Here is a 56,102-nt window from a genome sequence, read left to right as displayed (position 1 = left end):
AAAAAAAAAAAAAAAAAAAAAAAAGTAAAGGGATGGAGAAAGATATATTTATATAGATAATGCTAACATTAACCAAACGAATGCTAGAAGAGTTTATTAATTTCAGACAAACAGATTTCAGAACAAGGAAAATTTTCAGCAATAAAGAGGGGTACTGCATAATGATCAAGGGATCAATTCTCCAAGAAGATATACCAATCATAAAGCTGTTCAACCCCAAGCTGAATAGAGAAACAGACAAATTGCCTATTACAGTCAGAGACTTCAGCATCTTCCTGTGAGCAATTGGTAGATCAAGCAGGCAGAATATTAGTAAGGGGACAGTTGACCTGAGCAGCACTGTCGATCACTTGATCTAATTAACATTATAGATCATTTGCCTTCAAAACGGCAGGAGCAGACATTCTTCTCAAGCCCACACAGAACATTCACCTCAAAAGAACATGTTCTGGGCCCTAAGACACATCTTAGCAAATTTAAAAGACTAAAAATCACACAAAAGAATTTCTCAGATCACAGTGGAATTAAACTAGCAATTAACAATAGGAAGAGAGCTGAAAAATCCCCCAGATACTTGGAAATTAAACACACTTCTAAATAACACATGAGTCATAGAAGAAGTCTCAAGAGAAATTTTTAAATATTTTGAACTAAATGAAAATAAAAATGCAACTTATCAAAATTTAAGAGATGCAACAAGAACAGTGCTTATAGGGAAACGGAACGCCCATGTTGGAAAAGCAGAAAGCTCTAAAACCAATAAGCTGAACTTCCATCTTAGGAAACTAGGGAAAGAAGAGCAAAATTTGATCCTAAGGCAGAAAGAACAAAAGAAATAATACTGAACACAGGAACTCAATAAAGGGAATCAACAAAACCAAAGACCGGTTCTTTTGAAAGATTAGTAAAATTGATAATCCTCTAGCCAACCTATGGAAAAAAGACACAAATTACCAATACCAGAAATGAAAGAAAAAGATACACACACCCCAATGTGCACTGCAGCACTATTTACAATAGCCAGGACATGGAAGCAACCTAAATGTCCATCGACAAAGGAATGGATAAAGAAGATGTGGCACATATATACAATGGAATATTACTCAGCCATAAAAAATGATATAATGCCTTTTGCAGGAACATGGATGGACCTAGAGATTGTCATACTGAGTGAAGTAAGTCAGAGAGAGAAGGACAAATATCATGTGATACCACTTATATGTGGAATCTAAAAAAAATGGTACATACTTACTGGTATGGTACATACCGTATAAGTAATGGTACATACTTACTTATTTACAAAACAGAAATAGTTAACAGATGTAGAAAACAATCTTATGGTTACCGGGGGGGAAGCGGGGGAGGGATAAATTGGGGGATTGGGATTGACATATACACACTACTATATATAAAATAACCAACAGAGACCTACTATATAGCACGAGGAACTCTACTCAGTACTCTGTAATGACCTACATGGGAAAAGAATCTCAAAAGAGTGGACAGATGTATATGTATAACTAAAGCACTTTGCTGTACACCTGAAACTACACAACATTGTAAATAAATTATACTTCAATAAAAATTTTTTTTTTTTTTTTTTGCGGTACGCAGGCCTCTCACTGTTGTGGCCTCTCCCGTTGCGGAGCACAGGCTCCAGACGCACAGGCTCAGTGGCCATGGCTCACGGGCCCAGCCGCTCCGCGGCATGTGGGATCCTCCCGGACCGGGGCACGAACCCGTGTCCCCTGCATCGGCAGGCGGACTCTCAACAACTGTGCCACCAGGGAAGCCCCAATAAAATTTTTTTAAAAAAAGAAATGAAAGAGAGCTCATCACTATTGATTCCATAGACATTAAAAGGATAATAAAGGAAGACTATGAACAACTGTGTGCCAATAAATTTGATAATTTAGGTGAAATGGACCAATGCCTTGAAAGACACAGACTACCAAAGCTCACACAAGAAAAAATAAATAACCTGAATAGTCCTATCTCAAAGAAACTGAATCAATAATTAGTAGCCTTCCAAAAAGTAAATCACAAGGCCCAGATGGCTTCATTGGTGAATTCAATAACCTATATGGAAGATAATTTAGCAAGATCTATCAAAATTTAAAATGTACCTATCCTTTAGCCCAGGAAATTTTTATTTATATAAACTTGTAAACAAGGGAAATGATATATGTAGTAGGTTATTCATTACAGCATTGTTCTTACTATCAAAAGATTGAAAGCACTGTAAATGTCCATTGATTGACTACTTGTTCAGTAAGGTATGGCACATCCACACATGAGAATCTATACAGCTGCAGAAAAAAATGAGGACAGTTCTCATATACCAATATGGAATAATTTCTAAGATATATAGGCACACAGAAAGAAAACAATGTACAGAAACCATGAGTATAGTAGGCTACCATCTGTGTAATAGGGAGAGGGGAGAAAAACATATGCATGTATTTTCTTGTCTGTGTACAAAAAAATCTTTGGAAAAATATATATGAAACTAACATAACAAGACATACCTCTGAGAAAGGGAAATGGGTGGTTGGAAAACAGAGGCTAGACGGAAATTCTTTACTACACATCCTTCAGTATGTTTTTAATTTTTGAAATATATGTTTTACTCCAAAAATATATGGAATTTTAAAAGTTAGTTTCCCTGTTGTCCCCTCCCAGAGATTCTGATTTGGGGCCAAGGAATCTGCATTATTAACAGGTTTCCCGAGTGATACAGGAGATGCAAGGAGCACACCGTGAGTAACATAAATCCACCTCACAGGTCCACATATAAAATTATTATAAAAGTGGAAGCAGGGCTTCCCTGGTGGCGCAGTGGTTGAGAGTCTGCCTGCCGATGCAGGGGTCACGGGTTCGTGCCCCGGTCCGGGAAGATCCCACATGCTGCAGAGTGGCTAGGCCCGCGAGCCGTGGCCACTGAGCCTGAGCGTCTGGAGCCTGTGCTCCACAACAGGAGAGGCCACAACAGTGAGAGGCCCGTGTACCGCAAAAAAAAAAAAAAAAAAAAAAGTGGAAGCACAAGGAAATGAGGATGAAGAGAACCAAAGATGACATCCAGGCTCTCGTCCCTCAGAATGGGGAAATTATAACCTTGTCCTCAATAGGATAAGATGGAAGGGGAATTTTCTAAAATAAAGGACAATCCATCCAGGCAGATGTAAATGAGAACTAGATCCCTTCTCCACTCTGACTGCAATTTTAATATAGACTGTGTCATCAGAAAGAAATAGCTGATGTGACAATTAAGTTACAGACATGTCAATAGAGCTCCTCTCTTTGGATTCCTCTTTTTCTCCAAAACTGCTGATGATGATCAACCTTAAGATTCAAATAAGAATTGTGCGCAACTTTTTTCCTTCTCCCTTCTAAAAAGTGCACTTGGCATAGGATGGAGTGGCAGACACTGGCACGCACACACCACACACACACACACACACACACACACACACACACACACGAATCTCTCCAATAACCATGTTCATGGTGCTAACTTTCCTCCTAGCGTCCTGCTTCTCCCACACCATCCCATCCTGTCCCGCTTTCATTCGTTCAACGAGCATATACCGAGAACTTATGTTTCTGGCGCTATTCCAGTTACCAGGGACAGAGTCCTGATCAAGGTCCCTCCTCCCATGACGTGTACATTCTAGTGGAAGGGGGCAAACAAAAGAAAACAGCATAGAAATAAATTATATATTTTCAGGTAGTAATAAGTGCTCTGGGGGAGACGGAACACTTTAGGTTGGGTAGTCAAAGGAAAGTCTCTCTGAAGAGGTGACCTGAGACCTGAATGAAGAGGAGCCAACCGCGTGAATTTCTGGGGGAAGAACATTCCAAGCAGAGGAAGAGTGAGTGCAAAAGCTCTGATCTCCAGCATGCTCACGTTCCTGAGGAGTGCAAAGATCAGTACGGGTGGAGTACAGTAAACTAGGAGGAGGATACTAAAATATTAGATAAAAGAAGGCGGCTGCGTGTGTAGATACGTACTATAACTCACCTCTACACCACTGCATCACAGGTTACATGTATCATGGCCTCTTACCCCTTAATACTTCTGTGTGTATTTCCTAAGAACAAGGATATTCTCTTACACAACCACAATACAGTAATCAGTATGAGGAACTTTAACATTGATACGTTTCTCTAATCCACAGTCCTTATTCCAAGGTAAACAACTATTCCACTAGGTTCTTTATAGCATTTTTTCTGGTCCAAGGTCCAGTCCAAAATCACAGACAGCATTTAGTTGTCACGTCTCCTTGCCCCTGAATCAATTCCTCAGCCTTCACTTGTTTTTTAAGATATTGGCACTTTAAAAGAATACAGGTCAGTAATTTCATAGAATTTGCTTTTTTTAGCTTATCTCAGATGGGATTTATTAAATTTCTTTTTACATATACATCTATCCACTCTATTTTAGATTCTTTTCCCATAGAGGCCATTACAGAGTACTGAGTAGAGTTCCCTGAGCCGTACAGCAGGTCCTTATTAGTTATCTATTTTATATACAGTAGTGTGCATATGTCGATCCCAATCTCCCAATTCATCCCTCCCCCCGCCCCTTTCCCCCTTGGTAACCAGAAGTTTGTTTTCTATTGATACAACTGTAACTGTTTGTTTTGTAAGTAAGCTCATTGCTTCTATGTGGGTTTTTCTGATGTCTTTATAGTTAGATTCAGGTTACAAATCTATGGCTGGAAAGCCCCATGGGTGATTTTGTCTTCTCAGAGCATCAATCCAGAGGCACACTATCCCTTGTTGGTAATGTTAATTGTGATTATTTGGGGGAAGGTATTGTTGGTTTCTCCACTGCATTGTTACTCTTTGTGGAATGATACTTTGAGAGCATGTAGATACCTTACTCCTCATCAAAGGAACCCTTTAAACATAAACACATTAATTTATACCCAGCAAAAGAGACAATAACTCCTGGGTTCCATTTTCTGGGTTATTTGGAAAAATGTTCAAACTTTTTGTTTAAATCAGGGTCTAAAGACAGTATTTACAATGCATTTGGTTGCCATGTCTTGTGTCTCTTTCAGTCTATGACGAGGGAACATAAATCCTCGCCAATTCTTACAAGCATGAAATTCCGTGATCAAGAAGCTTCCTGGACGCACATGCAGGGTGGTGATTCTACTCCAGCACCTGGCACATCGAGCTCACCGACTTTTCTCGAATTGCTGGGTCCTCACTTCCAACCATGTACGCACATCGTCTCCCTCTGCAGCAGGTCGTGGCTGTGCTGTGTTCTGTCCAGACTCAGAAATGTCACCCCTGAGGGAGGACTAGAACTTGGGCAGACTTCCAGAACACGAGTCAGCCAAAGTCCTGGGCTGAGCCTGCTCACGGCACGAAGTGTCCAGGCCACCGACTCAGGGGGCAAAGATGTAACATGGAGGGGGAGTGGCAGGGAGGAAGCGGCCTTCTCGGTCATGACCTCAGGGCTGAGCTACTCCCGACAAAGTGCCCCTTGCTATGACTGCTGGTGTGGAGAAGAGACTGAATGCTGGCTGAAATCTGACTGTAAAATATTTAAATACCATTATCAGGAAAGGTACATACTGAAAGACTCACTACAAACACTGCAAACGTGTGTGTGTGTGTGTGTGTGTGTGAGTGTGTGTGTGTTACCTTAGAGGCTCAACTGCCCTCCTGGTGCAGACTGTTATGTTGGGGAAAACTGCTCAAATGGGCAACTTAGATTAGCAAACATGAAGCAGAAACCGTGGTGGGAAACGACAGTGTTTGAGGATCTGCGACTCCCAGGAACCAGACGTCAGAGCACTGAGAAAATGCATGGTCGGTGTGTGAGCCGAGGCTGGCTCTGCAGACCATCTCTTTTCGGGGGGAAAAATGTCCATTTAGACTGTACTGTAGCTAAAAACTAATGGCTATTTGGGGGAGATCTATTTGTCCTTATTTGAACAATTGCAACCCAGAGGTGAATATGTGAGGCAAAGAAGAATTCAGGAGAGGGAGACGGACAGACAGCATCGGCACCCACTGCTGAGGAAGGGCTGTAAAGATCACCCACCACTGCTGTCCCACCTGCTGGATTTTTAAAGTTCTTCATTCTTCCAGGTGCTCAGGTCAAACACCTTGGAGTCACCCGCAACACCTCACAGCCCATTTCGCCAGCAAATATCCTATTAGCTGTTCCATCCAGAGCAAAGCCACTCCTCACCATCCCCACAGACCCCACCCTTGTCTGAGCATCAGTGTCTCTCACTGCATCACCCAAGGGCCGGCTTCCTGGTTTCTCTGCTTCTGCCCTTGCCCCTACCGCCTAGGGGGTAACGGAGGCCCTTTTAAACCCTCCAGTGGTTTCCTATCCTGCTCAGAATAAAGCCAAAGTCCTTATGAATGACCTATGTGAAAAAAAAAAAAAAAACACGAAGCGAACAAACCAAAACCCACAGAAAGCTGCAAATAAGAAAAGCGTTTATCTGGGGACTTAAGAATTGCAATTCAGGAGACACAGATTAGGGTAAAACTGAAAGAGTGTTCCAGGGAAGAGATGAGGCGGGGGCCTATTAATCCACAAAGCTATAGCCTGACATAAAAAAAGAAATATTTGTCCTAAGGGGTAGGCTGCCACGCGCTGTTTTAGGGTACGGGTCTAATAAGCAGGTAGACTGTCACAAGTTACTTTAGGGTAAGGGCCTGATAGGTATCTTGAGCTTCTGGAACATTTTGCAGATGTTCTGGATGCCTGCATGGGGACAATAAGTGGTCAAAAGGCCAGATTCCATCCAGGCTGACATGCGTAAGTCATACTTCCTCTATGGCCTCCTGGCTCCATTTTAGAGAGAGAGCTCTCTTAGCAATACCGACTCCAAGTTTATTTTCCTTTCACACCCACAAGGTCCTACAAGATCCACCCTGCACCCCATCTGTATTAGCCAGGGCTCTCTGGAGAAATGAACCTACATGAGATACATAGATACATACAGATCTTCCTTGACTTATGATGTGCCAGGCACCGTTCCAAGGGCTTTACAAGTATCCATCCTCGTAACAAGCCTATGAGGAAGATATTATCATTATCCTCATTTACAGATGCCAACACTGAGGCACAGAGAAGGCAAGCAACTTGCCCAACGACTCCCAATTCATACAGTAGAACCGGGGCTTGGCTCCCGGGCAGCTAGGCTCCAGGGTCCAGGCTTAGCCATCCTCGCTACTACCTTCTCCCTCTCTGTCACGTCAACCACACCAGCCTCCCCACTTTCCTCAACATACCAGTATCCTCCCCCCACAAGACCATGCACATGCACTTCTCACTGACCTGAAAACTTCTCCCCCAGCTACTCCTTGATTATGCCCTCATTTCTTCAGGTCTGGGTTCAGATGTCACCTCTCCACCTAAAGCGGCATATGCTGGCACACCTGTGTCTCTACCCACACCTCCTGACCTATTATATATTTATTAGTGCACTTATGTACTGCCTGTCTCCTGCACTGAAATGTAAACTCCAAGAAAGCAAGGATTTTTGTCTGTTTTGCTCATTGCTACAGTTTATAACCCCAGAGCCTACCTGAGAACATAGCAGGTATTAAATAAACGCGTCTACAGATGGCCAACAAGCACATGAAAAGGTGCTTAATATTGCGAATTATTAGAGAAATGCAAATCAAAACTACAATGAGGTACCACCTCACAGCGGTCAGAATAGCCATCATCAAAAAGTCTACAAATAATAAACGCTGGAGAAGGTGTGGAGAAAAGGGAGCCCTCTTAAACGCTGCTGGTGGGAATGTAAATTAGTGCAGCCACTATGGAGAACAGTATGAAGGTTCCTTAAAAAACTAAAAATAGAGCTACTATATGATCCAGCAATCCCACTCCTGGGCATATACCCAGAAAAGACGAAAACTCTAACTTGAAAAGATACATACACCCCAATGTTTATAGCAGCACTATTTACAATAGCCAAGACATGGAAGCAACCTAAGTTGCCTCCAATAGATGAACAGATAAAGAAGATGTGGTATATATACACAATGGAATACTACTCAGCCATTAAAAAAATGAAATAATGCCATCTGCAGCAACATGGATGGACCCAGAGATTATCATACTAAGTGAAGTAAGTCAGACAGAGAAAGACAAATATCATATGATTTAACTTATATGTAGAATCTAAAAAAAATGATACAAATGAACTAATTCCCAAAACAGAAACAGACTCACAGACATAGAAAACAAACTTATGGTACTAAAGGGTAAGGTTCGGGGAGGCATACATCAAGAGTTTGGTACACACTATATATAAAATAGTGTGTACCAAACACTATTTTATAGTGTTATAAAAGCAGATACACACACTATATATAAAATAGATAAACAACAAGGACCTACTGTATAGCACAAGGAACTATATTCAATATCTTGTAATAACCTATAATGGAAAAGAACCTAAAAGTGAATAGACATATACATATGTATAACATTTTGTTGTACACCTGAAACTAATACATCGTAAATCCACTATACTTCAATTTTAAAAATAAACAAGCAAACAGACAAACATGTGAAATGAATTTAAGACTAAACAAACCAGACCTGAAGAAGCACTGAAAATTAAAGGAGATGACTTTCATCTTGTAATTTGGAGAATGGATGTCTGTGGTACTGATCACACACTGTTCTCTAAGAGGAGACAGAGGTGAGACCAGCACTACTGTGATGGCCAGGGAGGCGGTGTCTCCTGAAGGCTGCAACATGTCGATAATCAACACCAGGTACAAAGCCCATGCTGCATAAGCAACGCTGACCAACCGGGAAGGTAGGCTTCGTGCAGATGGAGGACAGAGGGTAATGAGGCGGGAACTCCCTCCCTGGGTTTCACACTCTTGGACCGGCGCTCTCCAAGAGTCCTGGTGGCACCAGAAGACACTCTCTGCTAATGTGAGGCAGGAATACCAATTATTTAGCCATGTAAAATGTAAACATCTTAGAGGGATGGATCCCCATCACCTTGACAATAAATTCTGGCCTTCTTAGTATTAGGACAACCGTATTCTGATGCCTTACTGCCAATTATTGTTGGATTAGCCTGTGCCTTGCTAATATGGAAAGAACAGCCAGTACCTGTTCTATCCTCCTACCTGTTCCATCATCATCATAACCTATTTCACAGAGAAAATGAAAGGCTTCCAACATGAGCTCCCAAAACCTCCCACTTCCAACCTACAAAAGTCTGTACACCTATACGCATCTGTGCCGCTTTCCCTCCTTTTTTTAAAATTAATTTTTATTGGAGTATAGTTGATTTACAATGTTGTGTTAGTTTCAGGTGTACAGCAAAGTGATTTAGTCATACATATACATCTATCCACTCTTCTTAGACTCTTTTCCCATACAGGCCATTACAGAGTATTGAGTAGAGCTCCCTGTGCTATACAGTAGGTCCTTGTTAGGTATCTATTTTACAGATATAGTAGTGTGTGTATGTCCATCCCAATCTCCCAATTAAACCCTTCATCCCCCTTACCCCCTGGTAACCGTAAGTTTGTTTTCCACATCTGTAACTCTATTTCTGTTTTATAAATAAGTTCATTTGTACAGTTTTTTTTAGATTCCACATATAAGTGACATCAAACGATATTTATCTTTCTCTATCTCACGTCACTCAGTATGACAATCTATAGGTCCATCAATGTTGCTGCAAATGGCATTATTTTGTTCTTTTTTTATGGCTGAGTAACATTCCGTTGTATATATGTACCATATCTTCTCTATCCACTCCTCTGTTGATGGACATTTAGGTTGCTTCCATGTCTTGGCTATTGTAAATAGTGCTGCAATGAACATTGGGGTGCATGTATCTTTTTGAATTATGGTTTTTTCTGTGTATATGCCCAGGAGTGGGATTGCAGGGTCATATGGAGCTCTATTTTTAGTTTTTTAAGGAACCACTATACTGCTCTCCATGGCAGCTGTACCAACAGGGTTCCCTTTTATCCACACCCTCTCTAGCATTTCTTGTTTGTAGATTGTTTCTCAAATGGCATTATTTTGTTCTTTTTTTATGGCTGAGTAACATTCCGTTGTATATATGTACCATATCTTCTCTATCCACTCCTCTGTTGATGGACATTTAGGTTGCTTCCATGTCTTGGCTATTGTAAATAGTGCTGCAATGAACATTGGGGTGCATGTATCTTTTTGAATTATGGTTTTTTCTGTGTATATGCCCAGGAGTGGGATTGCAGGGTCATATGGAGCTCTATTTTTAGTTTTTTAAGGAACCACTATACTGCTCTCCATGGCGGCTGTACCAACAGGGTTCCCTTTTATCCACACCCTCTCCAGCATTTCTTGTTTGGATTGTTTCATGATGGCCATTCTGACTGGTGTGAGGTGATACCTCACTGTAGTTTTGACTTGCATTTCTCTACTAATTAGTGATGTTGAGCATCTTTTCATGTGCTTTTTAGCCATCTGTATGTCTTCTTTTTATAATGAAAGCTATATCCAACCTCCCATGTTCTGATTCACATTTGTTTTTAATTTCTCAGGAATATCACTCAGTCAACCATCTTGTCCTTGAATCTTTAACATCTTCCTTCTTCCTAGCTCCTTCCTTTCAAAATTTAAAAAAAAAAAAAAAAAGAAAATTAAAGCTTGCTTGCATCAGTATTTCCCAAGTTAAAAAAAATTTTTTTAAAGTATCTTGGCCCCACCTCTTCATTGAGCTGCTTTGTGTTTCCCTCCTCCTTTTAACAGCCAAACTGTGTTGAGTCTACTTCTTTACCATCCACTTACTCCTGGGGTCTGCATCCACCAGCCTGCACTGTGACTGTTCTGGCCAAGGTCAGAGGCATTCTCATTGCTACATCCAATCACCACTTCCCAGTCCTTTTCCCACTTGAGTTCTTGGCAGCATTCGACACTGTCCATCACTCCTCCTTGGAACATCCTCTTCTCTGGACTTGGCTCAGTGGCTCCCTGGATTTCCCCCTCCTTGTGTCACCACTTTTCCTCCTCCTCCTTAGTGCAGTTGTGCCCCGCTGCCTGTCCCCTTGAATGCTGACATCCCTCAGTGCCCCGTCCTAGGCTCTGTTTTCCTATTCTACATACTCTACCTGGGCAATTTCATCACTTCCGAGGTGCCCGGGACTAGCCAAAGATGCTGATGACTTTCATATCGATTTCTCCAACCTACATCTCTCCCTTGGGACACCACAGTCCTGAGCCTAATTCTCAGCCTCAGCTCTTGAGGCTCAGAAACTTGGTTTACCAGCACACTCAGAGCGGCAGCACATTTTCTCTTGGGGAAAACTAAGTTATAATTGTCACATAGTAAAGACGCCAAAGGTTAGGGTCTACTTTCATTGCATTGATGTTACTGGTGGTGGTGTTAGCATATTCATTGTGAATTTTTTTGTTTGTTTTTTGGGTTTTTTTTATTATAGTTGCTTTACACTGCTGTGTCAGTTTCTTCTGTACAGCAAAGTGAATCAGCCACACTTATACATATATCCCCTCTTTTTTGGATTTCCTTCCCATCTAGGTCACCACAGAGCACCGAATAGAGTTCCTTGTGCTATACAGTAGGTTCTCATTAGTTATCTATTTTATACATAGTAGTGTATATATGTCAATCCCAATCTCCCAATTCATCCCACCCATCATGAATAAAAATTGGCAACTAAAATGTCAATTTTTTAATGTGTGAGCGATTTTTAAAACAGTACATTAAAGCCCATTCTGAAAGGGGGGAAACCAAAAGGGAAACAGCGCATCAGGCCTGATCGCAATAACAGACAAAAATGGAAGAATAAGGTTTCATTCCTCAGTCTTATTTAGGGGGAAAGACCGTATAAAATGGCACCACCTCAGTAGATAGCCTTTTTTGAGTTTCAACTCAAAGGAAGAATAAAGGTAAAAATCAAGGTCAACGAGATGTAACCCCAAAGTGGTTGAATCTTCTCTGCTCATTTTATCTCCTCTTAAGGCCAGTCTCAACTTGGCCCCATACAACCCCACTGCCTTGAGAAAGTATGTCGGTTTGATGAACATTTCCCACAGAGACAGAGGAGGCAATTGTCTTGTGTATCAGAAAGGAAAGCTTCCCTGTCACTTGCCTCAAAATCTTCCTCTCTCCTGAGCAGCTGAATTCCCTCTCTCTCCTTACGACATTCACCCCTGAGCATCTCTTCCCATAGGAAGATCATCACGGTCTTGCTTTCTTCCCCTTGTAAAATTTTCGTAGACAACTAACATGCATGCAGCTTTATGGACAGAGTTCTGCTTTATTCTGCTTTACACATACATATTACGACTTCTGTGACTTCACTCTTGGGCTAGGTAAGCTCTGCTTCTGAAAGTTCCTCCCCTCAAGCTCCATATTTGGAGTGGGTTCTGTTGCAGACATCAACCCTGGTCTTTTTTTTTTTTTTTTTTTTAAGGTTCTCTGTAGTCATCTATTTTATACACAGTAGTGTATATATGTCAATCCCAATCTCCCAATTCATCCCATCCCTCCCTTCCCCCTTTGGTAACCATAAGTTTGTTCTCTACAACTGTGACTCTATTTCTGCTTTGCAAATAAGTCCACCTGCACCATTTTTCTAGATTTCACATATAAGCGATGTTATACGATATTTGTTTTTCTCTTTCTGACTTATTTCACCCTGTATGACAATCTCTAGGTCCATCCACATCTCTGCAAATGGCATTATTTCGTTCAACCCTGATCTTTTGAACTAATCTCTTTCCCTGGGTACCATTTCCAAGGAAACAAATACAAGAGTTGCAGCAACTGCTCTAATTAACTGTAAAGTCCTCTGGTGTCTTTTTTCCCACCGTTTTCAGCACTTGGTGATTTGAAAGTTGGAGTTCAACTTCCTGCCCTGACAGCCCTAGGCAGTGAGAGAAGCTTTGAGTAAAAGCACAGGCTTGTTACTAGCTGCCTGCTCTTAGGTAGATAACCTACCCTCTCTAAATCCCAATTTCCTAATCTGCAATGTTGGGGAAATAATAGTACCTTCCTCCTAGGCTTACTGTGAAGGTTAAATGTGATAAAGCAAATAGAGCACTTATGATGCTTACCAGCTCATACCCAGCCCTCAATAAGTATAAGTTATTATTATTTCTCTCCTACCAAATTCTGCTTCATTGTAATAATATTTTTATTAAAACTATTGCAAAAATACATACATTTGTCTACAGATACATACATACATGTGCCTACAGCACGCACACACACACACACACACACACACACACTGAACATTATTCAATCATAACACCTAATAAATTGCAAAGGAAAGTGTCTCATACCACATCAAAGTCTTTAGATAAAGGAAAATACCTAATAATCTGTGCTTTAAAATGCTGCATTTATGCCATGCTCTTGAAGTAGCTGGGTTCAGTTCTTGGTAGCAGAACCAACCCAACCAGGGGAGGGAGACAGTCTAGCTCTTAACAGTGTACACAGTGCTTTTAAGTGCCTGACAGGCTCTTTTAATCCACTCTGCAGTACTGTGAGGTGACATTATTACCCCAACTTTGCAGGTGTAGAAACTGAGGCCTGTAATCTTCTGACCATATGTCCTCTGATTTCCAAATGCTTTCGCTACGTGACGCCAGGGAGAATTAGGCCCCATTTCACTGTACCTAGTTTAGTAACTAAAATAGATGATTAGCTCTAATATCAAGAACAGTTTTGTTAATCATTCAACAGTTGTTAAGCAATACCTGGGTGTGGTAAGAGAGGAAAAGGCTAAAGAAAAATAGATCTTTGCCCTTTTAAGAGCTTCGTCTGTAATAAAGGGACATACCTATGAGCAGCAAAAATACTCAGGGACTCTTACAAAGCAACATAGTTTCTCATGAATTGTAAGCTGCATGCTACTTCATATTTTAATATCTCTGGATGCTGTAAAATCAATTGAACATCACAGTTTACTTGTTAGCAGTTGTTTGCTATCTTAATAGCACATAAAATAACATGCCTCTTATAATCAATAGCCTCTTATATAAGAGCCAAGAAAATATAAAATAATTAAATAGCCATTTCTTTAACAGCGATCAACAAATATTTGCCAAAAAGTAAATCGCTTTATCCGTAGGTAATAAAGTTAATATCTGTTACTACAAAACTGGAGGTCATCAGTATCACCATTATTGATTCCTACTGTCTGGCTCAGGTTCAAGGTCTTCTTTCCCAAGAGGCAGGCACAGCAAGAGGCTCCTCAGCGTTGGGTCAGAGCAGCCTGCACAAATTAGGCTAACAATTAGTTTAACAAATTCAGATGACAGTGTAACCAGTGGGGAAATGTGCAAAAAGAACCCTCATGTGGACAGAACATTTGAATAAACAAAATGGTACAATGAGTTCAGACAGAAAGAGCACATTGTTCCTGGAAACACAGTGAAAATTGTATTTTCAGAGAAGTCGAATTTCAAGGGGTGACTTAGAAGGGGAGGACGTCCTGATGCAGGCGGCAGCGTGGCACAGTGGCAGAATTCAGAGGGTGTATGGAGATCTGTAAAAGTCTGGGTGACAGGGGTGCCACAAAAGCATGATGGACACTGAACCACAGTCACAGATTCAAATCCTGACCAAACCTCACACTGGTTTTTGATCTTGGGAAAGTCACTTTATTCTTTTAAAGTCACTTTACTGGGAAAGTCATAATTATGTTGAGTTTCGGTTCCTCCTTTGTAAAATGACTATAAAATACTTACATTTTGTGCTGTGAGGAGGAGAGGGAATATTTGTAAAGTATTTGGCAGGGAGAGCAGACAATAAATGGTAATAAAATTGGTTAGAAGGTTTTGAACAGAAGAAGTGAATGAGCAAAGCTATGATTTGGGAAATTAACGTAGAACCTGTGATTAAAACGGGCTGGAGAAAGTGCTAAGTAAAAAACTAGTTAAGATGCTTTTTCAATCGTCTGGATGAGAGGTGGCAGGGGCGGAGGGCAAAATAGGACATCTGTCGGTGGAGATGCAGCAGCCAGGAGTCCCTAAGGGCGGCGGCTACAAAGCCTGTGAACCTGATATAACACCTGCCTGGGGACAGGGCCTGAGGGTGGAGGCCCGGCAAAGCACGCGAGGAATCCGAAAGTTCTGCAGTTTAGCGCCCAGGTACCTGAGAGAGGACACGGCGGGGGACAGTCTGGGAGGGTTGGCAGAGGGGTGTTCACCACCTCTGCCTAAATCCCACACCGGGGCGCATCTGTTTCAGGCCGCCAGGGAAGAGGTCAGAGTCAGTACGGGAGGCAGGGCGAGCAGAGGTCGACCGGCTTTCCCACCGATCCGCGACCCCGGGGGGCGGCCGCGAGGAGGCAGGGCGCGGCTTTTATTCGACACGCTACACCCTCCCCGGTCGCCACGCCCATCCATCACGCCCCGCCCTCCCCCCACCCACTCCGGGTAGACCAGCTGACGCCAGCCGCAGCGGCCACCCAGCTTCTACCCGTGCATCCAGAGCGCCGCGGCGACACCATGTTGGGCATGATCAAGAACTCGCTGTTTGGGAGCGTAGAGACTTGGCCTTGGCAGATCCTGAGCAAAGGGGGCAAGGTAGGCCCACAGGGCTGCCGGGGACCGGAAGGGGGCCGCGCCCACCGCACCCTGTTCACGGCTGGAGCATGGACAGGTGGGGCAGGAACGTGCCCGGGATTGTGCGTTCTGGCGTCTGCCGTGGCCACGGCCCTCCGATGCCCAGCGCTTGGACTGGGAAGGAGGGGAGTAGGAGGTCGGGTGCAGCGAGGCGAAGGGCTCTGCTGGGAGGAGGGGAGACAGTGAGGCAGGATGGGTTTGACGGGAGAATCCCAGCTTACCGAGATGGACTGCGCCTCTTGAGTGCATGCGTCCATTTAAACATTCCAAACTTTATGAATATTTGTTCGCTGAGAGGCCTTCGGTTGCAGGAAAGACTGGAAAAGTGCTTGTCCTTGAGAAACTCCCAAACTGTCCTTGGTGGAGAACTGAATATAAAAGAACAAGATCTGCCCTGCGAAGGAGGAAACTGTTCAAGTCCGGGAGCGCAGGCGAAGGAGCAGTGCGTTCAGCCAACGGGTGATAGTGGGGCCTGCGCAGAGAAGGTGCCGTCAGCTAGGCCTCCGGGATGTGCAGGAATGCACAGAAACAAGAAGAGCCCGTGCAAAGGCCCAGAGCTGTCAAATGGCTTGTTGGCCTATGGGAGTTGGAGTCCTAGAATACAGGATGAGTGAGGAGGGCATCATTGCAGTTTTCCCCCAAATTAACATTAGTGCTCACCCAGGCAAATTGGACTGCCCCCTGAAAACAAATCTGCCACTAGATGATAATCTCCTGTGGACAGGTACTTTGCGCACCTCGCGGCTGTATACTCAGCTCCCTGCCCAGTGCTTCGTCTGTTAAAGGACCGTGTTGTCTAGGGGGCCAAAGTCAGGTGCCCATTACATTGATCATCACACAAAAGCCCTCAACTAGAGTCTGGACTCTTCAAGCAGCTATAGCCAGAGACCTGTTACTTCATCTGTCTATATCTGTTTCCTTAGCCTTACATAGAATAAGCACTTTAGCCCTGATCAAAGGTGACCTATTCAGGTGCCTACAAGCAGCCAGGCACATAATGAAAATGAGTGACAAACTATAAGGCAGGGTGCGAACTGAGGCAAGTTGGAGACAGAGAACTCAAGTCCCCATCTGCAAAGGGTAATTCCAGGCAGTTGTCATGCAGTGATGTGAACCAGGGTTGCTGGGTTTTTAAGGAAAACCAGCAATCCAGACTCTTCATGTGAAATCTCTAAATTTAAAATTTATTCATTCAACAAATAACTGTTGAGTGGGCCAGGTACTCTTATAGGCATCGGGGATAAAGCAGTGGACAAAACTGGCAAAAATCCCTGTCCTCATGGAACTTCTCTTTTAGCGACTAGTGAACAAGTAAGTCAAATGTTTCATATATCAGGTGGTGATCAGTGCTGTGATCAAAAATAAAGCAGGGGGGCTTCCCTGGTGGCGCAGTGGTTGAGAGTCCACTTGCCGATGCAGGGGACACGGGTTCGTGCCCCGGTCCGGGAGGAGCCCACATGCCGCGGAGCGGCTGGGCCCTTGAGCCATGGCCGCTGAGCCTGCGCGTCTGGAGCCTGTGCTCCGCAACGGGAGAGGCCACAATGGTGAGAGGCCCGCGTACCGCATAAATAAATAAATAAATAAATAAATTTTTAATTAAAAAATAAAATAAATAAAGCAGGGAAGGGGAGGAGGGACTAGAGAGTGTTAGGGGTGAGGCTACGGTTTTAAGTAGGACAACTGTGTCAGGTTTTTTTTTTTTGTGGTACACAGGCCTCTCACTGCCGTGGCCTCTCCCGTTGCGGAGCACAGGAATCCACGTGTTACCCACAGCTTGCAGAGAACTTTCCTTTCTGTAGTAGAATTGGGCTCACTTTGTCTTTGGCGTTAACAATTATTTGCAGTGCAGGCTGAGGGTCTGGGCTCCCAGTGGGAGGCACTAGAGGGAGATAGGAGGGCTAGAAGAAGGGAGAGGCCAGGGTATTTCTTCCCTGTCAGGTCTCTGGAAGCAGGAGCTTCTCTGGGGCTCCAGTTCTTGCTAGCCAGGCCACCATGGTTTGGGTTCTCACCAAGTGATCCAGGTATCTGAACTCAGGTAAAAGATCACCCTCCCTCTACCTCTGTAGAGCGCTTACTAACCTCAGGGTTGCTTCACTGTCCCTGTTGGGCATCTCAGCTCTTTTATGATCTGTGAAATCAGTTCTCTGAATCAAGGTGCCTCTGTTCAGAATACTCCAGCCATTTGGTTTTCTGTTAGCCCCTTATAGTACAGTGTCACCTGCCACTGATTTGGTGTCTCCAGGGATAAATGCAGCTCCCTGATCAGCATCTCCCCTCAACATTTGATAAGAATATGGAGCCATACGGGATATTGTTACCAGGCTGAAGCAGATCATTTAACCTGAATGAACCTCAGTTCCTGCAACTGTAGAAAGGGTATCAAAATATCTTCCCCATCCACTCCCAGAGTTGCTAGAAATATTAAATTGTTTAAGAAACATGAAAATGATTTGTAAACTAATACACCCTACAAATGTAGTAATATTATGTTGGAACTCATTTCAGCTCCACTCTTACTAGCTTCGTGGTCACAGCTCACTTAACCTCTCTGATGCTAATCATGAGAGAAAATAATAATCCACGTCTTATAACATTGTTTTGAAATTTAAAGGAGAAAACCAATTATAAATTGTTCAACAAAATACCTAGCACTTGTTAACTTGCCCTTAGTTTTCCAGGTAATTTGGGTTAAGTTACTTAACCTCTCAACCACTCTGAACCCTGAAATTCCTCAGCTGCAAGATGAGAATGACAGTGCCTTATGTGACAATTAATTAAACAGTCGAAGATTCTTGTAATCTTTTTTTAAAAAAATATACAAATTCAGGGTGTTGTTATTGTGAAGAGAGCCTCTTTCTGAAATGATCTCTCTCTTCCTGGAAAGAGTCTGGGTCAGAAACCATTGTTCACTTTCCTGGATGAATGAATATATTACACAGGGTGCCCCACGTAGCTCAAAGTCAGACTCAACCAGATGTTCAGGGCTGATTCCAGGCACCTGGTGGGGAGGCCCAGGCTGCTGCAGACCTTATCAGGTCCTTCTGCATTTCTTGGGGAGGGAGAAAGATGCACAGCTCTCTGTGTGGGGTTGGGTGGGTCTTGTGGGTACTGAGAGTAGGACTGATATTAGTAATGGACATCTTTATGGGATTTGTTTCCAGCCTGTGCACATCGATTAGGACCCCACTGCCTGGCTTGGAATCCTTACCCCACCTCTTGCCACTGTATCTTGGGCACGTTACTTAACCTCTTGTTTTCATCTGAAAATGAAGATAAAAACACTTACTTCTTCATAGGGTTGTTTAAAATAATACGTGACACATAGAAAGTACTCAGTTAGGTTGATCATTATTATAATAATTACTGTTGTTTTCTTAGAGTGAGAAAGCTGGCTTCCAAAATCAGCATGTATACCAACCACAGCAGGTGGCAAGAGAAAAAAAAAAAACAGCCTTGCAGGGGACCTTGCGAGGCATTCTTGCAACATCTCTGTCTGGGACTTGAACTTGACCAGGGTTCCAACTGAATGCTGAAAACTTCTATTTGTGGCCACTGGCTGACATCCTCATCTAGTTACTGACGTGGGAGCACAAGCTAGCTGAATGTGGGGTGAGGGAAGGCCATTATGCCATTATTTTGTTACACGTAACAAGGAAATGCAGTCAAGATGTTAAACTTGAAGAATCACATGTGCTAACAGTGTTAACTTAGGTGCTTTGTTTTCTGCAGAAATAGGACTCTATTTAAATTCAGCTCCCTGGAAAATCAGAATAGTTGGATAATATCCATCTCTCAAAGCTAAATTATCATAGTGATGCAGTGGTTCAAATGAGAAGTTACAGACACAGATGCTGTGCAAACAGGCAGTACCTGTTGGAGAACCACCTTCAGACAATGTGGCGTAACCTTCCTCCAGGATGGATATATATAGTTAGGCTAGGTTCTCATCTCTCCAGCCAGCTATGGCTACCATATTCCTTTTCATTAGAGTAAAGCCAGGCTTCACTCCACGGCCTCCTTTCCCACAAATCCTTAGAGAGCGCCTACTATATATATGTGTAAGACGTGGTCTTAGATGCTGGGAGATACAGCGGTACACAATACAGACAGTCCATGACCCCATGGGGCTTACGATTGCAGTTGGAGATTAAACACACTATTATTCCATTACAATTTCCATTGTAATTATATTCCACTATAATTCCATTGTAATTATAATTACAATATACTATGTTGTGAAAATACAAGGGCCTATAAAAATATCATGGGGAACCTGTTTTAAACTGGGATCCTCTCTGAGGAAGTGACTTTTAGGTTGCGACCTGTTGGGTGAGTGGGGATTCATTGGGCAGAGACAGGAAAGGAATCCCCCAGGCAGAGGAAGAGGCAGGTACGGAGGCCCTGGGGCAGGAATGACCGTGGCATTGAAGCAAATAGCAGAAGGCCAGTGAGGAGGTGCTCTGGGTATGGCCGGCAAAGTAGGAAGAAGCTCAGTGGTGCCTGGACCATCACAGATAAGTTAAGAACTTGGTGAATGACAGCGTTTAGGCGGGGGATTAATTAACATGATTAATTTATATAGAATGCTCTGTGTATGTTCCCCGGGCAACACAGCCTCATTCACAGCTTTGGTTGCCCTTTATGCTGATGCATCCTAACTGAGCCAGGCCCCTGCTGAGTCCGGACCCATGTGTCCAACTGTACAACGGACAGTTTGCTCATCTGTAACAGGAGACAGATAAACCAGTGGATTTGTAAGCACCCTTCCAGCTCTAGTGTCACCTGTCTTTGAAGTTCATGGGAAGGCAAGATCATTCAGGAAGAAGAGGTAGAGTTAAGCTCAGCCTTAAAGGATGGTAAACTTATCATGGGGGCTGGGCTCCCTGAATCAAACTGGATTCCTTTCTCTGCAGCTGTTCCTTTCTGGCCGTGGACTTTTCTGCCTCGGGGAACAAGCTGAGAACATGCTCACTCAAGACTCAGACACACCTGCAAAACCCTATATTTAGATTACAAAAGTAGGGTGAACTAATTTGGGGTAGATGAAATGAACTTGCTGTCAGATCACCATCACTGGACTAATGGTTCCAAAATCCAACTCCCTGTGAGAGCCTTCAGATGTTCGGAAATCTGGGTCCTGCCAGAGTCTCCGGCCTCCTTTCTGGCCATGCCCTGCTGGACCGTTCTTGCTCCAGTGGCAGTGAATTACTTATATTTTTCACCGTCATCATAAAGTTCTTCAGCTCTTTGCTTTTACCCCTAGGGTGCCCGCTACCTGAAATTGCCCTCCCTAAACTATCAGAGCATTTACTACATCATATAATAATTATGTAATGCTTCTCACCATCCAACGAGACTGCCCGTATCATATTAATCTCCAAATCTGTAGCACTTGGCAGAGGTTTTCAGTAGATGTTTATTCGATGAATCAATGCATCGGTGACTGAATGTCCAGTTGGATGATCTGTAAGCACCTCAAATTCAGCTTGGCCTACCCAAACTAGTCAACAGACACCCATGTCCCCCAGACTAACCTAGGTGGTCCTCTCCCATGCTCCCACACTGCCCTGGAGCACCTCTCCCCTTAAACATATTATCAGGTTATAACCTGTTTTCCTGGCTACTTCTATTAGACCATGCCTCCTGATGTCAGGGACCATGTCTTTCATCTCTTTAGTTGTTGGTTGAATGAATAAAGGAAGGAAAGAAAACAAAGGAGAGAGCCAGCCAGCTCTTTCTCCCGTGAGAATTGGTCATTGGTTTCTTCATTTGTAAGAGAAGAAGCTGCATTGAATGACTTTTGATGGCCCTGTTCTGAGTGTGACACGAACCTACAAATGTCTGTCATAAATAACTACCTCAGTAGCTACAGAAAGAGGTTTAAAAAAATACCCAATTCATCCCCTGTGGAGCATAGAGCCTTGTGGCAAGCATTAGACCAGAGTTTGGGGATTTGAATTCTGGTTCCAGTTTCACCACTCAGCAGCTGTGTGGTCTTGAGCAACTCAGTCTCTCTGGTTCTTCATTTCCTCTTTGGTAAAATTAGTTTGATTGGATGAACACTGAAACCTCTTTCAGGCTGAAATCCTGTGACTCACAGAGTGACACTTCTGGAATTTAAAACATTTTAAGTGGCAAAGACTCAGTGGGACCACCAAAGAAGGCTGGGTCTGGTCTCTGCTATGACAGAAGGAGCCAGAAAGAGCAAAATACCCCGAGTTTACATAACACAATTTGCTACTGAAGGCTCTTTGGAAGTGTCAGACTCACTAAGGGGAGGGCCTCATAGCAGTCCTCAGAATTAGTAGGCCCAGTGCCCCAAAGTCGAGGCCAATTTGTGGCCTCTCGATTCTTGGTCTGGTGCAATTTCCCCTGCCCCATGTGGAGGGAAGTATATGAAATCGGCACTCAGGGTTTATGTTCAGATTTCCCTGACCCTTTCTCACTACTCTCCTTCAATTTTGCATTACAAAAACAATAGGTGTTTTTGCATTCTAGGTATAAGATTATAATATTAAGTGTACTTTTTCAGACTGTATAGGCCACTCACAGTCCTACCCTCCTCTAGAGATTCATTATATCCCCTTGGAAGTTGAATCTTCGGTCTAAGATGTTGTAGGAAGGCCTGTTTGACCAGCCCAGGGCAGCCAGGTCCTCTATCATGTGTCTATTTTTTATAATCATTAGTAAGAGAGGCACCTCCTTAATCAATAAATAAATATCTTTTGAGCATCTAACATGTAAAGCTCTGGGATATAGTTTCTGTCCACAAAGACCTAGCAGATTTTTCAAACTGTACTGGTGTTCCATTGCCAGATAGTAAAATTAATATAGATCAAGGTTTTTTTTCTTTTAGTGGACTAGACTAAAATTCACTTGAGTAGAGCAGAATAGAAATAAACAGGATAGAAAGAAAAGGCATGTCACTATGGAGAACAGTATGGAGGTTCCTTTAAAAACTAAAGATAGAGCTACTATGTGATCCTGAAATCCTACTGCTGGGCATATATCCAGAAAAAAACATAATTCGAAAAGATACATGCACCCCAATGTTCACTGCAGCACTATTTACAATAGCCAAGACATGGAAACAACCTAAATATCCATCGACAGTTGAATGGATAAATGACGTGTAGTGTATATACACAATGGAACGTTACTCAGCCATAAAAAATAATGAAACAATGCCATTTGCAGCAACGTGAATGGACCTAGAGATTATTGTACTAAGTGAAGTAAGTCAGACAAAGATATACATCATATGATATCGCTTATATGTGGAACCTTTAAAAAAATAATACAAATGAACTTATATACAAAACAGAAATAGATCCACGGGCACGGAAAACAAACTTATGGTTACCAAAGGGTAAGGTGGGGGGAGGGATAAATTAGGAGTTTGGGATTAACATATACACACTACTATATGTATTAAATAGATAACCAACAAGGACCTACTATATAGCACAGGGAACTATATCCAATATTTTGTAATAACTTATAAGGGCCCAGAATCTGAAAAAGAATATATATATATATATATATATATATATCTGAATCACTTTGTTGTACTAACACAACATTGTAAATCAACTATACTTCAATTTAAAAAAAAAAGAAAAGACATGTATCATAATGCATCCGGTCCATAAAGGTAAAGTATTATTTTGTGAAACTTTGCTTCAAACGTGTATGTTCATGATAGGGTGTGGTGTAAAAATATATTTCTTGTTATGGATTGTGTTTTTTTCTTAAAGTTTGAAAGCGCTGCCTTACAGTATGTTCAGGAATACAAAATTTTTTCATATGAGACATCAAATGGTGAAGAAGAGGAAGAGGGGTGAAAGAGAGCTGTGTGGGTCTATAGGGAAAGGGTAATGACCTTAGGACAGAGACTCAACACAGAGAGGGGATCACTGCCAAGGAGGAAGGGTTTGGGGGGGAAGTGACAGTGCAGCTGGTCATTGAGGGGCAGATTGGGAAGAGGAATTGCATCTGGGAGTACAGTGTGAAAAGAAGTACTCTGATTCTTCTTGAATTGCAGCCCTTCTACTAGATTGAGGCTAATCTTGGGGCCATAGAGTTTTGTGGGATGGTTGCTGTATTTCTTTGTTTCCTCCTTCGCAATTTTCTCTTCTCTTTTCCTGGGTCTCCTATTATTCAGAGGTTGGGTCTCTTGGCTTGATCCTTTGATTTTCTTTTCTATTTTCTACTTCTTTGCCTTTTTACTTGACTTTCTAGAATATTTCCTTCAATATTCTCTTCCAGCCTTTCCACTGAATTTTTCCTGTCTGTTATATTTTTAATTTCCCAGAGCTCTTTGATCTCAGAACGGTCTATTTTTATAGCATTCTGGGGATGTTCTCGGTGGTTTGGGTTGTAATATCTTCTATTATTTCTCTGTGAATATTGATTATATGAAGTTTTTTCTGCTGTCTCTACATCTGTAAGAAATCTCAGAATCTGTTTGTCATGGCCCTTCATACTCTGGCCTGTCTCTTCCCTGTCACCCTAGTTGGGCTCTTTATGGAAGGTGCCTTAGCAGTGTGTGCCTCTGGTAACTGGACTTTCACTGTTTCTAGAGTCATCACAGGTTGCTACTTTATATCTCTTAAGTGCTGCATATTCTCTGCCTCTAGGGAGAGGTCTCCTATGAGGAGAGGGCCTGTGAAGGTGGGAAGTTTGCCACAGTGGAAGTGACTGATAAGCCTGTGGATGAGGCTCTACGGGAAGCAATGCCCAAAGTCATGAAGTATGTGGGAGGCACCAATGACAAGGGTGAGTATCCCTGAAGGATTGGCTCTGGTCTCATAGGCCAGGGCTGCATAGTCTCACGTCCTCGATGGAAAACACAGGGAGGGACCACAAGGCCCCTGTCACTACCTGTTTCAGTGGCACGCGAACTTGCTGTGCTCCGTGGGCAGGGAGGCTCTGGGGAGACCCACGGACTTCATGCCAGTCTCCCCCGACTTTGTGGGATCCCCACTCAGTAGCACTGAGGTCATGCTTCTCTTCCAGGTGTGGAGACACAACGCTGATTGTTTGTTTCTTTGTTTATTTGTTATTTTTTAACCCTACAGTGCTTATCATGTCTTTGGGTTAGTGGACTGGGTAAGGTGTGCCCACGATAAGCCAGGCCACAGAACAAGGCCAGCTTCTGACATGAGACCTCTGCCCCCACGCTGGAAATCTCCAGAGTCAGCCCCCTGGTAGCTCAGATTGTGTGGGGATACTGAGGATCAGTGAGTGATGATTATGGAGGGTCCCTGGCTCTGTTCTGGCAAATAAAGAGCCTGAGAATTCTTAGGCTGCTCCCCCTCTTAAAGTCTTGGCAGTCCATGGGAATTCCCTGGCGGTCCAGTGGTTAGGACTCAGCGCTCTCACTGCCGGGGGCCCAGGTTTGATGCCTGGTCGGGGAACTAAGATCCTACAAGCCGTGTGGCATGGCCTAAAAATAATAAACAAACAAACAAATAAATAAATAAAAAGACTTGGCAGTCTGTGCTGGCTGCCTCCCTGTTTTTAAAATGAGAGGCCTGAAGTTTCAGTGTGCCTGTTAGCATGCAAACCATATTTAAATACGAATTTAACTCTTTAGGTCTCTAATTTGTCCTGCACTTTGGAATCAGTGCAAACCCAAAATGGGTCAGAACACAAGGTGGAAAAAAAGAGAGAATGTGTTGAATTTTTAGGATATATCTCAAGTTGATAATTGAGAAAGTTAGAAACTAGTATTAACCTTAGTAACATTTACTAGGACCAAAGTAATCAGGCTTTGGACATAAGTTGACCAGTAGGAGGTCAAGAAGAAATCTCTTCCTTCTTAGCACTGTCATAACATTTTCTTTAGAAGAAAATATGTGTAAAAATTATAAACTCATTAAAAAATTTTGAAAATAACAAAACAGCACCCCAATCCATCTTTTCTAATATAATCATTGTCGTCTTCAAATGTATTTTTTAGGGCTTTTTAATAGGTTTTTAAAATGTAATCATAGTGTTCGTGCAATACATCCTGCTTCTGTCACATATTTCATAATTATTTTACACTGTAGCTAAATAGTCCTAAGCATAACTATTAATAGATAAATCAAATTGCATCGTGTGCCTATCACTTACTTAGACATATTCCTATTTTGAACATTTATATGAATCCCAATTTTTCACAATTATAAATTCTGCCGCAAGGAAAATCCTATTACCTATAGCCTTTTCCGTATCTTGGATTATTTCATTAAAATCAACAGTTAGATAGGAAGTAATTAGATACTGATAGCTTTACAGTCTTAAATATATGTTACCAAATAATTTTTTCCAGACGAGTGGAATCACTATGCTCTTACCTCCAATATATACAAACAAGAGGCATTTTGTCTGTGTCTGATATGTTTTAATGCCTGAAATACTTATTATGAATTTCAAGAACAACAAATGTCGTCTTGGAAGAAGAATGAGACCAGCAGATGGTCCACGGGCCTGAGCAGGTTCTGTCTCTAACACCCACGTCCCTCTGTGGGGTTTTGTGTTTTCAGGAATCGGGATGGGGATGACAGTTCCTATTTCCTTTGCCGTATTCCCCAGTGCCGATGGGTCCCTACAGAAGAAATTAAAAGTCTGGTTCCGGATTCCAAATGAGTTTCAAAGCGACCCACCAGCTCCCAGCGATGACAGCATTAAGATCGAAGACAGAGAAGGCATCACTGTCTATTCCACGTAAGGAAAACTATTCTTTAGGCGTAGGGTAGCACTTGAGTCATCTGCAGTGAGCATTTGCATTTTCTTTTTCCAGTTTTGAGACGGAATTGACATATAATATTGCATTAGTTTAAAATACAACATAATGCTTTGATACATGTTTATCTTATGAAATGATTACCACCATTTAGTTAACATCATTCATTAAACAAAGTTACAAATTTTTTTCCTGAGATGAGAAATTTTTTTTTTTTTTACAAATTTATTTATTTATTTTTTTACTTGGCTGCATTAGGTCTTTGTTGCTGCATGTGGGCTTCCTCTAGTTGCGGTGAGCGGGGGCTACTCTTCGTTGCAATGCGCGGGCTTCTCATTGCGGTGGCTTCTGTTGTTGCGGAGCATGGGCTCTAGAGCACAGGCTCAGTAGTTGTGGCGCACGGGCTTAGTTACTCCCCGGCATGTGGGATCTTCCCGGACCAGGGCTCGAACCCGTGTCCCCTGCATTTGCAGGTGGATTCTTAACCATTGTGCTACCAGGGAAGTCCCCATGAGAAATTTTAAGATCCACTCTCTTAGTAATTTTCAAATATATGATACAATGTACAATATTGTTAACTGTGGTCACTGCTGTACATTACATCCCCAGAACTAATTTATCTTATAGCTGGATGTTTCTACCTTTTGACCACCTTTAGCTAGATCTCCCACCCTCCACCTCCCCACCCTCTGGCAATCTCCAATCTGTTCTCTGTATCTGTGAGTTCAGTTGTTGTTTTTTTAAATTCCACATATGAGTGAGATTATACAATATTTCCCTTTCTCTGACTTATTTCATTTAGCATGATGCTTTCACAGTCCAGCCATGTTGCTGCAAATGGCAAGATTTCCTTCTTTTTATGGCTAAATGATATTCTATTGTATGTATGTACCACATCTTCTTTATCCATTCATCTGTCTATGGACCCTTACGTCATTTCTACACCTTGGCTATGGTAAATAAAGCTGCAGTGAACATAGGGGTGCTGATACCTCTTCAAGCTAGTGATTTCATTTCCTTCAGATATATACTCATAAGTGGAATTGCTAGATCATATGGTAGTTTTATTTTTAATTTTGTGAGGAACTTCCATACTGTTTTCCATAGTGGCTGCACCAATATACATTCCCACCAGCAGTGCATAAGGATTCCGTTTTCTCCTCATCCTTGCCAGCACTTGTCACTTCTTGTCTTTTTCATAATAGCCATTCTAACAAGTGTGAGGTGACATCTCATGTGGCTTCGATTTTCATTTCCCTGCTGATTAGTGATGTTGAGCACCTTTTCATGTACCTCTTGGCCATTTGTATATATTTTTGGAAAAATGTCTATTCAGATCCTCTGCCCACTTTTTAATCTGATTGTTTGGGTTTTTTAATTCTCGAGTTATATTAGTTTTTTATATATTTTGGATATTAACCCATTACATGTATACGATTTGCAAATAATTTCTCCCATTTAATATGTTGCCTTTTTATTTTGTGGATGGTTTCCTTTTTCTGTGCAGATGGTTTTTAGCTTGATGTAGTCCCACTTGTTTATTTTTGCTTCTGTTGCCTGTGTTTTCAGAGTCAAATACAAAAAAAAATCATTGCCAAGACCTATGTCAGGGAGGTTACCCTCTATGGTTTCTTCTAGGAATTTTACAGTTTCAGGTCTTATGTTCAAGTCTTTCATTCATTTTGAGTTGATTTTTGTGTATGGTGTAAGATAGTAGTCCAGTTTCAATCTTTTGCATGTGGCTGTCCAGTTTTCCCAACACCATCTATTGAAGAGACTGTCCTTTCCCTATGGTACATTCTTGGCTTCTTTGTTGTAAATTAGTTGACCATGTATGCCTGGGTTTATTTCTGGACTCTCTGTTCTGTTCCATTGATCTTTGTATCTGTTTTTATGCCAATACCATACCGTTTTGATTATGATAGCTTTGTAATATAGTTTGAAATCAGGAAATATGATGCCTCCAGCTTTGTTCTTCTTCCTGCAGATTTCTTTGGCTATTCAGGGTCTTTTGTGGTTCCATACAAAGTTTAACATTGTTTTTCTATTTCTGTAAAAAATTCCATTGAAATTTTAATAAGGATTGCATTAAATCTGTAGATTGCTTTGGGTAATATGAACATTTGAACAATATTAATTCTTCCAATCCATGAGCATGGAATATATTTCCATTTATTTGTGTCTTCTCCAGATTTTCCATTAATGTCTTAATAGTTTTCAGTGTAAAGATCTTTCACCTCCTTGGTTAAATTTTATTCCTAGGTATTTTGTTCTTTCTGATGCAATTGTAAATGGGATTATTTCTTAATTTCTCTTTCTAAATTCATATTATTGACGAATTAAGAAATTCTGAGTACTGACTTTCTTCTTGAATTTCTTCAGCCTACAGCACACAAACATTTGCACTGTATCTAAGTAAACGCCTTTGCCAGTTGCCAAACTGATTTGGATATAGAGAATATCCCCTCAGCCTAAGCTGAACATCTACATTAGCCACAGCAGGGTTCTGGGAGATTCAGAGAATATCTAAGTCAATCTGTAGTTTGGGGTCATGAATATCTGGGGAGCATAAAGGGCTAGAGATACTTCGTTTTTACCCCACACTCCCCTTGAATGGCAGAAGGGCAGGGAGCATTTGCCAGAGCTGGACTGCTACCGCCTTAGTTATTCATGGTCTGTGGGCCTTTCAGCAGAGCACATGTGCCTCCTATTATTCTAGTTCTGTTTCCAGGGCTTTACTTGGGGTCCAGTTCCCTTGATTTTAGAGAATAGCAGGTGCAAGTGGTTGCATGATTTTATCCTTTAGGCCTCAACCTCCCTTCAGAAGCCAGGTCTCTTCTAGATAATCAGTGACTCCCCAGTTGTTAAAATCGTCCTGTGTGACAGGAGCCTCCACCTCTTCTGTTCCAGCCCTCATTCAGACTTTCCAGCCTTCACTGCAGAGGCTGCAGAGAAAGCAAACTCTATTTAAAGAATACCTAGACTATCTTTTCCCAGGGCTGGGACTAGGGTAAGGAAGCGGGCGCACCTGTTGTGCAAAATTTAAGGAGACACTCAGTCTCACAGTTGTCCAAGTGTATGTAGGGGTGGCCCTGAGAGTGAGTACCTCCTTAAATCTTGAGCCCCAGGCGTCTCAGCTATCTCATCCTAGTTCCCACTCTATCCTCTCCATCCTCTTTCCTGCATCTTGGGAGGCAGCCTGGTGTAATATGATGAACAAGTATATTTTAGTTTGAATCCTGGATGACGCTTGGGAAGTTACTCAGCCTCTATAAGACTTGGTTTTCCCATCTCGTAAGTGCTGGTAATATCATCTACCTCATAGTATTATTGTTAGAGACTATCTTGCAGTATTTACTGAGATGCTATTTATAAACTGCTTAATGTGTATGACCTGTAGTAGGTTTCAGTAATTCTTTCTCTTTGCCCCTTCTTATTTCATAAGAAAGGAGGTTGACATGATTAAATCAGGTCACATAAGACTTTAAGCAGAACGGACTAGTTTCTAATCAATTTCTTTTTCCAAACCCAGGATAATAACTTGGTCCCATTTTTTTCTTTTGCCTTTTAACTTTTTAGTAGGGAAATCTTCAAAGTTATAGAAAGATAGAATAAGAAAATGAAACCCTACGTACCCATCACTCATCTTAAATGATAATTAACTCAAGGCCAATTTTGTGTCATGTGTATCCTCTCAATTTCAACCTGGTCCCGACCCTAAATTATTTTTAGGCAAATTCCAGGCATTATATTATTTCATTCATAAATATTTTATTGTGACTACTGAAGACTTTTTAAAAATAGAAAAATAATATCTTATTATTCCTAAAATTTTAACAATTCATTACTGTTATAATAATTTTAAATATCCAGTGTTCGGTTTTCTCCTACTGGCTCACAATTTGTTCCTACAGTTTGTTTGAATCTGGCTCCAAATAAGATGCATCCATTGCAATTGGTTGGTACATCTTTTAAGCTTTTATTTATCAGTTGATTTTCTCACCACCACCCGTTTTCATTTTTCCTTGCCGTTTATGGATCATTTATCCTAGTGTTTCCCACAGTCTGAATTTTGCTGGTTTCCTTACTGTGGCATTTTAACATGTTTCTCTGTCCCTGTACTGCCTGAAATTAGTAGTCAGAACTAGAGGCATAATCAGATTCAAGTTTGAGTTTGGGGCAAGGATATTTCAAAGATGGTGTTGTGTATCTCCATCAGGGGCTCATGCTTGCCTCTGTTTTTGTGATATTAGTGACCTTAGATCACCACTTCCCAGACGCCATGTTTCCTTAGAGGTTGTCAAATGATAATATTCTCTGTTTTTCCTTCTTCATTTATTAGCCAGAGTACTTTGGTAAAGAGAAACTTCCCTTCATCCACTATTTGGTTTCCCTGAGATAGAGTTGCAGAAAAAAGGCCAGATACCTTCTCTTTAGCTTGATGCCTTCTCTTTATCAGTTTTCAGAATAATGATTTCATTTCTTAACATCCTCCAAAGGGGAGGCAGTGTTGATCTCTGGTTTTTGAGTACCAATATAAACATATGAATTCAAACATAATTGATGTGTTTCAGTTCTTTGCGGTTATTCTTCTCACTGATGCTCAAACTGTCCCATCTTTGGCCAGTGGGAACCTCTTCAAGTTGCTTTCTTGGTCCTTTTGACATGACCCTGGTAATCTTCAGTAACTTCCTTGGTTTCTGGTAGGACAGGATATTTCAAGCGCATCCTGACATTTCTTGCTCTAGAGCTGGAATTAGCCATTTCTCCAAGGAACCCTGGTTCCTTATAGTGCAAACGGGAATCTCTTTAAAAGCTACTATTCAAGCCAGGTCTGTCGAAGTTTCCTCTACTGCAACCTAAACAGAGAGGAGAGTGACAAAGGCGGCATCTAGCCTGGCTCAATGAATTCTTTTTAACCTGTTAGCATCTGCTCCTAAGTTAGCATCTGTTCATTCCTCAACTAGCCACTAGGTGTCACTGCACAGTCAAGTGTGCGTTTAAAAGTACCTTCCTGTGGAAGGCAGAGTTGACATAATAGAAGGCACAAGTGCTGTTTCAAATACACAGTGCATCCTTAACTCAGTCTTCCTTTTTTATGACCTTGTGAAGGGATGTCCAAAGTACTTTACCAAAGTACTCCGGATAATAATTTAAACAGTATTACCAATACTGTTTAAATGAATAGAAGGCTATGAAAAATTAACGTGATCAGAGTTTTTTCAGTATTCACAAGAGGCAACAGAGTTGTCCTCACACTTCGATGAGTGGCCTCATTCCAGACCACTGTCCTCCCTCTGTGCTCTATAAAGGCCACTTAGGTTAGAGCTCAGCCTCCTCAGTGCAACTGAACAGAGACCCACAGCCGGAGACGTTCGATGGTGTTAACAGGACTTTCATGATCTTAATGAAATGTCTGGGTATAAAGGAAAGAGTTGGAAACAAGGAGCTTATTGTCGGGGTGACCTGTGCTCCAGGCTCAGCTCTACCGCTTAATGGCCAGAGGACCTTTGGCATCTCACCGAGCCTCTGTGTGACTCAGTGTCCTTATCCGTGAGATGGGGGTAAGAGTAGTGCCCCAGGGCTTCCCTGGTGGCGCAGTGGTTGAGAGTCCGCCTGCCGATGCAGGGGACGCGGGTTCGTGCCCCGGTCCGGGAGGATCCCACATGCCACGGAGCGGCTGGGCCCGTGAGCCATGGCCGCTGAACCTGCGCGTCCAGAGCCTGTGCTCCGTAACGGGGGAGGCCGCAGCGGTGAGAGGCCCGCATACCGCAAAAAAAAAAAACCCAAAAACAAACAAACAAAAAAAACAAAAATGTTGGTAAATAACGGGAATTCCCTGGCGAGCCAGTGATTGGGACTCTGCGCTTTCACTGCCGAGGGCGCAGGTTCAATCCGTCCTCTGGGAACTAAGATTCCACAAGCCACGTGGCCAAAAAAAGTAAAACTAAAATAAAACAAAACAAAAAGGGGGATTTGAGGGCTCTTTAAAAAAATTTTTTTAATTAAAAACAGAAAAGTTGGTGAATAAGTAAATGAATGAAAGTCTTGGACCTTGCCTCCTGCTCTCCTCCCTCAAGATCTCGGCCCCTCCGGATAGCTTCAGCTGTCACCCTTCCATCAGTAACTCTCCTACCTGACCTCCATCCAGCTCCCTTAAACGTCTTACCATTCCTCAGACTCAATGTGAAGACAAAGGTGAGGCCATTTACGCATTCATTCATTCATTCAGAAAAATCACATCTTCATCATTCACTTACTCTGTGCCAGGAAGCGTTTTAGGTGCTGAAAATATAGCAGGGAACGAGCAAAGCGTCTGCCCCTTGAGGTGGGAAAAACATTGTAGTGGGGAAAACAGACAACAAGCAAATGCCTCGAGATATTTCAGGACAGCGTCATTCCAGAGATAAGAAGTGGTATCTGAACTGAAATTATAGGAAAGCCTCTTTCTACTCAAAAATAAATACATTCGGGGGCTTCCCTGGTGGCGCAATGGTTGAGAGTCCGCCTGCCGATGCAGGGGACACGGGTTCGAGCCCTGGTCTGGGAGGATCCCACATGCCGCGGAGCAACTAGGCCCGTGCGCCACAACTACTGAGCCTGCGCGTCTGGAGCCCGTGCTCCGCAACAAGAGAGGCCGCGATAGTGAGAGGCCCGCGCACCGCGATGAAGAGTGGTCCCCGCTTGCCACAACTAGAGAAAGCCCTCGCACAGAAACGAAGACCCAACACAGCAAAAATTAATTAATTAATAAACTCCTACCCCCAACATCTAAAAAAAATTAAAATAAATAAATACATTCGGGACTTCCCTGGCAGTCCAGTGGTTAAGACTCCACACTTCCCATGCAGGGGGCTCAGGTTTGATCCCTGGTCGGGGAACTAAGATCCCACATGCCATGCGGCATAGCCAAAACAAAAAGTAGAATAAAATCAATAAATACGTGTGTAGATACCTTCTGGCATAATCTGTCTCAGAGTGAAATGGACAGATGATGAGGTGCTGAAGCCCTAGCCCTGGAGGAATTCAGATACCATCTGAACGGATGTGCGACAGTTCTGCACGCAACATTTGTCCCAAGTGGCAAGTTTGGCTGATTTGACAAACGTTTATTGGGTACCTCTGCTATTTAAGCCCCTTCCCCTCTGAGCGCCCCGCCAGGGATAAGATTCTGTAACTAAAACCTAATCCATCACCGTTCACTCCCCCCACAGCTGCTCAGTTGTCCCTTTAGTCTAGTACTTGGAAGGGGCTTCAGTCACTATTTCCAGGTGGCTGAACCCGATCACCACGGTAGTGCTGCTGCCTTTTATCCCAAGCTCCCTGGGCAGCATCGCCGTGTAAACCTCCTGGGGCGGCTCCCAAATCAGCATGTCCGAATGGAATTCACATTCCTTCCCACATCTGACCCCCAGTGTTCTGTCTTCCCAGAGGCCCCTCCATCCTACGCATCCCGTCCACATCCATCCTGACTCCTTCGTCTTCAACTTCAGTGTTGGCCGAGTCCTGGTCACCTCCTGGCTGTGCCTTCCCCTCGATCCGCACGGCCACGGCCCTCATCACCTCTTGCCTGAACCGTTGACGAGGCCTCCTTAGCGTTTCTCGTCCCTCCAGCTCTGCCTCTGCTGAGAGGTCCTTTTGTCTCCGGCAGCCCTAAAGCACAGGACCGACCGCACTACTTCCCCCTGCTGTTGGGCTCTGCCCGAGGCACATCTGAGGTTTGGGACCAAGGCCAAGCTAGTAATAAGAAGGGGGATGGGTGGACTTTGGGTTGGGTCCCCAAATGTTTGGCCGGGCAGCGAAGCCTAGTAAAATGCCTTGTTGTGGCATGTACTGTCCTCCACAACACAGCCCCACTCCAGGGGTCCGCCTAGCCTCAGAGCATCCCACCCACACCTCCCAAGCCCTGCCTCAAACACACACACATACGATATCCACTCCCAGACCTTCACTCACTCGCCCAGCTCCTCTCAGCCCTTCCCCAACCTCTGCTCATTGCAAGCTCTGTGAGGGCAGGAATTTTTGTCGTTGTTGTTCATTGCCGCCATCAGAAGAGACGCTCAAGAGATAGATAGCAGCTTGATATCACGTCCGTAGCATCCTCCCCTTCATGTTCTAAGTCAGAACCAATCCGTCCCTGTTCCCTGCCCCCAGAGCGTTCTGTGTGTACCTCCGTTCTGGTGTTTTCTCCTGCCCTGCCTAATCTTTATGTGTGTCTCTGTCCTGGCCACTACAGTGAGACCTCGCCCGGGTAGACAGTCTTCCCCGTCGTCTTTACGGCTCTATGCTCTCGAGAGCGTGTGCTTCCCGCTTGAGCGATGCTCAACTCGATAAGCCTGGTTCAATCTGACTGAATGAAATGCCACAGGGTGTTAAGCTTCTTTCCTGTTGATGTGGAATTACCAGCTCTTCGGCTTATGCTTCTCCTGCTTAGCACAGGGCCATGTGCGTGGCAGACTCTCCACAGATCTGTGCTGACCTGTTGATTGTGAAGGTTCTAGGCCACGTCGGATGGTCAGGCTCAAGAGTCATTCCATCTCTCCTCTTCCTCGCTGCCTGCCTGCTCCAAGCACTCCCTGAAAGATAACACGTTCTGATTTTTTGGACCTCGGACCAAAGTCTCCGTCAGTTAACCCGCCTCAATGACACCTGCATCATCCCCCCCACACCCCAACTCTTCCAGACCTGTTTAGACAGTTCCTTTATTTTTTTTTTCATCTTTATTGGAGTATAATTGCTTTACAATGGTGTGTTAGTTTCTGCTTTAAAACAAAGTGAATCAGTTATACATACACATGTTCCCATATCTCCTTCCTCTTGCGTCTCCCTCCCTCCCACTCTCCCTATCCCACCCCTCTAGGTGGTCATAAAGCATCGAGCTGATCTCCCTGTGCTATGCGGCTGCTTCCCACTAGCTATCTACCTTACGTTTGGTAGTGTATGTATGTCCATGCCTCTCTCTCGCTTTGTCACAGCTTACCCTTCCCCCTCCCCATATCCTCAAGTCCATTCTCTAGTAGGTCTGTGTCTTTATTCCTGTCTTACCCCTAGGTTCTTCGTGACATAGACAGTTCCTTTTGTATTTCTGGAATCCAGGGCATGTGTGTCCTTCCTCGGTCCCCATGGTAACCAAATTCTTGGGAATACTGAGCTCTGACTACAGAGCCCTGGTGCTGAGCGGCTTTGAAGAGGGAGACTTAGACACTGGTTAACAGGCTCGCAGAAATGATGTACAGACGTCCTGTTTCTTTCCTTTGAGAAGCTCAGAGCACTTTACGAGCATTCCTTAACTCACACTCAGATGTGCCCGTGGACTTGGAGAGCTGGGGATGCAGCATGGTTATCCTCCGAGCGCTGCGTGGAAGCTGAGCCCTGGGGAACGAGGCAGCCAGAGCTGGGCCTCCTTCACATCTTAGGGCTCTGCGCCTGGGAGGGTTTGGCTTTCTGGCTTGTTTGTGCGGTTCTGTGTTGGGGGTTCGGGTCAGCTGGTTAGACTGGCAGCGGGGAGCACACGCGGATCTGTTCCGCAGCTCATCCAGCTTTGCTCGTTTCCCAGTAGAATGCTTCCTTGATGAAGCAATAGGGACATTTTCATCCCATTATCAGCATCTTAGTCAGCCTGGGAAAAAATAGAAAAAGTCAAGGGTTTTTTTTTCTTTTTTGTGGTCATGGATTAAGAATCCCTGAACGATGACGTTCTCCGCCTCACTCTCTGACGGGTCTCCTTGGACTCAGGCAGGTCCTTCTCAGCGGCCTTTGCGAGTCTTCATCCTCCTCCCAGCAGCGGGGGACTAGGATCTCTGAGAACAGCCTGCCGACTTTCTGTACGCTCACCACCTGGGCCCCATCGCCCTCTTTGCTGTGACCAGAGCCGGCACCTACTCACAGGCGACGCCAAAGTTTCTGTCGCTAGACCCGTCTCTTTCCCCTGTCGTATCTCTGACTCCAGTTCCTGCCCAAGTCTAGGGAGATTTCGCAGTGCCCAGCACACACTTAGGGGCTCAATAATTGTTGCACGAATTCGTTTCATCGAGGCACCTTCATAGAAATATGCCCCAAACCAGATGAAAACCCCACCCGCCCCGATTCCCTCTTCTGGTTGGCGGTGTCAGTTTCCATTCAGAGACTTAACTGGAAGCCCTGGAGAATCCTTGACTCCCTCCACCCCACCCCCGCCCTGGCCTCTCCCCGCCCCACGCTCACCTCCCACATTGGCCTTTGTCCAGGCCTTCGTCATCTCTCCGGCAGCTGTTCCTGGCCTCCCATGACCCCCTTCCCCTCATCCCTCCACCGCCCAACCCCAGAGGGGTCTCTCCAAAATACAGTCCGATCACGGCAGTCCCTTAACTTTAAAACCCCTTCCTGAGTCCATCTCTGCATCTAAGGTCAGGCTCAGAGTCCTTAGCGTGCCCTTCAAGGCCCTTTCCAACACGGCCCCAGTCCATCCACTTTGTTTGAATCCCCACCACTGTGCCCTTAGTAGGTGCTTCAGATTTTATTCTGTGGGTGAGTGAAGATGGAGGCCAACAGACTTTGCCCTCATCCTTAGGCCTATCAACATGAAGACAGTGACTTCCGTCATTTCTCCCAGACGGTTCATTTAGCCAAGAGGTCTAATATGTGTGTTAGGTGCTCAGAATACACCAGTGGCCAAAGAGTGACAAAGATCCCTGCCCTCCTGGGGCCTGTATTCTACCAGGGGCCTCAGATCATAAACAATGAATAACTTTTATATAGTATGTTAGAAGGTGAGACGTTCTGAAGAAAGAAAAGGATAGGAAAGGACGGAGGGAGGAAAGAAGGAAGGAAGGGAGGGAGGAAAGAAAGAAGGGAGGGAGGGAGGAAGGGAGGAAAGAAGGAAGGAAGGGAGGGAGGGAGGAAAGAAGGAAGGAAGGGAGGAAAGAAGGAAGGAAGGGAGGGAGGGAGGAAAGAAGGAAGGAAGGGAGGAAGGGAGGGAGGGAGGAAAGAAAGAAGGGAGGGGAAAGGAGGAATGGGGAAGGGGAGTGGGGTTACAAGATTGAAAGCATTTTTAGAGGAGACCTTATGGAGAAGATGAGGTTGTTAATTGAGCCAGTTCTTCATCATTAAGCTCTCTTGCTAGTTACTTTACATCACCATTATGTCTCTCACCTCGGGCATCAGGGAACTGAACGACTGTTCTGAGCAAATTGCAAAGTAACAATAGCTACTGTTTGCTGTGCGTTTCCCACATGAGGGCAGGAGGCTGAGTGAGGAGTTTGCGGTCCTTTTCTCTTTTTTGATCTTTACAACAGCCTTCTGAAATTGATGCCCTCATTCCTACTGAACAGATGAAGGACCTGAAGGTTAGAGAACTGCAAGCATTTGCCCAAGACCATGAGCTAGACGGTGGCAGAGGTAGGATGTGAGCACACAACTAGCCATTTTGCCTCTCAACTGATGAATGAAGGTATTTGAGGACCACTCCTTTGGATGTTTGTAGAAACCAGTAGCTAAAAGAGCCAACATCATCGATTTACACAGAAAACAGCTTAGTATCACAGCGTGAGAGGGGGCTGCAGAGGCATTTAACACCTGATCACCCCACCCCCAGCCAGCATCTGATTCGTTTCAGACAGGCCGTCCTCAATCTATAGACATTCTTCAAAAATAAGCCCAGTGTCTTACAGGCTTTTATTGTCAGAACAATCCTTCCTTAATATTCATCCCCTGCCTCCTAATCCAGTTTTATCTCATTTGAGCCTCAATGAAGCTAGAACTCACCTTTCTCCATCTGCCTTATAATCTTTCTTCAATAGACTTGAAGGACCAAGCCTCCTGTCTCCCAAATTGGTCTCAGCCCTGTCCATGTTCTGTAGCTATTGTCTAGACATTAGAATAACCAACTCCTTAGAGATGAAATCCTGGGTATTTTCAAAGCAGTAACCCTGTAATCAATGTGCTGAATGCTTAGCGAGCATGACTAACCGCTTATAAAAGAGCAAAGCGTGAGTCAGAGAACCCCACCCAAAATAGTGCATTTGGCCGAATCTTGGCTTGGTGCAGATTCAGACCTTTGAGTCATAAAGCTCGTTAGAAATGGGGATGTGTTTGACGCTAGTAAAGACTGTAATGCAGCCCCAGATTTAGAGTGGTATGTTTAGGGTAGGTCACAGGATGAATTTTGGAGCGAAGGCAGGTGACGTAGAGAATAATGGTCGTGAAAAGACAAACTTTATTGCTTCTCTATCTCCACCTTCTGCCATCAAGAGAAAGCCTGATTTGGAAAAATCATCTTTACTTACTAGAAAAAGAAGGCCTTCCTGATTTGAGCAGGAGAAGGGATCTATTAGAAGTGATTTCTCTTTTGCACAGGCTCCGGACGCGCAGGCTCAGCGGCCATGGCTCACGGGCCCAGCCGCTCCGGGGCATGTGGGATCTTCCCAGACCGGGGCATGCATCGTGTCCCCTGCATCAGCAGGTGGACTCTCCACCACTGCGCCACTAGGGAAGCCCTGAAGTGACTTCCTTATTTGGGGTAGGCATGCTTAAAGCTTGCCTAGGGGCCCTGCCTTTGGTAGCTCTGTTTTCTTTTGTTTGCTTGTTTTTTAACATCTTTATTGGAGTATAATTGCTTTACAATGGTGTGTTAGTTTCTGCTGTATAACAAAGTGAATCACCTATACATATACATATATCCCCATATCTCCTCCCTCTTGAGTCTCCCTCCCACCCTCCCTACCCCACCCCTCTAGGTGGTCACAAGGTAGCTCTGTTTTTTAACAAAGCTGCTACTTGTCCTTAGAACTGCTCTGCAGTGGGAGAAACTTGAGCTCCAGCTCCACCTTAACTCCCTCGGTTCTCCTCCCCGCCAGCTGGCTACAGGAAGAGAGGCGACTGGGGCAGCAGGGGAAGCTAGAGAAAAGGGTAAAGACATGGCTTTGGGAAAAGTCAGCCTCCCATCTCTTCAGGAAATTTCAGAAAGGGAAGGGAAGCTCGCCTATAGTACCGACTACAGTACTGGTTCCAGACTGGTTCCAGGACCCACACAGATACCAAAATCCAAGGATGCCGGAGTCCCTTATCTAAAGTGGTGTAGTATTCGCATATAATCTACATACCTCCTTCCACCTACTTTAAATCATCTCTAGATGACTTATAATACCTATTACTGTAAATGCTATGTAAATAGTTGATGGCACGTGGCAAATTTAAAGTTTTGCTTTTTGGAACTTTCTGGAACGTTTTTTTCCCCCCAAATATTTTCAATCTGCAGTTGGTTGAATCTGCGGGTACAGAACCCCCTGATGCAGAGGGCCGAATGTAGTGTGGTTCAGGCCCTGCGTTAGAGTTTTTTACATCCGTGATTGTAGTTAATGCTCATAACCGATTGGAAGAAAAAGGAAACATATCCCTGTTTTACAAACGAGGCTCATGCTCGGTGAGATTCAGTCCACCCCTGTAGGAAGGGGCAGATCTGAGGTCTTAACAACTAGAGCATGCTTGTCATAATAAGAGTAGTGAGTGACTCTTTTGAAGTCCCCCCATCTCTCTGAGACCCTGTTCTTTCTGAACCAGTGACTTGCTTTGTGTCCTCAGGCAGTTTGGTGGTTATGCCAAGGCAACTGACTACGTAGCTCATGCCGCCGAGCTGCGCGCCACCCTGGAGGGTACAGCCACCTGCCGGAGTGACTTCTACTTCTGCACTGGGTATGACCCTCCCATGAAGCCCTACGGACGTCGCAACGAGGTCTGGCTGGTGAAGAGCAATGAATAATTGGCTGAACTAGAGCTCCCTGGATGCTTGCGTCTGTGCCCACTTCCTCCAGGAGGAAATGAAGTTCCCTGTGCAGCTCCAGCAGGGCCGACTTTCCTTCAGAGCCAATCAGTCACTGCCAATTTCCTGAAATAAGCACGTTCCAGATCCTGAGGCTCTTGTTCTCGTGGAGAGAAATAAGGCACCCACGATACATATGCGTCCTTCTAAATGACTTAGAAAATTCCGTGGTAGACCAGAAAAACCCAGCAGCATTTTCCCCGCTCTCTGGATCCCTAAAAACTGATTCTTAAAAATTATTGAAACCGTATTTTTGCTATTGAGGAAGAAGTGTGATTTACGTGTGATCTTTCATCTCTGATTCTTATAAGAACTTTCTTTAAAAAGAAACTGGAAATAAAGATCTTTGACTTAGACAGCTGAGACGAATCCTAAGTGTAGTTATTGTCCAAGATCCCACAGGTGTATAGATACTATTGATGGCGTTTACTGTCGCAGGAATCCCGTGTTTACAGTTCCGAAGTCCTTCAGAATAGAAGCCCAAAGATCCCAGGGAAGGAGGACACGCACCACATGCTTGATCGTCTCTAAACCACAGACACTTACCGTGACCGTGTCACAGTGGTTCCACGCCCTGAAGTTGAGGAAACTGTTTGCAGCTGTGGGCCACAAAGGGTTCCAGGGACCACAAAGATAGACCAAGAAGAAAAATCACTACCCCAGATGCATAATGGGTTGGAGACCTGCCCAGAGGGTTTATGCAGGATGATGAGATGAGGTTAGAAAATCTGGGGTCCAGTTTCATTAACTGAAGAGGATAGAAGTGAAAGAATCAATGTGCATCTTGGCCAGAAGAGAAGGAAAGGGGACTCGAGGCTGTGAGGGGCGGTGGGGAAAGTAGCTAAGCTGGAACCAAGTGCCTGGGTGAGCCAGTAAGGATGAGAGCCAGTGGGTCACAGCACTGGGAGGGCGTGCCATCCTTCCAGGGTGCTCAGGACCACCCCTGTCAACAGCTCTCCATGGGGTTTGCTAAAGAGGAATGAGAGCTATGTCTTCACCTTTCCTGGCCACCTTTCAAAACAGTGGTCTCTTCTAGGGGATGGGCTTCCCCCTTTCTGAAGATCATTGGGAAATCACAGTGGCTACCGGCCTTGACTGCTGTCAGAGGCCATGCTGGGTGCCTTCCATGCACACTTTATGAGGGAGGTGCTGTCATGACCCCCACGCACATGAGGAGCTGAGAGTCCCAACATTTGTAATGTTTGGACTTACTCATTTCCTTTTTTTCCATCTCTCACACTTGATAATATGTTTGATAGGAAAGAGGTCCGCACCTGCTTTGTTCTCCATTATATCCCCAGCACTCAGTTCAGGGTCATCCATCGTTTAACAATGAATTAAGCTGTAAGTAACAGAAAACTAAACCAGCAGTAGCTTAAGCTAATAAAATTCTATTTTCTCATGGAGCAGGACATCTAGAGATAGGTCAGTGGCTCAGTGCTTACGTCTCTGTACTCGCCTTGCTCTTTCCCTCATGATTACAAGATGGCTGCAAGCTCCTGCCATCTCATCCATGTTCCAGGTTGGAAAAGGGGAGCAAAGGAAAGGCTGTGTTAGCTGCATCTGTCCCATTTTATGAGGAAACAAAAGCTTTCCCAGAAGTTGCCCTAGCAGATCTCCACCTACATCTAATGGACCAGAACTGACACTTGGAGCCACCTGTACCTGCCACGGAGATGGAGAAAGTGTGTGTGTTTGGCTTTCCAGCCTCTATGGTGGGGAGCAGCAGAGGAGAATGATTCTCAGAATGGCTTTGGGGTAGCTAATCTCCAGGGTTTTCTGCAAAGGGATGATGACTAGGTGTGTACATCTGGAATCAAGAGTTAGGGAAGGTGAGAAGTGAGAGACAGTTGGAGAGATGGGTTGAAGCCAGGTTGCAGAGGATCTTAAAGGTTTTAATTCTGCATTTTCATTTCCGAGCCCATGCAAATGGCTCGGGAGCACTTTGCTGCCTCTCTTCCAGTGTCTCCTGCTCCTTCGCTCTCGTCTATCCCTAAAAACCCCAAACAGTGGAGCATCATCGGGTGGAAAAGGGAGGGCTTCCAGGCTCCTGCCCCACAGTGAGGACACAGGCGACTGACGGGATGGCATCAAACGGTGAATTAAGAAAAGAGAGGGACAGGAGCCAAGGAAATAAGTTGTTTATCCTCATTCTGGATTAAATCATGAAAACTAGAACAACAGAGACCAGGGTTGCTAGTTGCCAATCTATGGACCAATGAAGCAATCTATTTTTTTTTAAAGATTTTTTTTTTGATGTGGACCATTTTCAAAGTCTTTATGAATTTGTTACAATACTGCTTCTGTTTTATGTTTTGGTGTTTTGGCCCCAAGGTATGTGGGATCTTAGCTCCCTGACAAGGGATTGAACCCACACCCCCCTGCGTTGGAAGGCAACGTCTCAACCGCTGGACCGCCAGGGAAGTCCCTAAAGCAATCTTTTTTCCCAACCCCAACCCACTTTCTTGTCCGTATCTTTCCTAAAATAGAGGTCAATGAAAAGACCCTCTGGCCCCATCCCTCTCCTCCTCTCCCTAGAGGAGTAGAACATATGGCCGGTATTTTAGATTGTTGTATAATTAAGTTTGAAAACAGTAAACAGTAGAGATATTAGCAAATATTCAAACTGTGCTCTAGGTGTAATGCTCGGAATCACAGTCTCAAGGCGGCAGCCTCCCTGGAGCTGCACATATAAGGATGCTCTGCCTTCCGCCACAGACCATCTTCCCGCGCCATTAGTATTCTTGTATGCAGCTCATTGTGTACGTGTACACAATGGAATACTACTCAGCCGTAAAAAAGAACGAAATACTGCCATTTGCAGCAACATGGATGCGACTAGAGATGACCATACTAAGTGAAGTAAGTCAGAAAGAGAAAGGCAAATGTCGTATGATATCACTTATACGTGGAATCTAAAATATGACACAAATGAACCTTTCTACAAAACGGAAACAGAATCACTGACATGGAGAACAGACTGGTGGTTGCCAAGGGGGACGGGGTTGGGGGAGGGAATGGAGTGGGAGGCTGGAGTTAGCAGATGTAAGCGATTATATATAGGATGGATAAACAACAAGGTCCTACTGTATAGCACAGGGAACTATATTCAATATCCTATGATAAACTATAATGGAAAAGAATATTAAAAAAAGAATACATCTATGTATAACTGAATCACTTTGCTGTACAGCAGAAATTAACACAACACTGTAAATCAACTATACTTCAATTTTTTAAACGTTGATAAAATTTTAAAACTTTTTTAAATGTCCCTTGTATGTTCTGTGAGCGCCACCTCATAAATTTTGTCCTGCACGTACCACACCACAATTCTACACCTTCCTGCTTATGTGAGCGCTTACAGGCCGTCAGGTGATTGTGTATAAATACCGTGAGACTCTTGGCTGAGCTCAGGGAGTTGGTCATCACCTGTTTAAGGAAGACCTCCCTCATTTACATTTGGCTTCTCCACTCTTGAGTAATGTTATGTTGATCTTGAGCACAGTAATTAGAGCTTCATAGCATGCCATGTGGATGGGTATTGATTTGGTCGAGTGCCATGGGTTTTGCCTTTGAATTTATATCCTTGACAAACTCTAGGTTTTTCCTTTGAAGTATCTGGTTTCTGTAATAACCAGAATTCTCTAGGAATTAGGGGATAGTCTAGAGCAGTATCTACAAATGCAGAATCAAGAACCAATCCATGGGGACTTTCCTGGTGGCACAGTGGTTGGGAGTCCGCCTGCCGATGCAGGGGACACTGGTTCGTGCCCCGGTCCAGGAAGATCCCACATGCCGCGGAACGGCTAGGCCCGTGAGCCATGGCCGCTGAGCCTGCGCGTCCGGAGCCTGTGCTCCGCAACGGGAGAGGCCACGACAGTGAGAGGCCCTCGTACTGCAAAAAAATAAAAGAACCAATCCATGGGGACTTTCCTGGTGGTCCAGTGGTTAAGATTTCACCTTCCAATGTAGGGGGTGCGGGTTCGATCCCTGATCGGGAAGCTAAGATCCCACCTGCCTCGTGGCCAAAAAACCAAAACATAAAACAGAAGCAGTATTGTAACAAATTCAGTAAAGACTTTTAAAAATGGTCCACATCAAAAATATCTTAAAAAGAAAAAAGAACCAATCCATGTAAGGTGAAAATGGCCAGAGTCGACTGAAGGTGTGGCAGGAGTTGGTGTGGGCTGTGTAGAGCTATTGAGTAATCAAGCATCAGGTACAACTTGAATTACCTTTTCCCTGGCAATGAATTAATTAGGCCCTCATCAAAAAGTCAGTTTATGAGCTGGCCCACACAGCCGCTTCTCATACCATGCCTCTTCCTCTCTCTTGGGTTCCTTACCCTCCAGCAGAATGAGAATAAATGCTGGTTCCCCTGCACTGTCCCCCATTTTACTCGCCTTTACTCGCTCTGTTCCCATACCTAGAATCCCCCCTCACGTCTCCCTATCCATCCTCTACCCATCCCTCGAGTCCCAGCTCAAGAGTCTTTGAATTCTTCCCTGATCCCTCCATTTACACCCCTCTTCCTAGTGATTTAGAGTCCCCACGTCACCCCCTAGCATAAGGGTATGTGTACAGTAGACGCTCAGTCTTCTTAACGTAGATCCATTTGAATTTTTAAAAATAAGAGTTATTGATAGCTAACATTTATTAAGCATTCACCGTGCAAACTCATTACACGAATTACCCTGTTTATTAGACACCACAGTCCTATGAGGCAGACCCAGGCACTGTCATCTCTCCCCATTTACAGATGAACTGGAGCAGCTCAGAGAGGTTCATTAACACGCTCCAGGCTACACAGATGGTACCCAACTGAGCCAGAACTGGAACGCAGGCAGTTTAACTCCAAGACCAAATACTACTAAACACTCAGTTCAATGTCTGTTTTCCTTGTCTGGCAAGATAGGAAATGAGGCAGAATGTGACTCTACAAGTGAGTGTACTGGGTGGGTGCTCCCTCTTCCCTGTATCATTTATTCTGAGGCTCAGCCACAGGGGCAGTGATATAATCCCTATGTCCCTAGGGCATATGCCACTGCCTGGAATGTAGATAAACAAACTCCATGAACTTACAACTCCAGAAACAGCACGGAGACCCAGCAGCAACCTATTTGCTCCCTGTCACAGCAGCAGCCCTGTCTGTCTTCTCTCCCTCTATAGATTAAAAGTGAGGGCTTCCCTGGTGGCGCAGTGGTTGAGAGTCCGCCTACCGATGCAGCGGACACGGGTTCGTGCCCCAGTCCAGGAAGATCCCACATGCCGCGGAGCGGCTGGGCCCGTGAGCCATGGCTGCTGAGCCTGCGCGTCCGGAGCCTGTGCTCCGCCACGGGAGAGGCCACAGCAGTGAGAGCCCCGCGTACCGAAAAAAAAAAAAAGTGAGCTAAAAGAAGTTCTGGTGTACTAACACAGGACCATTGTCCCACCTTAAATAATGTCTACAAAATATGGACTCTTTTTTCTTCAGGTTTCAGTGAGATATAATTAATATACAGCACTGTAGAACTTTAAAATGTACAGCATAATGACTTCCATACATCATGAAATGATTATTACAATAAGTTTAGCGAATATCCATCATCTTATATAGAAACAACGTGAAATGGGAGCTCCCTGGTGGCCTAGTGGTTAGGACTCTGGGCTTTCACCTCCGGGGCCCAGGTTCAATCCCTGGTCGGGGAACATCCCACAAACCATGTGGCACAGCCAAAAGAAAAAAAGAACCAACGTTGAAGAAATAAAAATATATATATTTTCCTTGTGACGAGAAAACTTCAGGTTTACTCTCTTAACATCTCTCCTGTGTAACAGACATCAGTGAGAATTATATTTATCCTGTTGTGTATGACATCCCCAGGACTTACTTAGAACTGGAATTTTCTACCTTTTAACCACCTTCATCCAATTCCCTCTCCCCCCATCCCACGGCATACGTGCTTCTGAACATATAATGCGTGTATGTAATCATGTTGTCTCCACTCCCAGAGTCCTTTCTTCCGAGCTGCCATGCTGTGGACTCACGCAGGGTATTTGCCGTGTGCGCAGACCCACAAATGAACGGGGTCTCCTAAAGCAGAGGCAGAGCCCAGCAGAGCCTCAGCCACTCTAAGAATCCGGAGGATCCTTCAGCACTTGGATGCATCTGCAAGGGCTCCGTGGAGGAAGGAGGATTTGGGGAGTCGGTTTCATTCTTAGGAGAAGCAGCTTGGTACACAGTGGAGTACGCCTTCCTTGCCTCCTTGCCTCTCTCGAGGATGAGGTGTCCCACCTGCCAGCCAAGGCGAATCCTGTCACTTGTGCTGGGAGCCAGTTCTCTCCCTTCCCTCAGAATTCCCGTCTGTTTTACTCTGTCCTCATGACTTCAGTCTCTCCCTCTTCCGTGGCGCTTTCCTCCTACCACATAATCATGCCCACTCGCACGCTCCAATGTGAACAGACGAAAACCTTGCCTCAGTCCCATCTGGCTTTCCAGGCACCATGTCAGGGCTCTCATTTCCCCCACAAATTGCCTAACAAGTCACTCCGTGCACAGAATGTCCGTCTCCTTCGCTCCATTCATAGACAGGTACTTCCTCTGAAACTGATCTACATCCACAAAGTCCAGCAGGCACATTTTGGTCCCCACTGGGTTGAATGCTCCTCTGTACCAGCGGACACTGACACCTCTCCTTCCCCCTTGAGTTCCTCCTTTGGCACCTGTCACCTGTCAATCTCCAGGTGCACCTACCTCTGACCACTTCCTTACTTCCCTCATTGGCTTCTGTCTCCCGCCCAGCCCTTAAATGTTGGCGTTCTCCAAGGTGGGGGAAGGGAGGATGGCATACTCTGTCCTCTTATTACCGCATCACATCACTCTGCACACTCTCCCAAGATGAGCCCATCTGTGACGATGCAGATCACACCCACTGGTTCTCTGACCATCCATGTCCCGGTGACTCCCAAGCGTTCATTTCCAGCCCATCTCTTTTCCTGACTTGATTTTTTTAATGCATCCCATCTCCTTTCAAAATGTGACCCTCAGGCATGCAGAAATAAGAAATGGGTTCATTGCTCAGACATACTCTGAACTGTCCCTCAAGTTTTGTCCTGCATGTTTTGTGACAAAAAGCATAAAAACTTTGAAATAACCACTTGTAAGGTCTCATAAGGCACCGCTAAGATCCATTCTCTTTTGAGGGTCTCTTTCTGGCAGGAGGTGGAAGTATTAATTTATTCTTTAAGTTACGCACATCTCAGAGTACATAAATCTCAAGTATTTGTCAGCAAGTCTCACCAACTCAATGTGATTTTCCTGAGAGCTGATACTCAGTAGTATTCATTTTTGTTCTCTCAGCTCCCAGTAAAAGCTCAGTGTATGACTGTGGGATGGATAAATGAATGATTGTATTTCCCAATTCTTGCAACTGCTGAAAGCAAGCTGGGAAATGAGGATGGAGAGGGATAGCCAGTCCACCTGTGTGCTATCCAGCTTGGTGTATATCTACGATGCCAACAGGAAGTTGGACATAAAAAAAGTACAACAAGGCAGAAATAAATCTATAAGCTCCAGACGCACAGATCCAACGAACTGCTTGATGTATCCACACAAGTAATTCACAGATTTCTCAGACTCAACATGCCCAGAACAGAAAGTCTCGGTTCAGACTCTTCCATCCCCCCAAACCTTTTCCTCCCTCCATCTTCCTCGACTCTCTAAATAGCACCACCATTCATGAACTTGCTCAAGTCAAAAAACCAGAAATCAGGGCTTCCCTGGTGGCACAGTGGTTAAGAATCCGCCTGCCAATGCAGGGGACATGGGTTCGAGCCCTGGTCCGGGAAAATCCCACATGCCACGGAGCAACTAAGCCCATGCGCCACAACTACTGAGCCCGTGCTCTAGAGCCCACGAGCCACAACTACTGAGCCCACGTGCCACAACTACTGAAGCCCACGCACCTAGAGGCCGTGCTCCACAACAAGAGAAGCCACCGCAATGAGAAGCCCGAGCACCGCAACGAAGAGTAGCCCCCGCTCGCTGCAACTAGCGCACCGCAACGAAGAGTAGCCCCCGCTCGCTGCAACTAGAGAAAAGCCCGCGCGCAGCAACGAAGACTCAACACAGCCAAAAAAAATAAGTAAAAAAATAAAAATTAAAAAACCCGGGGCTTCCCTGGTGGCACAGTGGTTGAGAGTCTGCCTGCCAATGCAGGGGACACGGGTTCGTGCCCCGGTCTGGGAAGATCCCACATGCCGCGGAGCGGCTGGGCCCGTGAGCCATGGCCGCTGAGTCTGCGCGTCCGGAGCCTGTGCTCCACAGCCGGAGAGGCCGCAACAGTGAAAGGCCCGCGTACCGCAAAAAAACAAAAACAGGAACTCACCCTAAGAGACAAATCTTCCTTATTTGCTGGACTGTCCTCAGGCAGTTTCCCCTCCCCACGCAGCTATCATCTGAGGTCAGAACATTCCTCCTGCCAACAGGGCCATTCCCCGCCCCCCTCCCCGGGAAAGCCCCCATTTCACCTTGATGGCTTGGCCTCCCAGCGTCTCTTCCAGGAGATGGAGGGGCGGGTGGGGAGGAGTGGGGACCCTCTCCTGCGGCAGGAAGTCAGCCGCAGGGCCTCCAGCCGTGCCGGGTCAGGAGTGGGCCTCTGCGAGAGCGCACGCGCGCAGGCCTTTTGCTGACTCCGCCTCTAAGTCTTCCCCCTTCGCCCTGCTTTAGCCTGTGCTTATTGTTTGTGATGTTTGGCTTCGCCCTCTGGCTAAACACCTTCTGAATTCCTTCTCATCGTTCATTCATTTCACGGGTATTTCCCGAGCCCTTGCCATAGGCCAAGCACTGTTCTGGGCGATTAGATTTATCAGTGAACAAAACAGACAAAGACCCTTGCCGTTGTAGGGTAGGGAATAGAGAGAGTGAACAAGTCTTTGTTACGTTATATTTTAGAAAGCAATAAAGGCTGTGGAAAATTAAAAAGTAGAGCGAGGGGCTTCCCTGGTGGCGCAGTGGTTGAGAATCTGCCTGCTAATGCAGGGGACACGGCTTCGTGCCCCGGTCCGGGAAGATCCCGCATGCCGCGGAGCAACTGGGCCCGTGAGCCACCGCTACTGAGCCTGCGCTCTAGAGCGCGTGCTCCTCAACGAGAGGCCACCACAATGAGAAGCCCATGGACCGCAACCAAGAGGAGCCCCCACTCACTGCAACTAGAAAAGCCCTCGCACAGAAACGAAGACCCAACACAGCCAAAAATAAATATAAAAATAAATAAATAAAATTTTTTAAAAAGTAGAGCGGGATAAGAAATTGGGCAGCGTTAGAGAGTACAGGATGGAGAGGGTTGTGTGAAACTTTGACGGGTATGGTCAAGGGAGGCCTCTTAGGGAACAAAGCCTTGAAGGCAGCCCTGTGGGGGAAGGAAGTACATTCTAGGCAGAGGAAACAGCCAGTGCAAAGACCCTAAGAAAGGTGAGCCTGTGTGATTATGGAACAGGTCAGAGAGGCTGAAATGGCATAAGCAAAGGCTAAGGTCAGAAAGGTAATGAGAAGGGCCTGGTCATTTAAGGCCTTAAAAGGCTACTTCTTCTTCTTCTGTTTTTTTTTTTTTTTTTTGGTTGCACCTGCAGCTTGCGGGACCTTAGTTCCCAGACCAGGGATTGAACCCAGGCCCATGGCAATGAGAGCACCGGATCCTAACCACTGGGCCCGCCAGAGAACTCCCTTAAAGGCCACTTTAAAGACTAGCTTTTCCTCTTATAAAATAGAGAAGCCTGCTACTGGATTTTAAGCAGAGGGCTGACATAATCAAACTCAACTTTTTAAAGAACCCCTCTGGCTGCTGTATTGATTATACACTGTAAGAGGTCTAGGGTCAGGGTTGCAGTTGGGAGACAAAAGTGGAAGCAGACGGCCAGTTAGGAGGCCACTGCAGCCATCAGACAAGAGATGGTAGTGACTTAGGCCCAGCTGGTGACATCAAAGTGGTGAGAAGTGATCACAGTCTGTATATATTTTCAAGATAGAACCAACAGGATCTATACATGCGGCATGAAAGAGAAAAGTCAACATGAGTCCAAGACTTCTGATTTGAGCCACTGGAAGGATGGATTTACGATAAACGCTGGAAGGCTGCTGGTGGAACAGGTTTATGGGTATCAGGAGCCCAGTTTTCCTTCATTCTCTGTCTCCCAACCACCAGCCAGACAGAGTCCACTTCCAAAGTGTCTCTTGAATCTTACTGGCTCTCTCTATCATCCCCACGCAACCCTAGGAAACTCAGAGCCGCCATCACAGCTCACCTGGACTCTTGAGACAGCCTCCTGCCTCCTATCCTGATCCCCTGATCCATTCTCAAATGCCTCGTGCTTCTTATGAGGTTACACAGTCTGCAGCCAGAGTGATTTTTTTCACAGTACAATTCATCTTCCCTACTTAGTGCCCTTTAGTGGTTTCCTGTGACATCAGACTCCATTCCCTGGGTCGCAAGTGCCTGTACCATCTGATGCCCACTTCCATCTCCACTCTCCTCCTTTGCTAAACCCTCCGTGATGTAGACAATGGGCTTCTCGCAATTTCTCAAATTTCCACGCTCTTTGGCACCTCCAGGCTCCTGCCCATCTTGACCTCTCTGCCTGGAATGCTCTTTCTCCCCCTCTGCATGGGCATGGCTGGTTCTTCCCCATCCTCCAGGTCTCTGCTTCTCAGAGAGGCCCCCCCGACCCCCCCTAACAGAGGCACCCCTCTCCATTTTTCCCCATCACAGCATCTTTTATAGTACTTTCCACAATCAGTAAATATTTATATATAAATATATACATACATATACTCTTTTTTTTTTTTTGCTGTTTTATTGGCTGCTCTCCCACCAAACTGTAAGCTCACTGAGCACGAGAAACATGTCTCTTTTGTTCATCACTATAGCCACAGGTCGGCAAAAGAAATAGAGATGCTCCATAATGATGTGTAAATAAATATATGTATAAATAAATATATTAAATGCAATGCAATATAAAGCTTAAACACAATACATAAAATTACTCTCCGAATAGCATCTGTACTCCTTAAAATACAAGGCCTGGGACCCTCTGTCTCCATCTCTCTCACCCATTGGTGCTTCCTCCACACTCACCTACTCGCCATGGCTCACGTTGGTCATCATGGGGGCTGTTTCCTGTCTGGAGCTCTCTTACCCCTCATTTCACATAGCTTCCCTCAGCTTAGACATCTCTCCCTCTTGAAACGTCTTCTCTGACCCCCTCACTGGTGTACACACAAAATATTTGCTGTTTTCATTACCTGCTTACCCTCTACTCACCCCCAGTCTGTAAGCAACTTGAATACAGGTGATGGGCCCTAAGCCTCATGTGATGTGATATTGTAATAGGGAAGAACCTTTATGTTCTATTACAAGTTAATCACTAAAGGGATGTTGCCTATGAGCTTAAATTACATAAAATGGCCCATCTCTTGGAACCCTGCCTCCCAGGTAATGAACTTATTTAAGCTAAGACACCTTTGTTTAGCTTGCAAGAAACATACTAACCAGGCCCACATCTGAACGGCTGCAGGAAGAGTCTGGCAGGCACCAGGACTTTACCTCCACCCCTTTTGTATAAAGCCTGAATTCTAACTTGGGGAAGATGTTTCTTTGGGACACTTGTCCGCCATCTTCTTGGTCTGCTGGTTTCCAGATAAAGTCGCTATTACTTGCCCCAACATCTCGTCTCTCAATTTATTGGCCTGTCATGCGGCGAGCAGTATGAGCTTGGACCTGGTAACAATAGCTCAAGCACAGGCATGGTGGCTGGCACAAAATAGATGCTCATAAAAAGTCATTAGAAAGGACTTCCCTGGTGGCGCAGTGGTTAAGACTCCACCTGCCAATGCAGAGGACGTGGGTTCGAGCCCTGGTCCGGGAAGATCCCACATGCCCCGGAGCAACTAAGCCCGTGCGCCACAACTACTGAGCCTGCACTCTAGAGCCCACGAGCTGCAACTACTGAGCCCACGATGAAGAGAAGCCCCCCGCTCAACACAACTAGAGAAAGCCCACGTGCAGCAACGAAGACCCAACGCAGCCAAAAACAAATAAATAAAAATTTTTAAAAAGTCATTAGAAGAATGAACAAGCCCATGAGTGAGTTAATGCCAACAACATATTTCTAGGGAGAGATTCTAGGAGTAAATAAATGGGCTACTTTAATGTGTAAGACCTAACATTCGAATTTAACATAATACTTTGCACGCTGATAATTAAGGTATAAAAGTCCTTTAAAATTCGTAGTACTCTTAGCCTAAGCAGTCTTACTTAACTTTTGGTGTGGTTCATACCATCATGTTGCTTTCAAAACTCTAACTCAGCCCAGACCAAATGATCACAAAAATCAGTTTTTCCGTTATGTAGATATACCCACAGGGAAGAGGAAACATTTATTAAGCTTAAAGAGATCAAGACACTTGCCCAAGATCATAGCAAACATCCAACTCAAGTCAGAGGGTGAGCAAGTGCTCATTTGATGAGACTAGTATTTTTCAAGCTTCTTTTTCATCCCAACCCAGCATCAGAAATACATTTTACCTTTCAATCCAGAACGAGCGCTCACACACACAGGTAACGCATGTTTTATGAAAGGGCATTTCCCATTGCTACCAATGGTAAAGTGAAAGCAGAGTAGGGGAGAGAGGGAGGGATGAAGAGGTGGAGCACAGGGGATTTTTCCAGCAGTGAAACGATACATATGATCCTGTAATGATGGATACACGCTATTATACATTTGTCAAAATCCATAGAATTTACAACACAAAGAACAAATGTAAACGTCAGAAACAATAGACTTCAGGTAATAATAATGTATCGATATTAGTTCATCAATAGCAACAAACGTACCATATACTATTTCAAGGTGTTAATAACAGGGGAAACTGGAATAGGAGGCGGGGAAGGGGGAGGATGGGAACTCTGGATTTTACACTCCATTTTTCTGTAAACCTAAAACTGCTTTTATTTTATTTTATTTTTGCGGTACGCAGGCCTCTCACTGCTGTGGCCTCTCCCGTTGCGGAGCACAGGCTCCAGACGCGCAGGCTCAGCGGCCATGGCTCAACGGGCCCAGCCGCTCCACGGCATGTGGGATCTTCCCGGACCGGGGCACGAACCCGTGTCCCCTGAATCGGCAGGCGGACTCTCAACCACTGCGCCACCAGGGAAGCCCTAAAACTGCTTTTTCTAAAAAGTCTGTTAGGGACTTCCCTGGTGGTCCTGTGGTTGAGACTCCGTGCTTCCACTGCAGGAGGCGTGGGTTCAATCCCTGGTGGAGGAATTAAGATCCCACACGCTGTGCAGCATGGCCAAAATAAATAAATAAATAATAAAAAGTCATTTAAAAAAGCATAGAAGAGACAACATTGCATAGTATTTTATTCATATAGAATATAAAAACTTTAAATAACAACACAGAAACAAAAATTTAGACATGATTTTTATTTAGTGAACAAATGTGCTTACCTGCTTGTAAATTCATTCTATGGACTACCGGAGGAGAAAGCAGTGTGTACATCTGGTACACTGTTGGACCTGGTCCTTTCCCTTTTTAAATCCAACCAAAATTGAAAACCCTAAAAATTCACCCAGATAGGTTGTTGTGATTAGTAATATAGTAATACTCTCTATTTAGCACCGGAAATTTTTCTTTAATCTTAATCCACACGATAAACATAATGTCTTTTTATCATTCTTCAGTATAAGAATTAACTGCAATCATTTATTCTCTTCATTGTTCAAGTTTAATTCAATTATTGATTCACAGTTTTGAAAAGCAAATGGATCTTTTTTTTTTTTAATATTTATTTATTTATTCGGTTGTGCCAGGGCTTAGTGGCGGCATTCAGGCTCCTTAGTTGTGGCATTAGAACTCTTAGTTGCGACATGCATGTGGGATCTAGTTCCCTGGCCAGGGATCGAACCTGGGCCCCCTGCATTGGGAGTGCGGGGTCTTAACCACTGCACCACCAGGGAAGTCCCTCAAATGGATCTTTTATTCAAACATTTTTCTTTCAAGCTTCATATTTTCCTCGAAAAAGTAATGATTGTGACCTTGAGAGAAAAGCAAAATGTAACAATGCATATCTCTAACTTTATTTCATTCAAACTGACTTTATAACCTTCCATTCTATGTGTTACAATTATGTTGGGAACATACAGCAGCTAGAATTACCTTCTTTGTAAGGAAAATTTAAAGACTTTGGAATGAACTTCCTTTTGATGGAATGCTGGTGCCTCTGAGATTACCTGATCCTATAAAGATGTGTGCCTTTGGCTTCGACTAGGCTATTTTAGAACTCTATAGAAATAAACTTTAACTTGTAGAAAACTCATAGCAATGCAAGTAAGTCTTGCATTTGACATGTACATAAATCCTGTTTAGCGAAGGTTTAACTGAACCGCTGGAACAAGAGGATCCATTTCCCAACTAGCTTTTCCATTCCCATGTCTGGTGCTTTGGCCACGATGGCTGGAAGGCTGGACTCAGCTGGTGCTGTTGACCACAGAACCTACATGTGGTCTCTTGTGTGGCTTGGGATTCTAAGAACAAAGCAACTGTGTCTCAGGAGAAAGCAGCCAGAGACCAAGCATTCCAAGGGAACAAAACTAAAGCTGCAAGGCATCTTTTGACCTAGCCTTGGTAGAATTTGCACATCATCACCTCCACCCCATTTTATTGGTTACAAGAGAATCACTAAGGACAGCCAGGGCTTCAAGTGGAGGGGAATTCGACCCCATCTCTTGATGAATTACAGCCATCTTTTAAAACCACCACGTCTTTTGGAATCCTTGAATGTGTTTGACATGTTAAAATATATCATGATTTTCTTCCAAAATTGTACTTAAGAATGTCCCAAAATCAGTTAAATGTGCACTTTTATTATCTGAATACCATGTCCAAATATATCTGCCAAATGAGACAGTTTTTCAATCCAAGAAATCTACATCTTATTTCTGAGTGTATGTATTATGCTTAGCTTAGTATTTTACCTTCTGGCAACCAGGAATTCCACCATGTACATAAGTGGATATAGCCAGCTCCAACATCTGAACAAAATATGTCTAAAGGTTTTGCTCACTGGCATTTCATTTGATTTCAATAAATTTGTGAGGTTCAAGTAAAATTTCTTTAGGTGCCAAAGCTTCATGATGAATAAACCATGGTTGTTAGTCCTTTTTTGTGGTCATATTTGTTGTCTAAGCTTGTAATTCCTCTACAGTTTTCCAGTTTAAACAGCTGAATTAACAATATATTTCTGGGCTTCCCTGGTGGCGCAGTGGTTAAGAATCTGCCTGCCAATGCAGAGGACATGGGTTTGATCCCTGGTCCGGGAAGATCCCTACATGCCACAGAGCAACTAAGTCCATGCTCCACAACTACCGAGCCTGTGTTCTAGAACCTGCGTGCCACAATTACTGAAGCCCGTGAGCCACAACTACTGAGCCTGTGAGCCACAACTACTGAAGCCCGCACACCTAGAGCCCATGCTCCGCAATAAGAGAAGCCACCACAATGAGAAGCCCGCGCACTGCAACAAAGAGTAGCCCCCACTCACTGCAGCTAGAAAAAGCCCGCACACAGAAATGAAGACCCAACGCAGCCATAAATAAATAAATAAATTTATTTTTAAAAATATATATATATATTTTCCAACTCAGAGACCATATCTAATACAGTTGCGAGTAAAGTTAAACACCACAAAAAAAATCCTTTTGTAGGAACAAAATTGTGTTATTTGTAATGAGGTGGGTGGACCTAGAGTCTGTCATACAGAGTGAAGTAAGTCAGAAAGAGAAAAACAAATACCATATGCTAAAGCACATATATGGAATCTAAGGAAAAACGGTACTGATGAACCTAGTGGCAAGGCAGAAATAAAGACTCAGACGTAGAGAACGGACTTGAGGACAAGGGGAGAAGGAAGGGTAAGCTGGGATGAA

At 44.3% G+C, this 56,102-nt stretch overlaps 1 protein-coding gene across 1 annotated transcript; it reads left to right on the top strand.

Moving 5' to 3' along the window:
- The first annotated feature begins 15,432 nt into the window (after positions 1-15,432).
- On the top strand, positions 15,433-40,497 carry HEBP1 (heme binding protein 1). The gene is made up of 4 exons (XM_024733526.1): positions 15,433-15,568; positions 24,247-24,385; positions 26,140-26,320; positions 39,897-40,497. Exons 1-4 carry the CDS (start codon positions 15,491-15,493, stop codon positions 40,072-40,074), a joined length of 576 nt encoding a protein of 191 aa, XP_024589294.1. The 5' UTR covers positions 15,433-15,490; the 3' UTR covers positions 40,075-40,497.
- Positions 40,498-56,102: the final 15,605 nt, after the last annotated feature.

Source organism: Neophocaena asiaeorientalis, unplaced genomic scaffold, assembly GCF_003031525.2.
Source record: "Neophocaena asiaeorientalis asiaeorientalis breed wild unplaced genomic scaffold, Neophocaena_asiaeorientalis_V1.1 scaffold150, whole genome shotgun sequence".
In the NCBI taxonomy this organism is placed as follows: domain Eukaryota; kingdom Metazoa; phylum Chordata; class Mammalia; order Artiodactyla; family Phocoenidae; genus Neophocaena; species Neophocaena asiaeorientalis.
This window is presented reverse-complemented; position numbering and strand designations above follow the sequence as displayed.

Coding starts and splice junctions, on each gene's coding strand:
- HEBP1 (XM_024733526.1), top strand. CDS start 15,491: ATGTTGGGCATGATCAAGAACTCGCTGTTTGGGAGCGTAGAGACTTGG. Junction 24,386..26,139: donor GGGAGGCACCAATGACAAGG/GTGAGTATCCCT, acceptor TTGTGTTTTCAG/GAATCGGGATGGGGATGACA. Junction 26,321..39,896: donor GGCATCACTGTCTATTCCAC/GTAAGGAAAACT, acceptor TTGTGTCCTCAG/GCAGTTTGGTGGTTATGCCA.